Source organism: Eutrema salsugineum, unplaced genomic scaffold, assembly GCF_000478725.1.
Source record: "Eutrema salsugineum unplaced genomic scaffold, Eutsalg1_0 scaffold_12, whole genome shotgun sequence".
NCBI lineage: Eukaryota > Viridiplantae > Streptophyta > Magnoliopsida > Brassicales > Brassicaceae > Eutrema > Eutrema salsugineum.
This window is the reverse complement of record NW_006256895.1, coordinates 4,883,044-4,941,296: the sequence shown is the minus strand read 5'-3', so window position 1 is coordinate 4,941,296 and position 58,253 is coordinate 4,883,044. Positions and strand designations below refer to the sequence as shown.

Sequence of the window (58,253 nt, the reverse complement as noted above, 5' to 3'; positions counted from 1 at the left end):
CCTCTCACGTCGATGATCGCTCCTGCTGTTGCTAAGAACGGTCGCCCTAAGATGATGGGGTCTAGAGGTTCCTCGTCCATCTCAAGAACTATGAAGTCTTTGGGGATCTCTATTTCACCGATTCTCAAAGGTAGATCCTCAAGTAAGCCCACCGGTAGTCTAACCGATCTATCAGCTAATACAAGGGAAATCTTGGCCGGCTTGTAGCCTTTGAACCCCAGTCTCTTGGCCACCGTGTAAGGCATTAAGCTCACAGAAGCTCCTAGATCACATAAGCAGTTTGAGAACTTCAAGTGACATAATGCACACGGCAAAGTAAAGCTGCCCGGATCGGATAGCTTTCTTGGTATAGATCTCCTCTGAATTATGGCGCTCCTCTGATCGGATAACTTCAAGTGACATAATGCACTCGTGAATCAATATTACCATACCCTGGAGCTCCTTTGTCTTGTTGAGAATCGCATCCTTTAGAAACTTTACAAGCTGTGGTATAGCTAAGAAAGCGTCTATGATGGGTAAAGTCAGTTGCGTGTTCTCCAAGTGGCTCTCAACCCTCTGCTGACCCTGTAACAGTTGCTGTAGAATCCCACAGACGTCAGTTCCCAGTTGATTTGGACCCGTGCCCTGGTTCTGTTGCTAATTACCCATCGGCTGCGGATTGAACCCTGGTGGGAACTTATGTTGCTGCGGTTGGCTGTTAAAGTTGTTGCTTTGAGCCGCTTGATTTTGCTGAATATAGCTTTGTTGCTGCCCACATACTCAAGAGGGATGCCTCCGAGAAGCCGTGGTGTGGGCATTGGTTGATACAGCTCCTGAATCGTTCCTAAGCTTCACTAAATCTCTCGTTGTTGTGCTGCATGAAACTTGAGATCTGATTCCTTAGCTTGGCCGTGCGTGATGTGGAGAAGAACTTTGATAAGAAAGCCAGTTTACATTGCTCCCATGTTTGTATAGAACCCCTCGGGAGGTTCTTTTCCCACTGGTGAGCTTTATCACCGAGGCTGAATGGGAACAGGCGTAGCTTGAAGCTATCTTCTGACACGCCATTAATCTTTGTCAGGTCGCAAACCCGATCAAACTGATCAAGATGCTCAAGAGGGTCCTCTCCGGGTAGACCTTGAAACTTGGTGTTCTGCACCATATTGAGCAGGGAAGCTTTAACTTCGAAGTTGTTGTTTTGTACAGGTGGTGCCCGAATCCCGGCTCTATATTGGTGCGCGTTAGCTCGGTCGTTTTCTCCAACAAAAACCAGAGGAGGTTGTCTCTGAGCGTGTAGCGGTGGCTGATGAACATGATGGGCTTGCTGCTCGTTTCTATTGGCTTGATGTTGATTCTGCTGAGCAAGCCTTTCATTTCTTTGAGCGACGAGCCGGCGAAGAGGAGAATGACGCGATCGACGTGGACGCCCAGCAGAACGATGGAACCACGAACTCGCAACAGAACTGCTCGGCTCGGCAAATAAGCCAAGAAGAGCTCGCCTCGGCACTAAACGGCGTTCGGACTTACGAAATCACTGATCCGGCTCGCGGCGACAACCTGATTGAAGAAGAAGAAAACCTCCAATGGATCGAGCAGGCAGAGCGCGAAGACGAGCCGAGGAGAGAAGAGCAGGAACGACCTCCCCAATCAAAGGGAATGACTCACGCGCAAACACTCGAAATCAAAGAGCTGCGAGCCTCAATGACTCGTACAGTAGCTGAGATACGCGCCATGAAGTCTCAAGTGCACAACGCGAGGAGTGCTGCGCCCGAGATCGATCGGCTGCTTGAAGAAACCCAGAGAACACCATTCACGGCATGAATCACGGAGGCTAGGATTCCCAGCCCGGAAGGTGAGAATCCCGTTCTACGAAGGAACAACCGATCCGAAAGCACACATTACAGCGTTTTGGATAGCAATGGGACGAGCCTTCACAAAGAACGCTGCCAAACTGACCGAGCGGGAAGTAGATGCCGGATACTGCCTGCTCTTCGTGGAGCATCTTAAGGGAGCCTCGCTCGAGTGGTTAATATGTCTATATTTTACATCATTTAGAATGCATTTTAGAGTCCTCATCAATTGTTTTCCCATGTAAATTGAGTCTTTAGGCATGAAAAGAGGATTTAGGGCTTGCATTAGGTCCCAAAGAGTTTTGCACGTTTTGAAGTCTTTATCAGGTGCTTTGGAAGTCATTTGGGGCTTAAGAGGAGGAGCAGAGAAGAAAACGGTGAAGAAAAGGGTCATAAATGGAGAAAACCGCTTGGAGGAATTTCTCGGCCAAATCGCGTACTGGCTGGTCGGAAACCTCGACCAAAATGTTTACCGGACCCTCATTACCGGCCAAAAACCTTACCGATCGGCCAGAATCGAGTATCGCGTGCAAAAATACCACGGGGTAAGTTTTTGACAGAGGCAAGGATTTTCACGACCAAAAAGCTTACCCGCGGTACACAGCCCTCGGCCATTTTCCTTACCGCGGGAAGGTTTTCTCGACCAAAATCTGTCCTTGTCCGCGCATTTCGAAGATCAGCAATCCGGGGAACCTTCCGTTCCAAACCAGTTGGCGGGGTCTTCATCAAAGTTGGAGACAATCAAGCAAAGATCCCAGAACAGTTGGAATCATCCAATTCGGACCAGTGGGGAGAAAGATATAGCTTCAGGAAGATGCACCAACATTAAGCGCATCCGAGAACCGAACGGCGGAGTCCAAAGATCACGGCGGACGGAGCCTTTCCGGACCGAATTAGCTTGCCCGGTCTTTATCAAAGTTCGAGATCTGTGGAAGAACTTCTCAGGACAGTTAGAATCGCTTAGTTCGGAGCAGTGGTTTGAAAGATAGAGTCTCTGGAGTTCACATCGGTCCAAAAAGCTTATTTTCCGGTGATTCCAATGCGGTGCAAAGATGTGAAATCCAGGAAGCCTTCCACTTCCCAAGCTCCGACGGTTTCTTCACCAAAGTTCGAGCTTATTGAGTCATCTTGACTATGGAACTGGTCTCAGAACATTTGGAGTCGTGGGTTGAAAGTTACTGTCTCCGGAAGGCAACATGGTCGATACGAGCCCAAATTAGTTGCGATACGCGCTAAGTGTTCTCTCAGGGCTCGGCATCATTACCTCGACATCGGCCAAGTCAAGGCTCATATTTTGGGAGTATTCTGAACTAGACCTCGTGCTGACGCCTCGGCACGTTGGAATCAAGGCATGCACACGTAAGAAACAAAGCTGGAGACGACTAAGTGTTGAACGTGCACCTCGGTGTAATGACCTCGGCGTGCATGCCGGACCCTGTTCTCCCGAACCCCTCGACTACCAAGCCCCTCGGCATTTTATGCCGAGGTCGCTTGTCACAAACCCAGAATCAAGAACGAGATGGCTCAAGAACACACACATGAAGATGGATCAAAGACTAGGGTTCATGCATGTTCTTGACGTGTTCTTCACGAGATCTTCATTTGGATCTGGACTCACGTGCACTCCTCGACATGAAGACCTCGGCTTCACTCTCCGACACACCGTGGCACTCACCCATCAACCCAAGAACACGGTTCAGTACCCGGTTTGTTCCGGGCTGACCCGCGACACTTTCCCTTTGCTATAAATACATTTTGAGACTAAAAACCTAATCATCTTATCTCTTATCTGTTTTTAGCTTTAAGAACTTGCCTCTTTTGTGAAACCTGATTAATCTAATCCGATATCTCGTTTTTGCATCAGAATCTTGTTCTTTCTTTATTTCTTTTATTATCCAACATCAAACTCCTCATCATGACAAGCTACACGTCTAGCAAAGGACTTAGTGAGCTCGTTATGATCAGTGAGTAGTCGTTTAAGCGGCTTTAGATGAGTAGATTAGGGTGCTTTCAAGATAGATTAGTGGGTTTAGGTGTCTAGTCTTGCATGTTTCATTCTTTAACCGACGAGATCTCTAGGCTGGATCCAAGCACATCACTTGAGGTTCAGATCTGAGACATATCTCGCATCAAAAGTGTTTGTAGAAATGTCTGAACCACTCGGTTAAAGGTTTAAGAGTCTTTCATCGCGAGAGTGATAGTTTGTTCTCTTAACTGACATATTTGAACTGAATCTTATTGCTGATTGATTCGTGCTTCTCAAAAGACATTTTGGTATAAAGGAGGATCAGTTTAGATGCTTAATACTTTCATGAGAAGATTAACATGCCTTGAGTTCAAAGTTAAATGAAACCGCTTGATAAAATGATTCATTAACCCACTAGTTTAGCTTGGAAGCACCTGAGTCGATTATCTTGTCTAAAGTCTCTGCCTTTATCATTCATTACAATCATCTGAATCGTTTAGTTGTCATTTGCATCTTAGCTTTGTTTAAATCTCTTCATTTGCTTTACTTTTATGCTTATTCGCTTGTCATTTAGTTTAGCTAAACACCCTTTATCACTCCGTCTTGACTTAAAGCTACAAATGACATAGATAGTGTCTCCACTACAAGTTTGGATTGATAACCTCTTGTACTGCAAAGACAGGGGTATTGATAACCTCTATAAAGGCTTAACAACCTTAAGTTATCAATTGGCGCCGTTGCCAGCTTGTAGGAACATTAGCCTCTTATTTGTTCTTAAGTTCAAGCTTTTCCTTCTTTTATTTTCCTAACTCCTTCCAAGTTCTTGTTTTGTTTTCAGGTGCATGAATACCAGGTCTCGGAGCACAGGATCGCTTTTCCCATACGACGATAATATCGACAGATTAGAGAGGCGAACTCGCGAGAGAGAACGACACTTTGACAGACTTGGAATGGCAGAACAGCAAAGGATCGAGCAACAGGCTCAAGAAGCCGAGCACCAGGCCCAGGCTAATCAGGCACAGGCAGGAAGAAATGAACAACAAGCCTATGTTAACCAACAACAGGCTCAAAGAAACGAGAGGCTTGCTCCGCAAAACCAACAACAAGCTAATAGGAACGAGCAACAAGCCCACCATGTTCATCCACCACCGCCACAAGCTCAGAGACAACCTCCTCCGGTCTTTGTTGGCGAAAATGACCGAGCTAATGCGCACCAATACCGAGCTGGGATTCAAGCTCCACCAGTTCAAAACAACAACTTTGAAGTTAAAGCTTCCCTGCTCAATATGGTGCAGAACTCAAAGTTCCACGGACTGGCTGGAGAAGACCCTCTCGAGCATCTAGATCAATTTGATCGGGTTTGCGACTTAACCAAGATAAATGGCGTCTCGGAAGATAGCTTCAAGCTACGCTTGTTCCCATTCAGCCTCAGTGATAAAGCTCACCAGTGGGAAAAGAACCTCTCGAGGTTCTATACAAACCTGGGAGCAGTGTAAACTGGCGTTCCTATCAAAATTCTTTTCCACATCACGCACGGCTAAGCTCAGGAACCAGATCTCAAGTTTCACGCAGCACAAAAACGAGAGCTTTAGCAAGGCTTGGGAACGGTTTCGAAGCTATACTAACCAATGCCCACACCACGGCTTCTCAGAGGCATCCCTCTTGAGTACTTTATACCGAGGTGCACTCCCCAAGATCAGAAACCAACTCGATACAGCCTCAAATGGAAATTTTCTTGGGAAAGAGATCAATGCGGCAATGGAACTAGTCGAGAACCTAGCCATGTCTAATGACACGTACGGAGAGGATTTTGATAGAGTGAACCGTACAGAAGGCTCCAGTGATGAACAGCGTATGAAAAAGGATATAAGAGAGCTTCAGAGCAAGCTTGACAAGGTTTTGATGGCGACTCAAAAGCCAATACACTTTGTAAGCGAGTTTGACGAGCAATGGCCAAGTTTTGACAATGTTAATGAAGATGGTCTAACTCAAGAGGAGCTGAACTACATAGGGAATCAGCAGAGGTATCAGCGGTTTAACAACTACAACAGTAACCCAAACCTCTCATACAGAAACCCGAATGTAGCTAACCCTCAAGACCAAGTGTACCCTGCTCAACAACAACATCAAACCTATGCTCAAAAGGCTCCTTTTCAGAATACCTTCCAGCCCAAGCAACAGTTTAGTGGGCAACAGCACGGCTACACTCAACAGAATCAAGCAGCTCAGGGTAACAACTTCACCAGCCAACCGCAGCATCACAAGTTTCCACCAGGGTTCAATCCGCAGCCGATGGGTAATCAGCGACAGCATCAGGGAACAGGTCAGAATCAGATGGGAAACGACGTCTGTGGGATATTACAGCAACTGTTACAGGGTCAACAGAGAGTTGAGAGCCAGCACGCGACAATGCAGCAAGATATCAGAGAGCTTAAGCAGAATCAAGCCTCTACATCATCCCGAGGCCCGGCTTTACCAGGTAAACCGGAGCCAAACCCCAAGGAGTATGTGAACGCCATTACATTGAGAAGTGGTAAAGAACTACAAGCTCCAACGCCTAAGACTACGCTCATTGAGGCCAATGAGCAATCAGAGGGGGAGGCAGCCTCAGGTGATGCGTGTAAAGAAGCGGATTTTGAGAAAGAACCGATCAAGGACAAAGGAAAAGAGGTGGAAAAGACAACTGAGCTTGAAAAGCCATACGTTCCACCACCACCTTACCAACCCAAGATACCATTCCCAGGGTGTTTCAAAAAGAAAATCTTAGACAAAGCCAAGGCGGTCTTTGAGAAACACTTGGAGAACACGCAACTCACCTTACCCATCATAGATGCTTTCTTAGCTATACCACAGCTTGGGAAGTTTCTAAAGGATGCGATCCTCAACAAGACAAAGGAGCTCCAGGGTATGGTAATACTGAATCATGAGTGCAGCGCCATAATACAAAGAAGATCTATACCAAGGAAGCTATCCGATCCGGGCAGCTTTACCTTACCGTGTGCTTTAGGTCACTTGAAGTTCTCAAACTGCTTATTTGATCTAGGAGCTTCTGTGAGCCTAATGCCCTACACGGTGGCCAAGAGATTGGGATACCAAAGTTACAAGTCGGCCAAGATCTCTCTTATATTAGCTGATAGATCGGTTCGCTTACCGGTGGGTTTGCTTGAGGATTTACCTTTGAGGATCGGTGAGATAGAAATTCCCACGGACTTCATAGTTCTTGAGATGGACGAGGAACCATTAGACCCTATCATCCTGGGCCGACCGTTCCTAGCGACCGCAGGAGCCATAATAGATGTGAGAGGAGGAATGATTGAACTACACATCGGTTCCGAGACTATGAAGTTCAATGTGAAAGAGATGATGAAGAAACCGACCATTGGAGGTCAGGTTTTCTATGTGGAGGTAATGGAGGAGCTAGCTGATGAGCTCCTAGAAGAGTTAAACGCAGAAGACCCATTACAAGTGGTCTTGACACGTGAACAGAGCGAGCACGGGTACTTGAACGAGGAAAGCGAGGTGTACAAGCATCTTTTGGACCAACCGAGGGAACTTGGAGCTGAGGCGACGTTTTTGGAGCTCAGAAAGAGTGGCCTCGACATCTTAGACAGCGAGGGATCCACGGGAACAGAAGAGACACCTCGGGATATCATGGCCGTGACAACTCATACCAAGGCCGATGGTAAACCGCGCGAGAATGAAGCAAAGGCCGAAGAAGCTGTTCCAGGCCAATGCAGCTTTGATGCCGATTGGAACGAGGCAGACGCACCCCCTGTTGAGCTAAAGCCTCTACCAACAGGGCTCAGGTATGCGTTCTTAGGCCTGAACTCTACTTTTCCTGTGATCATAAACGATAACTTGCTTGAGCATGAGGAACGTGCATTACTTAGTGAAATAAGGAAATTCAGGAGAGCCATAGGGTATTCCTTGACTGAACCATGTCCTCTATTGAGCACCAACGTCGCCTTAACCCGAACCTCAAAGAGGTGGTTAAGAAGGAGATACTAAAACTCCTTGAGGCAGGGATCATATATCCAATCTCTGACTCTCGGTAGGTATCTCCTGTACACGTTGTGCCCAAGAAAGGTGGGATCACGGTGGTGAAAAACGATAAGGATGAACTCATAGCCCAAAGAACTATAACCGGCCATCGCATGTGCATTGACTATAGGAAATTAAATTCTGCATCAAGAAAAGATCATTTTCCTTTACCATTCATTGATCAAATGCTGGAACGGTTAGCAAATCATCCTTATTTCTGTTTTCTCGACGGATACTCTGGATTCTTTCAAATACCTATAGACCCCCGAGATCAAGAGAAAACGACATTCACCTGCCCTTATGGCACTTATGCTTATAGAAGAATGCCATTCGGTTTGTGTAATGCACCGGCCACTTTTCAAAGATGTATGATGCACATTTTCTCTGATCTAATTGAAGAGAAAGTTGAGGTGTTTATGGATGACTTCTCCGTATACGGCTCCTCTTTCTCCGAATGTCTTGCTAATCTTTCTCAGGTTCTCAAACGATGTGAGGAGCATAGGCTTGTCTTGAACTGGGAAAAGTGTCATTTCATGGTGCAAGAAGGGATTGTCTTGGGACACAAGGTATCAGAGAAAGGCATCGAGGTGGATAAGGCCAAGATCGAGGTAATGGTGAACTTACAAGCTCCGAACTCTGTGAAAGGCATAAGAAGTTTCCTTGGCCACGCTGGGTTCTATAGACGGTTCATCAAGGATTTCTCCAAGATAGCCAGGCCCTTGACCAGGTTATTGTGCAAAGAAGTGGAATTCAACTTTGATGAAGAATGTGAGGAAGCGTTCAAAAGGATCAAGGAGGCTTTGATCAGTGCACCGATTGTACAAGCCCCTGATTGGTCTTTACCATTTGAAGTGATGACCGATGCATCTGACTATGCCGTGGGAGCTGTCTTGGGGCAAAAGAAAGATAAGAAGCTCCATGTGATCTACTATGCAAGCCGCACCTTGGACTTGGCTCCAGAAAAGTATGCCACCACCGAGAAGGAAATGCTTGCCATTGTGTTTGCTTTTGACAAATTCAGGAGTTATCTAGTAGGATCAAAGGTCACGGTTTACACAGATCACGCGGCCTTGAGGTACTTGATGTCTAAGAAGGACGCTAAGCCGAGGCTTTTGAGATGGGTCTTATTGCTCCAAGTCTTCTTTCCAGAACGTCCAAGAGCATTCAATTCGGATCTATGAGCAGAAAGATATGGTCTCCGGAATGGACACATCTCTAGACGCCTCTCTCTGGTCGTATACATGCACTGCAAAGATGTGCCCTCCAGGAAGCCTTACACTTCCCAAGCACCGAAGCTTCCTTCACCAAAGTTGGAGATAAATGAGTCCTCTGTCTTCTGCAACCGAAATCATTCAATTCGGACAAGTCTCATAGGAGTTACACTCTCCGGAATGCGAAGTGGTCTAAGCTGCTCTGGATGCTGCGAGATGGTCTTGCGACTTGGTTAACCCGCAGGCCTGAATATGAACGCCTGAATGCTGATGCTGCGAGTTGATATGTGCGGGTGAACTATCACTGGAAGAGGTCTGAAGCTCAAGAGCAAGAGAAATGCTAAGTCCACAATCGTGCGACTTAGGCATGCGAGTTAGCCGCGCCTGGAACTATGCCGCACGATCACTCGCAAATCACTCCGACTTGAGCCTGCGACCTAGGTGCAATAGAGACCAACCCGCACAGTTTGTACATTCCCCAGAAACCGCCTTAGCCCTGCGAGTTGGAGAGGAAGGAGACCAAGCCGCAGCAACACTCGCAAAACACTCCTACTTAGGCGTGCGGCTAAGACAAGGCGATTCAGGCTTCACAAGACAAGTCTTCATCTACTGCGACTTAGGTGTGCGACCTGGGACATACTGGACCGACCCGCAGTAATTCCCACTTTATCCATTAAAACCGGATCAGGACCCGGTTTGTTCCGGGCTGACCCGGTTCGTTTTCAAGGAAGTATAAATACTTTTTAGGGTTTTTTGGGAGAGAAAAAAAAGTTTGATTCCCTTTGTCTCTTGCCTCTTTTGTGAAAGACTCCATTAAGAAGAGAAATATCTATTTTTGAGTGTTGAATGAAGAGAGTTAAAAGAGATCTGGGTGTTTAAAGCTGTTTTCTTTTGAATCTATCATCTCCATCTCCATTTCTCATCATTAATCATGCTAATCTTCTCAACTTGCAAAGGTTTAAGAGAGATTAGTATGATTAGTGAGTAGTCATCCTAATGAGGTTCTAGATGTGTAGGTTAGGGTGCTAAAGTGTTAGATTAGGAGTGCTTAGGGCTAGATTCATTGATTCATCTCTCTAAACAGCTGTTCTCTATGCTAGATCCTTGATAATCACTTGAGATCTAGATTCTGGGAATTTCATGCACCAAAAGTGTTTGATGAAATTCCTGAAAGAGCTGTATTAGAGGTTTAAGCATTTTTCTGCATGATGATGTATTGTTATTTGCTTGAATGATCATTAAGAGCTGTTTGTTAATGCATATTGATTCATGTTTCACAAATGGGAATTTGGTTTGAAAATGGATTAGTATAGGGGTTAATACCTTCATGAGAGGATTAACCTAGATTTGAGTTCTTAATCATTTGAATCATGTCTCATCATTGTCATTAGCATTTCTAGTTTAGCACCAAAGCACCCTAACCAACTATCATGTCTAGAATCTCATGCCTCCATCATATCATATTCACATCATTTGTCATTGCTTAGTTCTTGATTAGTCATTGTCATTAGTCTTTAAACCTGTTTAAGTTTGTTAGTTGTCATTAGTTAACCAAAACCCACTCTTGTTTGCTTGAATTAAGAACTTGATCATATAGCTTAGTGTCTATCACCACATTCTTGGATTGATTAACCTCTTTGTGCTACTTTGACAAGGGGATTGATAGCCCTGAGACCTTAAAAAGTCTTGTCTATCAATTGGCGCCGTTGCCAAATTGTGGTTTGATTAGCATTAAGCTCTGATCTGTTCTTGAGATCAAGTGCTTACTTTCCTGTTTTTACTGATTCCTTTCAAGTTCTGTTTGTGATTTCAGGTGTATGAACACCAGGTCTAGATCAAGAAGCTGTGGTCCTCCTTTTCCTCTAAACGACAACATCAACCTTTTGGTACCAAGGAGGAGAAGAGACAGACGTGGTAGACAAATTGATCAGACCGAGATGGCAGAACAAGGAGATCACGTGGTAGATATAGAACAACCAGTTCAGGAGCAACAGGCTCAAGGTCATGGAGCTGGTATTGGAGTTGGTCAAGGGCTTCACCAGGGTTGTTCAGCAGGAACAGGCGCACCACCAACAAGCTTATGTCCACCAGGGACAAGCTCAAGCTCATCAACAGAGGCATCAGGCCAATTTTCAGCAAAGACACCAAGTGCACCACCTACCCCACCCTTTCCACCCACCACAACGAAGATATGAGCAACCCCAAGTCTATGTTGGAGAGAATGACAGGGCCAATGCTCATCAGTATGGAGCTGGTATTCAGGCACCTCCTGTGCAAAACAACAACTTTGAAGTGAAGGCATCTTTGCTGAATATGGTCCAGAACTCAAAGTTCCATGGGTTAGCAATGGAAGACCCCTTGGAACACTTGGACCAGTTTGATAAGGTGTGTGATCTGACCAAGATAAATGGAGTTTCAGAAGACAGCTTTAAGCTAAGACTATTCCCATTCAGTCTTGGTGATAAAGCTCATCAATGGGAGAAGAATCTTCTAAGAGGCTCCATTCAAACCTGGGAGCAATGCAAGCAAGCCTTCTTATCTAAGTTCTTCTCCACCTCAAGAACTGCAAAACTGAGGAACCAAATCTCTAGCTTCACTCAGCACAGCAATGAAAGTTTTGGTGAAGCATATGAGAGATTCAGGAGCTACACAAACCAATGCCCACACCATGGGTTTAGTGAAGCTTCTCTTCTCAGCACACTTTATAGGGGAGCTCTTCCCAAGATTAGAAACCAGCTGGATACTGCTTCCAATGGGAACTTTCTAGGTAAAGAGATACATGCTGCTTTAGAGCTAGTGGAGAACTTAGCATTGAGCAATGATACTTATGGTGAAGACTATGACAGATCAAATAGGTCTGAAGGTTCAAGCTCAGAACAGAGGCTCACCAGAGAAGTTAAGGAGTTGAGGAGTGAATTAGACAAGCTGAAATTCACCACTCAGAAGCCAATACATTTTGTTGGAGAGTATGAGGAACCTTCTCAAATCTTTGAGAACATAAGTGAAGAAGGTCTTACCCAAGAGGAGCTCAACTACATTGGGAATCAGAGGTTCCAAAGATATCAGTATGGTAATGCCAATCCAAGCCTCTCTTACCGGAACACCAATGTAGCTAACCCACAAGACCAGGTCAATCCCAATTCCCAAGCTCTAAAGAACTTTGTTCCCAAGAACAACTTTCAAGGATCATTCCAACCCAAGAATCAATTTGGTCAGAATCAGAGTTTTGGTCAGCAACAGCAACCATTTTAGGGCACTGGTTACACTTCACAGCAGCCAAAGGCACCACCAGGGTTTGGTCCACCACAGTTCAGCCAGCAGGCGCCGGTTCAACAACAGTTTCAGCCGCCAATGGTTCAACAGCAGCCACAGATGGGTACAGATATGGTTGGTATTCTGCAACAACTACTTCAGGGTCAACAGACTATGCAGCAGGAAATCAAGGAACTGAAGCAAAACCAGGCATCAAGCTCAAGGAACCAAGGTCACCTACCTGGAAAACCAACCCAACCCCAAGGAATATGCCAAAGCCATTACACTGAGGAGTGGCAAGGAGTTACCTGGTATTGAGAACAACAAAGTGATCATTGAGGACAATGATCAACCTGAGGGGGAGGCAGCCTTAAAGGATGATCAAGTTGCTGAGAAACCAAGGACAGAAAAGGGTAAAGAGGTAGCAAAGGAACCAGAACCAGAGAAGAAGTATATGCCACCACCTCCATACCAACCCAAGCTCCCATTTCCAGGGAGATTTAAGAAGCAACTAGTGAACAAGGCAAGAGCTGTATTTGAGAAGGCACTCAAAGAGACACCACTCACAATGCCTCTCATTGATGCATTCTTAATGATGCCAAAGATGGGGAAGTTCTTGAAGGATGCAATTCTGAACAAGACAAAAGAACTTCAAGCCATGGTAGTACTAAGTCATGAATGCAGTGCTATCATTCAGAAGAAGTCCATTCCAAGGAAGTTAACTGATCCAGGGAGCTTCACACTCCCTTGTGCCATTGGACCTCTTCTATTCTCTGGATGTCTTTGTGATCTAGGAGCATCAGTCAGCTTGATGCCATTCTCCATAGCAAAGAAGCTGGGCTTTAGAGTTTTCAAACCTTCAAAGATTTCTCTTATCCTTGCAGATAGATCAGTTAGATTGCCTGTTGGTATGTTGGAAGATCTACCTGTCAAGATAGGTGGTTTTGAGGTTCCAACAGATTTTGTTGTGCTGGAAATGGATGAGGAACCAGTAGATCCTCTCATCTTGGGCAGGCCATTCTTAGCCACTGCAGGAGCTATTATTGATGTGAGAGGTGGGATAATAGAGCTTCAACTTGGGTCTGAAAGGCTCAAGTTTGATGTGAATGAGATGATGAAGAAACCCACCATTGAAGGTCAATGTTTCTATGTGGAGACAATGGACCAGTTGGCTGATGAGTTGCTTGAGGAACTGAACACTGAGGATCCTCTTCAAGCTGCTCTAACTCAAGAACAAGGAGATAATGAGCTCTTGGCTGAGGCAAGTGAAGGGTATAAGCTGTATCTGGACAATGCAAGAGAGCTGGGTCCTGAAACAAGGTTTTTGGAGCTGGAACAAAGTGGCTCTGAAGTCTGTGCTATCAAGGAATCAGTCACCAGCCAAAGCAGCTTGGACCAGGACTGGAATGAGGCTGATGCACCCTCTGTTGAGCTCAAGCCTCTACCAACAGGGCTCAGGTATGCGTTCTTAGGCCTGAACTCTACTTTTCCCGTGATCATAAATGATAACTTGCTGGAGCATGAGGAACGTGCATTACTTAGTGAAATAAGGAAATTCAGGAGAGCCATAGGGTATTCCTTGGCAGACATTAGAGGAATCTCTCCTGATATATGCACCCACAGGATCCACCTGGAGGACCAAGCCATGTCCTCTATTGAGCACCAACGTAGACTTAACCCCAACCTTAGGGAAGTGGTTAAGAAGGAGATACTAAAGCTTCTTGAGGCAGGGATAATTTACCCAATCTCTGACTCAAGATGGGTGTCTCCTGTTCATGTTGTGCCCAAGAAAGGTGGGATCACAGTGGTGAAAAACGATAAGGATGAACTCATAACTCAAAGAACCATAACTGGCCATCGCATGTGCATTGACTATAGGAAATTGAATTCTGCTTCTAGAAAAGATCATTTCCCTTTACCATTCATTGATCAAATGCTTGAAAGGTTAGCTAATCATCCTTATTTTTGTTTTCTCGATGGGTATTCGGGGTTCTTCCAAATTCCCATAGACCCCCGGGATCAAGAGAAAACGACATTCACCTGCCCTTATGGCACTTATGCTTATAGGAGAATGCCCTTCGGTTTATGTAATGCACCAGCCACTTTTCAAAGATGTATGATGCACATTTTCTCTGACATTATTGAAGAGAAAGTTGAGGTGTTCATGGATGACTTTACTGTCTATGGCTCCTCCTTCTCGGATTGTCTCTCTAATTTGACACAGGTGTTGGAGAGATGTGAGCAGCACAACTTGGTGCTGAACTGGGAGAAGTGTCATTTCATGGTGCAAGAAGGGATAGTCCTAGGGCACAAGATCTCTGAAAAGGGTATTGAGGTTGATAAGGCAAAGGTGGAAGTGATGGTGAATCTGCAAACCCCCACTTCAGTTAAAGGGATAAGGAGCTTCCTGGGTCATGCAGGGTTTTATAGAAGATTCATAAGGGACTTCTCAAGGATTGCCAGGCCCTTAACAAGACTGTTGTGTAAGGAAGTGGATTTCATCTTTGATGTTGAATGTGAAGAAGCCTTTAAGTTGATCAAGGAGGCATTGGTTAGTGCACCAATAGTTCAGGCACCAGACTGGTCTCTTCCTTTTGAGGTCATGACAGATGCTTCTGACTTTGCTGTTGGAGCAGTACTTGGACAGAAGAAGGACAAGAAGCTGCATGTGATCTACTATGCCAGTAGAACACTTGACTCTGCCCAAGAAAAGTATGCTACAACTGAAAAGGAAATGCTGGCAATAGTTTTTGCCTTTGATAAGTTCAGGAGCTACCTAGTGGGATCAAAGGTCATTGTGTATACTGATCATGCAGCCCTCAGGTACTTGATGACCAAGAAAGATGCCAAGCCAAGGCTGTTGAGATGGGTTTTATTGCTCCAAGAGTTTGATATGGAGGTGCTTGATAAAAAGGGCATTGAGAATGGGGCTGCAGACCATCTCTCAAGGCTGAGGATTGAAGAAAAAGTTCCCATAGATGATGCTTTGCCTGAAGAGTCTCTGATGGTGATCCATTCCTACTTGGAGTTTGAGGAAGTAGAGAGCATTCAAGAAAGGAGGATGCCTTGGTTTGCAGACATAGTGAACTATCTTGCATGTGGGGTGGAGCCTCCTGAATTGGATGCTTACAAGAGGAAAAAGTTCTTCAGAGATGTCCAGAGATACTATTGGGATGAGCCCTACCTCTATGTTCTGAACAAGGATCAGCTATATAGAAGATGCCTTGCTGAAGAGGAGATGCAACCTGTGTTGCAAGAATGTCATGGTTCTGCTTTTGGAGGCCACATGGGGGCATTCAAAACTGTGGCAAAGGTTCTTCAAAGTGGGTTTTGGTGGCCTACAATGTTCAAGGATGCCCAGTTGGTAGTTTCAGCATGTGATGCCTGTCAGAGGCATGGTAACATATCTAAGAGAAGTGAGATGCCTCAAAACCCCATTTTAGAAGTTGAGATCTTTGATTGCTGGGGAATTGACTTTATGGGACCTTTCATTTCATCCTATGGAAATCAGTACATACTTGTTGCTGTGGACTATGTGTCCAAATGGGTTGAGGCCATTGCTTCCCCTACCAATGATTCCAAGGTTGTAGTGAAGCTGTTCAAGAGCATCATCTTCCCTAGGTTTGGAGTTCCAAGAGTTGTCATCTCTGATGGAGGATCCCATTTTTTGAACAAGACTCTGGAAGGTTTATTGAGAAAGCATAGAGTTAAACACAAGATAGCTACTCCATATCATCCTCAAACTAGTGGCCAGGTTGAAGTATCCAATAGACAGATCAAGGCCATTCTTGAGAGGACTGTTAGCTCAAGCAGAAAAGATTGGAGCAAAAGGCTAGACGATGCATTATTGGCTTACAGGACTGCCTTTCAAAATCCAATTGGAACATCACCATTCAGTTTGCTATATGGGAAGAGCTGCCACCTTCCTGTTGAGTTGGAGTACAAAGCTATGTGGGCTGTGAAGTTTCTAAACTTTGATATCAAGACAGCTCAAGAGAAAAGGATCATGCAACTTCAGGCTTGAAGCTTTTGAAAGCTCAAAGATCTATAAGGAGAAGACCAAGGTCCTGCATGATCAAAAGATTCTGAAGAGAGAGTTCAAGTATGGTGATTTGGTCTTGCTTTTCAACTCCAGACTTAAGTTGTTTCCAGGAAAGCTTAAGTCTAGGTGGTCTGGACCTTTCAAAGTTCTTGAAGTGAGGCCTTATGGTGCCATTGTCTTGGAAGGAAAGAATGGCCAGGAATTTGTGGTGAATGGACAAAGAATCAAGCATTACTTAGTTTCACAAGGGAAAGAGGAGGCTACAACAGTCCCTCTTTTTGATCCACCAGCCTGTTAAACAGGTCTCAAAGTCAAACTTAGAGACTTTAAACAAAGTGCTCTTGGGAGACACCCCAAGCTTATCTTTGTACATAGTTCTTTTGATTTCTTCTCTTTTCTTTTATGTTTTAGAACTTTTTGATGGGTTTTGTGAGTTGGTCTCAGGTACTAGGTGATCTTTGGAGGACATAGCTCAGTGATGAATGGAATGGAGCATGTGAGAGAGCTGAGAGGACTGTTTAAAGCCTGAAAAACTTGAAGAACGCCTCAGTGCTACCTAGGTGTGCGGGTCAGAAGAGAGGGAGCTAGGCCGCACGTCTATTCGGAATTTACTCCGGCTTGAGTGTGCGACCTAGAAGCAAGGAAGCTGAGCCGCACCAGAAAGAAGAAGGCCGAGAGTTCTAAGTGCTAAACTGTGCGACCTGGTGCTGCGGCCTGAAACCCAAGGAGGCTAAGTCGCACGATCATTCGCAATTCACTCCGAGATGGTCGTGCGACCTAGAAACACGAAGGCCAGGCCGCACTAAACAGGAGGGGTCCAAAACGCCTAAGTCCAAAACTGTGCTAGCTGGTGCTGCGGGTTAAAAGAAAGGAAGCTAGGCCGCACACCCATTCGCAATTTACTCCGGGTTAAGTGTGCGACCTAGAAACACGGAGGCCAGGTCGCAGAATGAAGAGAACGGCCAAGGAGTTTAAGTGACAAAACCTGCGGCTCAGGCGTGCTAGCTGGGAATATGAGTTCCAAGCCGCAGCAAAAAGAGGAACGGCCAGAATGCCTAAGTAACAAAGGCTGCGGATGGTTGTGCGGGTTAGACATAGGATGACCAGGTAGCACAAAAATATTTCCGGCTCCACACCGAGACGGTCACACGGCTCGATCCCGACGGTTCCCGGACGCACAAAAAAGAGAAAGGAGGCCGGTCAATGAGAAAAGGACGGGTCAAAGCCTTGACTGGTCAAAATAGATCTATTGACCACCAGTCCAAAGGCTTTACCCTACCCCACACTCTCTCTTCCTCACAACAAACCCGAGTTTGCAACTCTCTCTCTCATTTCTCTCCAATGTATTCACCATATCTCTCTCATTTCTCCACCAAAATTGTTGATTCAAAGTGCTCTGAGCTCGTTTTTGAGTTGTTAACATCATCCTGATTGCATTTCGAACTCGTTGCATGTTAATCCCAAGGTATTTCATCCTGTTAAAATTCATCTCTTTCCATATTCTTCAATGGTGATTTTTGAACTTTAAGTTGTGGAATCGATTTTGATAGGTTGTTTTAGACCTTGGGATTATTTTTATAAATGCTAGGGTGCTAGATAGTCTTGGAAAACAGAGCACTTTGTTGGTAATTACCTGTTCTTGAATTTTGAAAATTGTTGCAAGTAATTCATGAAAGAAATCGATTTTTTTTTAAAACAGGAGTTGAAGACTTTTGTGAGGCTTATCCTTGTACTAAGATCAAGAAGCTTGAAAACCCTTGCAAAGGTGGGGCTCCAGCACCGGTTTCACCAAGGAACAGAGAGGAAGTTGGGGAGAGTTCCATGAACTGCACAGCCTTGGTCACATATGGAACCACTTGGGTAGATCTTGACGACGGGACTGATGAGGCCAGCCACCATTCTTGGGAAACACCGTCAGGCCACACATCGAACCCCTCCTACTCATTGGGGTCCGATTTCAACAGCCACTAGGTACCACTCAAAACCTTGTAAATAGCATGTAGATTTTCTTTTTCTTTTGCATTTTGCCTGTTTGCTTTGGTTTCACTTCTTTCTCATACTTTTATAACACAAGGGACTGTGTTATCTAAGTGTGGGGGAGGAGTTTTATCCTTTACTAATCATGTTTTCTATTTTCTTATTTTACACTTTGAGTCTTGAGTCACATTCTAGTTGCATATTCATCTAAGTGCATACGAAAACCAAAAAAATGGAAAAATCTGAAAATTTTACACAAAAATTGATCATGTAGTTGCATTCTCATTTTTAGGATTGAGTCTAGATTGCATTTGCATGTAGGTTGCATCTTGCAAGGAGTAATGATAGGTTTTCTAGAGAGTACATCACTTTGAGAACTTGAATTGAATATGCTTGTGAATCTTTTTCTGTGCTTGCAAAGTCTGAAATGATTTGAATCTGAGAAGCAAGTTTGAATTGAACTCAACTCTAATTAAGTGGGAACCTTGAACCTGACTTGAAAATATCTTGTGATGCATTGTTTGAAAAAGCTTGTGGATACCAATATACATACTTGAGCTAGAACCACAGTTTTCACCACTCTTTTCCTTAGCTCAAGTAGCTGAATCCACATCATGGATCAGTTCCCATACCTTGAACCCATCCTTCTTTTAAGCCAATGTTTGTGTGTGAATTGAAAGGCCACCTTGGATCAAACTTAGCAGAAAGCGTTAGGTTTAGAGCGACAAGGGCAGGTCTCATTGAGTGCTGTGTTCCAACATCAAGGAACTGAGAGTTTTGGCAAGGAATAAGTGTGGGGGAAAAGACCTTTTGGTGAGTGGAAAAAGGTGAGATGAGTGGAAAAGAGAGAGTGAAAATAGCTAGGGGAATGAAAGAAAAAGAAATCAGTCTTGGTGTTTTGAGAGAGTGAGCTCTGGTTTGTTGAAAAGAAAGAGTCTAGCCTCTAAGTAAAAAAGGAAGAAAAGAAGCCAAAGGCTCAAATGTTTTGTTAAGAAAGAAAGAAGAGGCTAGAAGTTGTAAAAGAAAAAGAGCTGTGTAAAGTTTGAGTTCCAAGACTTGTGAGGAAAAGTGAAAAGTGAATCCCCTAGTGAGAGGAAAATGAGAGTGAAAAGTGAGGATTTTTGAGCAAGTGAGGAAGCTTTGAGTAGAGGGTGGGGTGTGGTGAGTCTTTGCCCTTGTATGCATAGGTTGCTTTTTACCTTTAGCATTCTGCCAAAGTTTGATCATTCATAGAGAGATCCCTTTGCTGCATTTAACCCACTTGAACACTGATGAGATCGTTTTAATCTCATAGCCTCTCCCTAGCCAAGCCAGCTTGTTTAAACCTTGCATCATGAGATCCACCTGATAAAAGCTTAATGAATGTGAAAGAGTTGAGAGAGAGAAGAACTTGTGGAGATTCCTTGCTGAGTTGATATATATCTGAGTATGACTTTGCATTGCATAATTGAGCATGAACTTGAGTTCTCATTGTGATCACTTCTCTCAAAAAGAAAATGTGAACTCCCATTGCATACAACCTCTTTCTCTCATTTGCTCTTTTTGCTTGAGGACAAGCAAAGGACAAGTGTGGGGGAGTTGATACGTTCATAATTTGCACCATTTAGGTTGCATAAATCATTCCAAATCATGTTTTATTTCATGCATTTTAGGTCCTTAGGGTTTGTTTTAGAACTTAGGAGATGCATTAGGTCCCAATGAGTCTTTGCATGTTTTGAGTGTCTATCAGGTGAATATGGAGCTGAAAAGACGAATCCAGGAGGTGGAATGGTGAGCAAAGCTTGAAAAAGTGGAAAACTTGGGTCTATGGAGGTTATCGGCCATTCTCGCTGGCCAGGAAGGTTTTGTCGACCATTTCACGTACCGCGGGTGGACTTTGTCGACCAAAACACGTACCGCGAGTGAAGTGTATCGGCCAAAATCTCCGGGTGCAAACATGTCTCAGAAATCGCCTGTCCGGGGAACTTTCCGATCCGATTCAGATGGCGGGTGCTTCATAGAAGTTGGAGAGCATTGGATCACGGTCTCATAGCAAGTAGAATCGTGGAATTCGGACGCGTGAGCAGAGAGTTAAGCTCGTCGGAAGGAGCCCCTATCTCGCAGGTATTCCGGACCGAGCAGATCAGTTCTGAAGGATGCGAAGGACGGTGCACTTCCAGGCCGATTCAGTTTCCGGGTCCTTCATGAGAATCAGAGACATTTGAGTCTTCTTTCCAGAACGTCCAAGAGCATTCAATTCGGATCTATGAGCAGAAAGATATGGTCTCCGGAATGGACACATCTCTAGACGCCTCTCTCTGGTCGTGTACATGCACTGCAAAGATGTGCCCTCCAGGAAGCCTTACACTTCCCAAGCACCGAAGCTTCCTTCACAAAATTTGGAGATAAATGAGTCCTCTGTCTTCTGCAACCGAAATCATTCAATTCGGACAAGTCTCATAGGAGTTACACTCTCCGGAATGCAAAGTGGTCTAAGCTGCTCTGGATGCTGCGAGATGGTCTTGCGACTTGGTTAACCCGCAGCCTGAAGATGAACGCCTGAATGCTGATCACTCGCAAATCACTCCGACTTGAGCCTGCGACCTAGGTGCAATAGAGACCAACCCGCACAGTTTGTACATTCCCCAGAAACCGCCTTAGCCCTGCGAGTTGGAGAGGAAGGAGACCAAGCCGCAGCAACACTCGCAAAACACTCCTACTTAGGCGTGCGGCTAAGACAAGGCGATTCAGGCTTCACAAGACAAGTCTTCATCTACTGCGACTTAGGTGTGCGACCTGGGACATACTGGACCGACCCGCAGTAATTCCCACTTTATCCATTAAAACCGGGTCAGGACCCGGTTTGTTCCGGGCTGACCCGGTTCGTTTTCAAGGAAGTATAAATACTTTTTAGGGTTTTTTGGGAGAGAAAAAAAAGTTTGATTCCCTTTGTCTCTTGCCTCTTTTGTGAAAGACTCCATTAAGAAGAGAAATATCTATTTTTGAGTGTTGAATGAAGAGAGTTAAAAGAGATCTGGGTGTTTAAAGCTGTTTTCTTTTGAATCTATCATCTCCATCTCCATTTCTCATCATTAATCATGCTAATCTTCTCAACTTGCAAAGGTTTAAGAGAGATTAGTATGATTAGTGAGTAGTCATCCTAATGAGGTTCTAGATGTGTAGGTTAGGGTGCTAAAGTGTTAGATTAGGAGTGCTTAGGGCTAGATTCATTGATTCATCTCTCTAAACAGCTGTTCTCTATGCTAGATCCTTGATAATCACTTGAGATCTAGATTCTGGGAATTTCATGCACCAAAAGTGTTTGATGAAATTCCTGAAAGAGCTGTATTAGAGGTTTAAGCATTTTTCTGCATGATGATGTATTGTTATTTGCTTGAATGATCATTAAGAGCTGTTTGTTAATGCATATTGATTCATGTTTCACAAATGGGAATTTGGTTTGAAAATGGATTAGTATAGGGGTTAATACCTTCATGAGAGGATTAACCTAGATTTGAGTTCTTAATCATTTGAATCATGTCTCATCATTGTCATTAGCATTTCTAGTTTAGCACCAAAGCACCCTAACCAACTATCATGTCTAGAATCTCATGCCTCCATCATATCATATTCACATCATTTGTCATTGCTTAGTTCTTGATTAGTCATTGTCATTAGTCTTTAAACCTGTTTAAGTTTGTTAGTTGTCATTAGTTAACCAAAACCCACTCTTGTTTGCTTGAATTAAGAACTTGATCATATAGCTTAGTGTCTATCACCACATTCTTGGATTGATTAACCTCTTTGTGCTACTTTGACAAGGGGATTGATAGCCCTGAGACCTTAAAAAGTCTTGTCTATCATCCCCTAATAAAAAGAAAACGATTGTGAAGAGTGAGGATTCTGAGAGAGTGAGCAAGTGAGAAACGCTTTGAGTGGAGTGTGGGGTGTGATGAGTCTTGCCCTTGTATGCATCGGTTGCCTTTTACCTTTAGCATTCTGCCGAAGTTTGGTTGTTCATTGAGAGATCCCTTGTTGCAATGCATCCGCTTGAATATTAATGAGATCATTTTTATCTCATGACCTTACCCTAGCCAAGCCAGCCTATTTGAACATTGCATCATTTGATTCACCGGTTACAAACTTGATGAATGTGAAAGAGTTGAGTGTGATAATGACTTGTGGAGATTCCGTGTTTTAGTTGGAAAATATCCGAGTATAGCTTTGCATTGCATATTTGAGCATGAATCCGAGTTTTCTTGTGATCACTTCTCTCTAAAAAGGAAATATGAGCTCCATCTGCATTACAACCTCTCTCTCTCAATTGTTCTCTTCGCTTGAGGACAAGCAAAGGACAAGTGTGGGGGAGTTGATATGTCTATATTTTACATCATTTAGAATGCATTTTAGAGTCCTCATCAATTGTTTTCCCATGTAAATTGAGTCTTTAGGCATGAAAATAGGATTTAGGGCTTGCATTAGGTCCCAAAGAGTTTTGTACGTTTTGAAGTCTTTATCAGGTGCTTTGGAAGTCATTTGGGGCTTAAGAGGAGGAGCAGAGAAGAAAACGGTGAAGAAAAGGGTCATAAATGGAGAAAACCGCTTGGAGGAATTTGTCGGCCAAATCACGTACTGGCTGGTCGGAAACCTCGACCAAAATGTTTACCGGACGCTCATAACCGGCCAAAAAACTTACCGATCGGCCAGAATCGAGTATCGCGTGCAAAAACACCACGGGACAAGTTTTTGACCGAGGCAAGGATTTTCACGGCCAAAAAGCTTACCGCGGTACACAGCCCTCGGCCATTTTCCTTACCGCGGGAAGGTTTTCTCGACCAAAATCTGTCCTTGTCTGCGCATTTCGAAGATCAGCAATCCGGGGAACCTTCCGGTCCAAACCAGTTGGCGGGGTCTTCATCAAAGTTGGAGACAATCAAGCAAAGATCCCAGAACAGTTGGAATCATCCAATTCGGACCAGTGGGGAGAAAGATATAGCTTCAGGAAGATGCACCAACATTAAGCGCATCTGAGAACCGAACGGCGGAGTCCAAAGATCACGGCGGACGGAGCCTTTCCGGACCGAATTATCAAAGTTCGAGATCTGTGGAAGAACTTCTCAGGACAGTTAGAATCGCTTAGTTCGGAGCAGTGGTTTGAAAGATAGAGTCTCCGGAGTTCACATCGGTCCAAAAAGCTTATTTTCCTGTGATTCCAATACGGTGCAAAGATATGAATCCAGGAAGCCTTCCACTTCCCAAGCTCCGACGGTTTCTTCACCAAAGTTCGAGCTTATTGAGACATCTTGACTATGGAACTGGTCTCAGAACATTTGGAGTCGTGGGTTTAAAGTTACTGTCTCCGGAAGGCAACATGGTCGATACGAGCCCAAATTAGTTGCGATACGCGCTAAGTGTTCTCTCAGGGTTCGGCATCATTACCTCGACATCGGCCAAGTCAAGGCTCATATTTTGGGAGTATTCTGAACTAGACCTCGTGCTGACGCCTCGGCACGTTGGAATCAAGGCATGCACACGTAAGAAACAAAGCTGGAGACGACTAAGTGTTGAACGTGCACCTCGGTGTAATGACCTCGGCGTGCATGCCGGACCCTGTTCTCCCAAACCCCTCGACTACCAAGCCCCTCGGCATTTTATGTCGAGGTCGCTTGTCACAAACCCAGAATCAAGAACAGAATGGCTTAAGAACACACACGTGAGGATGGATCAAAGACTAGGGTTCATGCATGTTCTTGACGTGTTCTTCACGAGATCTTCACCTGGATCCTGACTCACGTGCACACCTCGGCATGAAGACCTCGGCTTCACTTTCCGACACACCGTGGCACTCACCCATCAACCCAAGGAAGCGGTTCAGTACCCGGTTTGTTCCAGGCTGACCCGCGACACTTTCCCTTTGCTATAAATATATTTTGAGACTAAAAACCTAATCATCTTATCTCTTATCTGTTTTTAGCTTTAAGAACTTGCCTCTTTTGTGAAACCTGATTAATCTAATCCGATATCTCGTTTTTGCATCAGAATCTTGTTCTTTCTTTATTTCTTTTATTATCCAACATCAAACTCCTCATCATGACAAGCTACACGTCTAGCAAAAGACTTAGTGAGCTCGTTATGATCAGTGAGTAGTCGTTTAAGCCGCTTTAGATGAGTAGATTAGGGTGCTTTCAAGATAGATTAGTGGGTTTAGGTGTCTAGTCTTGCATGTTTCATTCTTTAACCGACGAGATCTCTAGGCTGGATCCAAGCACATCACTTGAGGTTCAGATCTGAGACATATCTCGCATCAAAAGTGTTTGTAGAAATGTCTGAACCACTCGGTTAAAGGTTTAAGAGTCTTTCATCGCGAGAGTGATAGTTTGTTCTCTTAAATGACATATTTGAACTGAATCTTATTGCTGATTGATTCGTGCTTCCCAAAAGACATTTTGGTATGAAGGAGGATCAGTTTAGATGCTTAATACTTTCATGAGAAGATTAACATGCCTTGAGTTCAAAGTTAAATGAAACCGCGTGATAAAATGATTCATTAACCCACTAGTTTAGCTTGGAAGCACCTGAGTCGATTATCTTGTCTAAAGTCTCTGCCTTTATCATTCATTATAATCATCTGAATCGTTTAGTTGTCATTTGCATCTTAGCTTTGTTTAAATCTCTTCATTTGCTTTACTTTTATTCTTATTCGCTTGTCATTTAGTTTAGCTAAAAACCCTTTATCACTCCGTCTTGACTTAAAGCTACAAATGACATAGATAGTGTCTCCACTACAAGTTTGGATTGATAACCTCTTGTACTGCAAAGACAGGGGTATTGATAACCTCTATAAAGGCTTAAAAACCTTAAGTTATCAGTGGCTTTCGAGGCAGGAGCGCAACTCAATCAGTAGTTTTCAACAGCTCTCCGCCCTGTTCCTTAAACAATACTCGATGTTTATGGATAGAGGAACTTCTGATGCCGACCAGTGGACGCTATCCCAAGGACCAAACGAACCGCTTCGAGATTACATGGCAAGATTCAAGGCAGTCGTATCCAAAATAGAAGGGATAAGCGACAAGGCTGCACTCGAAGCTCTGAAATGATCTTTGTGGTACAAATCCGAATTCCGACGGGAAATGGCACTCAACACGCCACAAACGATTCAAGATGCCTTGCATCGGTCATCAGATTTCGTCGTAAACAGGAGGAGATGAAGAATCTGGATGAGCAGTACGAAGCAACGAAAGTGGCGATCAGAAGCTCAATTTTGACGCGCCCCTCGAAGAAAGGCAACCCATCAAACAACGCAACAACGCAGAGCTCAGACAATCCTAGAAGCGGAGGTGCCCATAACTACCAAGTAGGCACCGGACGCGGGAGAGGAGAGCCGCGCAACAACACTTGGGTAAGAAAGCCCACCAACTACGACGAAAAGGCTTTCTGCGAATATCTCCAGACCTACGGGCATTCAACGGCACAATGCCGAAATTTAGGAGCGAAACTCGCGGCTAAGATGGCGGCAGGAGAACTCCAGAACGCGGTTAAACTCAAAGACCTCGTCCCTAATGAACCAAAAGAAGGTGCCGAGCCGAGCGGTGATAACACCAAGCGCGATAGGAGAGGCGAACCCGAAGAGCGACCCGAGCCGAGGCAAAGAATCAACATGATCATGGGTGGATCTCAATATTACCAAGACACGGTGTCCTCCATCAAAGCCTATCAGCGCTGAGCCGAAGCAAAGGAGAATTGGACGGAACCGACCGACATCCGAATACAGTGATCTTCTTTGCCGAGGAGGAAACGGCAGGAATCGACAGACCCCACAACGATCCGCTGGTGATTGAATTAACGATCAAGGATCACGATGTGGCGAGGGTGCCCATTGATACTGGGAGCTCGGTGAACGCTAGGGAGACACTCAGAAGGATGGGAATCGATCTCTCCGAAGTGACGGCGATCCCCAAACCTTTAACCGGATTTTCAGGGGAAACAACGATGACTATGGGAACGATCAGGCTCCCTGTGGTAGCTGGCAAAGTCACTAAGATCGTCGAATTCTGCGTCACCGATCACCCAGCAATCTACAACGTGATTATGGGAACTCCATGGATCAACGGGATGAGGGCGGTCCCTTCCACCTATCATCTCTGCCTCAAAACGATATGGGGAAATCAGAAGGAGTCGCGAACGTGCTGCTTAGCGGAGCAAAAGCTGAGGAATCCCGTCGCCAACGCACGAGCGGACGTAGATCGCAAAAAGATGAAGACAGACCGAGAGCCTGCGAACGAGCTCTCGAAACTCTTATAGCAACTACAGATCGTGGAGAGCCGCAAAACGCGCGCCGAGCCGGTATGTGATGCAGTGGACTCGGTGTGCATAGACGAAGCGCGTCCGGAGCGATGCGTCGAAATCGGAGCAAAACTAGAAGAACCTCTGAGAAGCGAACTTCTTTCTCTCCTCAACATCAACACTTTTGCCTGGACAGCGGAAGACATGCCGGGCATAAGCATCGACGTGACCTGTCACGAGCTGAACGTGGACCCAACCTTCAAACCAATTGATAGTAGGAATTTTTCAATCCTTGATCAATTCCTCAACTACTCATGTCATTGTAGCACTTGAGGTATCAATCCAAATGGAGAGATTCTAGACACTAAGACTATGAGGATCTATCTTAATTCAAGTCTAATAAGCAGATGAGTTGGTAACAAGGTGATCTAAAAAGATAAAGCAAACAAGAACAAACAGTAATTAAGAATTAAAAAAAGCAAGATAAACTAAACAAACACTCAAATTCAAATAAAGAGAAAGCTAAACCTCTAGATGTGATCATTGATCAGGGTGCTTTAAATGTGAATTCATGATGCTAAGCAAACAATGCAACACTTGCAATTCTTTAGTCTAGACTTCCAAATCAGATTAATTCATTCTCATGACAAAAATCCCTTTGTTAATTACCAATTCAAGACTAATTCCCATTAGATGAATAAACAATCAACAAGCATAAGGTTCCAAGTCTAAAATGACCAGACAGCCTCTTTGTGCATCAAAATAAGAGCTAAGAAAGACTGAATCTTATACAGAAAGACATAGCAAGCAATCACATGATCTCAAACATTTCAACTTAGAACTCTAATCTAGACTAATCCTCTCATGAAGGCATTAATCTCTACACTAATCCACTTTCAAACCAAATCATCATTTGTGAAATATGAATCAATGAGCATTAAGAAACAGTTCTAATATGTCATTCATGCATTTAACAAATCATTCCCATGATGAAAAAGGCATAAACCCTTAAGTTAGCTCATTCAGGCATTTCATCAAACACCTTGTGGGTGGAGAAATGCCTAAGTTCTAGATCAAGCTTATAATGAGAGATTAGCATTAAGAGCAGCTAACTAAGGAAATGAAATGAGAATCTAGACCCTAAACATCACAAATCAAACATCTAAGCACCCTAATCTACACACCTAGAAGCTTAAAAGAAGACTACTCACTAATCATGATGAACACACCATTTCTTTTGCAAGGGGTGATGTTAATCATGATTAGAAGCAAAGATAAGAAGATGAGATGATAAGAAACAGACTTAGATTGATTAAATCCTTGAGATATCTCTTAACAAACTCGTTTTTTTAACAAAAGGGGAAAGAGAAACAAGAGAAAACAAAGCTTAAGTCTTGGAAAAAACCCTAAAAAGCATATATAGTGTCTCTTGCGGACCGGGTCCTGACTTTGATGGATAGTGGTGTGGTTTGCCACGGTCAGATGATGCTTGGACAGACCGTGGCAAACTGACCGTGGCAAACTGATAGTGTCAAAGTTCTTGGACAGATTCTTCATGATCAAGGTTGCCATGGCTTGATTTACACCATGTCTAGTGGCCGTGTCTCTTCTTTTCTGGGTTTGGGTGATGAACTTCTTGGATTGCCACGGTCTAGTAGCTCTTGGTCAAGCCCCGTGGCAAGTGGTCGTGTCAAAAGCCGAAGGTGTGTAAAAGTTGCCATGGTCAAGTCCTAGACCGTGGCATTTAAACCGTGTCAAAACCCGAATGCTTGTAAAGTTCCTCCCAGCCAAGTGTTTGTTTGCCACGGTCAAGTGTATACCGTGGCATGAAGATCGTGTCAATCTCCGAAGGTGTGTAAAAGTTGCCACGGTCAAGTCCCAGACCGTGGTATTCAAACCGTGTCATGTTTCACTTAGCTCGCATCATTCAGGGCTGTCTAGACCACTTCGCATTCCGGAGAGTGATTCCGGTTGCAGAGGCGAGAGCACTCATATATCTACAACTTTGGTGAAGGAAGCTTCGGTGCTTGGGAAGTGGAAGGCTTCCTGGAGGGCTCATCTTCGCAGTGCATTTACACGATCAGAGACAGGCGTCTAGACATGTGTCCATTCCGTAGACCGTATCTTCCTCATCATAGATCCGAATTGAATGATCTTGGACGTTCTGGAAAGAGGACTCAAATATCTCTGGTTCTCATCAAGGCCCCGGAAACCGAATCGGTCTGGAAGTGCACCTTCCTTCGCGTTCTTCGGAGCTCATCGGCTTGGTCCAAAACGGCAGCGAGACAGGAGTTTCTTCCGACGAGCTTAACTTTCTGCTCATGCGTCCGAATTCCATGATTCTACTTGTTCTGAAACCGTGATCTAATCTACTCCAACCTTGATGAAGCCTCCGACAGCTGAATCGGACCGGAAGGTTCCCCGGACAGGCGATCATTCAGGAGTATCGGATTGCTCCGGAATGGATGCGAGAGAGGTCTGTCTTCCGGTGACCGTATCGTTCAGCTCAGTGTTCCAAATGCCCTGATTCAACCTGTCATGGGTTCTTGAGTCAATTATCTCCAACTTTGCTGAAGATCCTATAAGCTGAATCGGCCGGCAAGAGCTTCCGGTGACGCGATTTCGGAAATGTATCTGCACCCGGGATTTTTGGCCGAGAGACTTGACCACGGTACGTGTTTTTGGCCGAGAAAGATACCCGCGGGAAGGATTTTGGCCGAGAATCTTCGGCCATCAGTACATCATTTTGCCTAGAAACCCAAAATTGCTCCTTTTCACCATTTTTGATCATTTCAACTCCATTTCTTCATCTGAATCACATCCTCCACTCCAAATAAGCTCCAAAAGCACCTGTTTAACACTCTAAACCATGCAAAACTCTCTTGGACCTAATGCAATCTCCTAATTCCTAAAACAATGCCTAAAGACCTAAAATGTATGCAAATGAGACATAATTTGGACTAGAATATGTACATTAAATGATGCAATTTATGAATATATCACCAATCAAGCAAAAAAGAAAGAAGCTCGGACCCGAACGAGCTTAAGCAGTTAACGACGAAGTGGAGAGATTGCTTAAAGTAGGATCAGTCGCCGATGCCAAGTATCCAGACTGGCTTGCAAATCCGGTGGTAGTGAAGAAAAAGAATGGCAAGTGGCGGGTCTGTGTAGATTTCACTGACCTTAACAAGGCATGCCCAAAAGACAGTTTCCCTCGGCCGCACATCGACCGGCTCGTCGAAGCCACTGCGGGAAATAGGCTGTTAACATTTATGGACGCGTTCTCCAGCTACAATTAGATCATGATGCACTCTGATGATCGGGAAAAAATGGCATTCAGAACTGATCGCGGGATATACTGCTACAAAGTCATGCTGTTCGGGCTCAAGAATGCAGGAGCAACATATCAATGGCTCGTCAACAAAATGTTCGCGGCTCAGCTCGGGAAAACCATGGAGGTATACATCGATGATATGTTAGTCAAATCACTCGAAGAAAAAGACCATGTCGCGCATCTACGAGAATGCTTCGAGCAGTTGAACAAACACAACATGAAGCTAAACCCGGCGAAGTGTAGGGTCGCAGTCACCTCAGGAGAGTTTCTCGGCTATCTGGTATCTCACCGAGGCATTGAAGCGAACCCCAAACAGATCAAGGCATTAATCGAGATGCCCTCTCCAAGGACGAAGCGAGAAGTGCAAAGGCTCACAGGAAGGATCGCTGCACTAAACAGGTTTATTTCCCGTTCCACCGACAAGTGCCTGCCTTTCTACGACACCCTTCGGGGAAACAAGAAATTCGAGGGGGACAAGCGATGCGAAGCAGCTTTCCAAGAATTGAAGAATTATCTGGCGAGCCCACCGATCTTGGCAAAACCAGTTGAAGGAGAGCCCCTCTTCCTCTACGTCGCCGTATCTGCTACAGCTGTGAGTGGGGTGCTTATCAGAGAAGAACGGTCCGAGCAAAAACCCATTTTCTACGTCAGCCAGACACTGACCGACGCCGAGACCCGCTACCCCCAGATCGAGAAGGTCGCCCTAGCCATCGTATTCTCGGCTTGCAAACTGCGTCCATATTTTCAATCACATTCGATTGTTGTGCTCGCTACACTTCCACTGCGCTCTATCCTGCACAGCCCGAGCCAATCCGGGCGGCTCGCCAAATGGGCCATAGAGTTGAGCGAGTACGATATCGAGTATCGGAACAGGTGGTCTGCAAAATCACAGGTGCTTGCAAAATTTCTCATCGAACTTCCGGTCGAAGCGACAAACGAGCCAACCCCAGACGAAGTATGGATGCTGCACGTCGACGGCTCGTCGTCTAAACACGGCTCAGGAATAGGAATCCGTCTCACCTCTCCCACAGGAGAGATATTGGAGCAGTCTTTTCGCCTGAACTTCCACGCCTCAAACAACGAAGCGGAATACGAAGTGCTGATTGCCGATATACGACTAGCGCAGGGGATCGGAGTTCGAATGATAAGAACCTTTTGCGACTCACAGCTCGTAGCATGCGAATTCAACAGAGAATATGAGGCGAAGGATTGACGAATGGGAGCTTACCTCAAGGTTGTCCGAGAATTGGTGCAAAAGTTCGACGAGTTTGAGCTCACACGAATACCCCGAGGAGAAAACATCTCGGCCGATGCCTTGGCAGCAGTTGCTTCGACCTCAGACCCGGATCTCCAACGGACGATTCCAGTTGAATTCATCGAACGTCCTAGCATCGAAGAGGTAGAAGGAGTTCGGCTACCAACTCTTCCTTGATAAATCCTCCCGAACAAGAACCAGAGAACGATGAAGCCATCGCTATGGACGCAGACGCCTCACCAGCCGAACTGGAATACGGCTGCGACAAAGAGTGGCTCGGAGCCATCCGAGTATATATCGCCGATGGAGAAGTGCCAACCGACAAGTGGGAAGCCCACAAATTAAAAGCTCAGGCCGCGCGGTATGTCCTCGTCGACGGCGAGGTGTTTAAATGGAGATTTTCAGGACCTCTCATGACATGCGTCGAAGGACCGGAGGCAAGAAAGATCATGCACGAAGTACACAGTGGCGCGTGCGGAAACCATTCTAGCGGAAGGTCGCTCGCGATCAAGATAAAACGGCACGGTTACTTCTGGCCTACGATGGTCAAGGACTGCGAGAAATTTATGGCGAAGTGCGAGAAGTGTCAACGGCACACACCAACAATTCATCAACCTACCGAGCTGCTGTCATCAATTTCGTCACCTTATCCTTTCATGAGATGGTCGATGGACATAGTCGGACCTCTACATCGATCAAAGCAGAAGCATTTTCTGCTCGTCCTAACGGATTATTTCTCCAAGTGGGTCGAGGCCGATTCCTACGCAAGCATAAAGGATGTTCAAGTCGAACACTTCGTCTGGAAAAATATCATCTGCAGACAGGGGGTCCTCTACGAGATAGTCACCAATAACGGATCCCAATTCATCTCGACGCGCTTTGAACCTTTCTGCGAGAAATGGAAAATCCGTCTCAGTAAATCTACGCCAAGATACCCTCAAGGGAACGGACAAGCCAAAGCAGCCAACAAGACGATCCTAGATGGTCTGAAGAAGAGGCTCGACGCAAAGAAAGGACGATGGGCAGACGAACTCGAAGGAGTCCTTTGGTCGCATCGAACAACTCCGCGCCGAGCCATCAGAAAAACTCCATTCGCTTTAGTCTACGGAGCGGAATGCGTAATTCCCCACGAGGTGGATTTGCCGGGTATTCGACGAAGACTTCTACCAGGACAGGAGGGCTTGAATCACTTGATGATGTTGGATGAGCTCGATCTAGTCAACGAAAGGCGCGACCAGGCTCTAATCCGAATCCAAAACTATCAACAAGCAACCGCGAGATACTACAACAAAAATGTTTGTAGTCGAAGATTCAAAGAAGGAGAGCTCGTCCTTCGAAAGGTTTTCCAAAACACTGCCGAGAAGAATGCAGGAAAGCTCGGAGCAAACTGGGAAGGTCCTTACAAGATTACAAAAGTAGTTTGCCCAGGAGTCTACGAACTCGCGACGGTAGCTGACGAAGCGATTCCAAGATCATGGATTGCAATCCACCTGAAGAAGTACTATCACAAAGGCTACAACACGGTCAACATGAACTACGGGACGGCTTGATCCCTGCAAAAGGTATGTAGGTAGCCCATCCTCGGACGGGTTCAGCTGTCCCCCCTCCTAAAAAGGGGGTGGGGAGTGGGTACGTATACACATACCTTCAAAATCAACAGTCAAATGGATAAAGCCGTCCATGCACCAATCACAGTAACAGACGAGTTCGAAAGAAGGATAAAGCTATCCAGATGCTGAGTACAAAAGGGCGAATATAAAAGATAAAGGAAGGAAGAGAGAGGTCAAGCAGCAGAACGCGTCTCTCGTTCAGCAAGGAGGCTCGAAGGAACAGGAGTACCCGCGTTACACCTGTTCAGATCCTGGACACCGAGGTTAGCCGCCATCTCCTCGATCGGCTCGTTACCTAAAAGGGTATCGACGGAATCTGGCGATACTGGCGAGAACACCAAGCCACCTCGGATCTCAGACGCAATGCGGTCGTACGCGTCGTCGTCAACGTACTCGGCCTCCCAAGCCTTCAGCTTTGCCTCTTCAGAGTCCAAAGATCCGTCGGGCTTGGAAGCTCCTCGATCATAGCAAGGTTCCCTTTGATCTGTCCAAGCTCGTTTTCGTCGCTCTTGGCTTTCTCCAGCTTGGCCAGACCTTCCTCCACTTTAGTGAGACGCTCTTGAAACCTAGCCGTCAACTCGCGCCTCACCTCCTTCGTGGCCCGCTTCACCTTAGCGTCGAATAAAGCATCTTTAGCTTCGATGCGTCTCTTCAATAAAGCCACCTCGGCACTCTTGGCTCTCCTAGATTCTTCAAGGCGAGCCACCACGGAAGACACCTTGTCAACGTTGGCTCGGAGAGTTATTTTCTCCTCTTCAAGCTTCTTAATTCTGTCCCTCGCCTCGTCTAATTTTCCCTTAGCCGTTGCAGCTTCCTTCTGAGCCTCCTCCAAGCAGCGCTCGTCCTTAACCAAGTCTGATTCATAACCGGCCATCATCTCGTTGATAGCCGCGACAACTGCAAAAGTGGTGATTCCTTAGATTCAAAGATTACATGATATCAAGGAAGAAGCAAATTAGAAAAGTACCTTGGTACCGCGCTGCGCCATGGCAGCATAGGACTTCGACCGCCTCAACTGCTCAGGGGGCGGAAGACGTGTGTTTGTGTTGTTGAAGCGGGCAAACATTACCGCGGAGGCAGTCGGGTCGTCAACTACCAGCTTACGAGATGCGGGCTCGTCGGGAGCCGATTTACGTTTCTTTTTGGATGGCTCGTCCTTTTGGATGGCCGCGCCCTTGCCCTTTTCCGTGGCCGATCTCTTCCTGCTGGAATCATGCTTCAGCAGATCCAAAGCCGGAGGCCTCAATTGTTTTGGAAGAGCCAGAATCGCCGAGGAAGGCGGCGTTTTGTCCCGAGCCGCGGAATTTTCTCCAGACGCGTCGGGAACAATCTCGTCCGGCTCCACCTCGGGCGCTGCCTCCTGTGCTGTCGCCTCGGGAGCAACCTCATCAGCAGCTCGGGCGACTTCGTCCCCCTCATGCCTCGGCGGATCATCACGAGGTACCGCCTCGGTCTCTGTAAGAGCTGCTCGTTCAGATCTCCTAGCAATCTCCTTGGCTTCGCGTAGCTTCTTATCCCTGAGCGTAATGATCACCATCTTCTCTCACGTGTCTCCTGATGAATTTGATGCAGAAGAACTGATGGATACCCCGTCGAAGATAGCTCGGGCTCTCTCTACTCTCTCGAAAGAAAAATGCTTTCTCCAGTTAACCTTCCGAGCCGCAAGAGTATCTCGAACAGAGAAAAGGTAGTTGGGAACAGGGGGAAGAAAACTCTGAACTGCATAACAACATCAGAACGACTAAGTTAGAAGATGGAAATCGCACCACAATAAGCTCCGAGCCGAAACAAGGCTTCGGATCGACTACCAAGTGGTCCCCAAACCGTCTTCGTCTTATTTACAAAATCCTCGCCCATTGATGCCTCGTTCACCAAAACGTAGAAGAAACATTCAGTCCAAAACTGATCTTTGCTCGGGAAACCACCTATGATCCGACGGTTGGACTTGTTGGAAATATAAAATCGGCTTCCTCCCGGGGCTCTCCAGATTCCCAACAGATTGAGCAGATGACTGAGCTCGATGTCGACTGATAACTAAGGTTTTCAAGGCCTTAATAAAGGTTATCAATCCCTTATGTCACTTGTAGTACAAAGGGTATCAATCCAAATGTGTGTTTGCTAGACACTAGTTTATGTGACAAGTTCTTAAGTCAAGCTGAATAAAAGATGAGTTTGGTGAAACCAGCAACAAGAAAGCATAAACAAGAAACAAACAAGAAATGATTAATGAACTACTAAGCAAGCAAGCAAACAAAATGATGATAAAGCAAATGATGAAAGATAAACCTCTAGATGTGATCATTGATTAGGGTGGTTTAGATATTGATTCATGATGCTAAGAACATAATGCAACACTTGCTACTCTTTAGTCTAGGCTTCTTAATCAGATTAATTCATTCCCATGACAATAATCCCTTTGCTAATCACTTAATCAAGTCTAACAACCATTAGATATAATCAAGCAATCAACAAGCACAATGCATCAAGCCTAATAAGTGACCAAACAATCTCTCAACCAAGAAGACTGAATCTTACACAGAGAGAAATAACAAGCAATCACATAATCTCAAACATTTCAACTTAGAACTCTAATCTAGACTAATCCTCTCATGAAGGCATTAATCTCTACACTAATCCACTTTCAAACCAAATTCTCATTTGTGAAATCTGAACTAATGAGCATTAAGAAACATTTCTAATATGTCATTTATGCTTCAAACAAACATTCCCATGACATTTAAAACATAAACCCTTAAGTTAGCTCTTTCAGGCATTTCATCAAACACTTTTGGTGCATGAAATGCCTATGAACCCAGATTTCACTTTCCCAAGGATGATCAGATGATAAGAAACAGCCTTAAGATGATTAAATCTGCTAGATATCTCCTGATCAAACTCGTTTTTACACTGAAAAGGAAAGAAAACAAGAGAGAAAACTCAGTAGAAGATAAGATGTCTAGGGTTTTTCTCCAAAAAACTATATATACAAAGTGCTAATGAACCGGGTCAGCCCGGAACAAACCGGGTCCTGACCCGGCTTTAGTGGGTAAAGTGGGGAATGTGCAGGGTTTAGTGTCTTGAAACACATGATTCACATCTCTAATCAAGTTGACTGACTTATGAGAAGCTAAGAGAAGTTTGTCTAGCTTCTCATTGAGAGACCAGATGTCTTTCCTTGTTCTTTCCTCTTCAGCACACACAGCACCTCTTGAATTCCTGTCAAACTCTGCTCCATAAAGCTCATCACTCTGAGCTACATTCTCCACAAGGGTCATGGCATCATTGACTTCCTTGGTCATGAAATTACCATTTGAAGCAGTGTCCAAGAGTAGTCTGACCTTTGGTAAAGCACCTCTGTAGAAGGTACTTAGCAGCTGAGCATCTGAGAATCCATGGTGAGGGCATTGCATGGTATACCCTCTAAATCTTTCCCAAGCCTCACAAAAGGATTCATGGTTCTTCTGAATAAAACTTGAGATTTCATTTCTTAACCTTGCTGTTCTTGATGAACAGAAGAACTTGGTTAGAAATGCTCTTTTGCATTGCTCCCATGTTGTGACTGATCCTTGAGGTAGAGACTTTTCCCATTGATGAGCTTTGTCTCCTAGAGAAAAAGGGAATAGCCTCAACTTGAAACTCTCCTCACTCACTCCATTCATCTTAGTTAGATCACAGACTCTATCAAAGTTGTCAATGTGATCTAATGGGTCTTCTAATGCCAAGCCATGGAACTTGTTTGATTGCACCATGTTGATCAAGCCAGATTTGATCTCGAAATCGTTTTCAGGTGTAGGAGCTTCAATCCCATGTCTCTGACCCTGAGTATTGGCCTCATCACCAGTTCCCACAACTATTCTTGGACGTGCTGCTGGACCCTCTTGCTGATCCTGGTGGTTTCCATTACCACCATGAGCCTGTTGCCCTTGATCCATACCCAACCTCTCAATGTGCTCAGCTCTTTCTCTTTGTCTCCTTGCTTGACTTCTTGTGGTCATACACCTGAAAACAAAGACAGCACCTGAAAGGTAATTAGTAAAACAAAATAAAATGACTTGAGGAATTTTTCAATCCTTGATCAATTCCTCAACTACTCATGTCATTGTAGCACTTGAGGTATCAATCCAAATGGAGAGATTCTAGACACTAAGACTATGAGGATCAATTCTTAATCCAAGTCTAACTAAACAGATAAGTTGGTAACACGGTGATCTAAAACCATAAAGCAAACAAGAACAAGCAGTAATTAAGAATTAAACAAGCAAACAAGACAAACAAAACAAAGACTCAAATTCAAAATAAAGAGAAAGCTAAACCTCTAGATGTGATCATTGATAAGGGTGCTTTCAATTCTTAACTCATGATGCTAAGAAAACAATGCAACACTTGAAATTCTTTAGTCTAGACTTTCAAAGCAGATTATTCATTCTCATGACAGAAATCTCTTTGCAAATTACTTAATCAAGACTAATTCCCATTAGTGAATAAGCAATTAATAAGCATAAGGTTCCAAGTCTAACATGACCAAACAGCCTCTTTGTGCATCAAAATAAGAGCTAAGAAAGACTGAATCTTATACAGAAAGATAAAGCAAGCATCACATGATCTCAAATTCCAATCAACTTAGAACTTAAAGTAAGACCATTTCTTTCCCAAGACAATGATCACTATACTAATCAGCATTCAAACCTAACTCTCATTAGTGGTAATGATGATCAATATGCATTAATAAACAGTTCTAATATGTCATTTATGCTTTAAACAAACATTCCCATGGCATTTAAAACATAAACCCTTAAGTTAGCTCTTTCAGGCATTTCATCAAACACCTTGTGGGTGGAGAAATGCCTAAGCTCTAGATCAAGCTTATAATGAGAGATCTAGCATTAAGAACAGCTAACTAAGGAAAGGAAATGAGAATCTAGAACCTAAACATCATTAATCAAACATCAAAGCACCCTAATCTACACACCTAGAAGCTTAAAAGATGACTACTCACTAATCATGAAGAACAAATCTAATCTTTTGCAAGAGATGATGTTAATCATGATTAGAAGTAGAAATGAGATGATGAGATGATAAGAAACAGCCTTAAGATGATTAAATCTGCTAGATATCTCCTGATAAAACTCGTTTTTACACTGAAAAGGAAAGAAAACAAGAGAGAAAACTCAGTAGAAGATAAGATGTCTAGGGTTTTTCTCCAAAAAGCTATATATACTAAGTGCTAATGAACCAGGTCAGCCCGGAACAAACCGGGTCCTGACCCGGCTTTAGTGGGTAAAGTGGGGAATGTGCGGGTTGGTCCAGTGTCTCCCAGGTCGCATGCCCAAGTCGCACAGGTGAAGAACTTGTCTTGTGAGACTTAAATCGCTTGGTTTTAGCCGCACGCCCAAGTAGGTGTGTTTTGCGAGTCTTTGTGCGGCTTAATCTTCTTCTTCTTCAACTCGCAGGACCAAGGCGGTTTCTGGGGAATGTACATGTGCAACTTGGTCATCCCTTAGTCCAAGCCGCATGCCCAAGTCGGAGTAGATTGCGAGTGATCGTGCGGCTTAGTTTCAAGCGCGGCCAACTCGCATGATTGTGGACTTAGCATTTTTCTTGCTCGGGATCCTCAGACCTTATCCAGTGATAGCTTACCCGCACTTCTCAACTCGCAGCATCAATTTCCAGGCATTCATCTTCAGGCCTGCGAGTTAACCAAGTCGCAAGACTATCTCGCAGCATTCAGAGCAGCTTGGACCACTCCGCATTCCGGGAGGCGTAACTTCCAGGATACTGGTCTGAATTGTGTGATTCCGGTTTCAGAGGACAGAAGACTCGTATATCTCCAACTTTAGTGAAGAAAGATCCGGCGCTTGGGAATTGGAAGGCTTCCTGGAGAGCTCATCTTCGCAGTGCATTTACACGATCAGAGACATCTAGACATGTGTCCATTCCGGAAACGTTAACTTCTTGCTCATAGATCCGAATTGAATGATCTTGGACGTTCTGGAAAGAAGATCTCAAATATCATGATTCTCATAAAGGCCTCGTAAACCGAATCGGCCTGGAAGTGCGCCGTCCTTCGCATTCTTCGGAGCACATCGGGTCGGTCCAGGACGGCAGCGAGACAGGAGTTTCTTCCGACGAGCTTAACTTTCTGCTCACGCGTCCGAATTCCATGCTTCTACTTGATCTGGAACCATGATCCAATCTTCTCCAACTTTGATGAAGACCCAGACAACTGAATCGGACCGGAAGGTTCTCCGGACAGGCGATCATTCTGGAGTATCGGATTGCTCCGGAATGGATGCGAGAGAGGTCTGTCTTCCGGTGACCGTATCTTTCAGCTCAGTGCTCCAAATACCTTTATTCAACTTGTCCTGGGTTCTTGACTCAATTATCTCCAACTTTGCTGAAGACCCTGTAAGCTGAATCGGCCGGCAAGAGCTTCCGGTGACGCGATTTCTGAAATGTATCTGCACCCGGGATTTTTGGGCGAGAGACTTGACCGCGGTACGTGTTTTTGGCCGATAAAGCTACCCGCGGGAGGGATTTTGGCCGAACATCTTCGGCCATCAGTACAGCATTTTGCCGAGAAACCCAAAATTGCTCCTTTTCACCATTTTTGATCATTTCAACTCCATTTCTTCATCTGAATCACATCCTCCACTCCAAATAGGCTCCAAAAGCACCTGTTTAACACTCCAAACCATGCAAAACTCTCTTGGACCTAATGCAATCTCCTAAGTCCTAAAACAATGCCTAATGACCTAAAATGCATGAGATAAGACATGATTTAGACTAAAATATGTACACTAAAAGATGTAATTTATGAATATATCATCGACACCGCATTCGAAGCTTCGAACCAGGATGCCAATCATATGTAGCAAACCCCTCGGCATAATCTGCCCGATCGAAATCTCATGCTCCGACAAGTATTTGAGGATAACTCCAGGGATTGGAAACCATAGGAAGCAGAGCTCAAAAAACGCCTCGTATAAGGTGAAATGGTTTTCGGGAGGCTTGTCGGCTCGGTCATGCTTTTCTGGAACAACAAATTCAACCACTTTGGATATCCTAAAACGATGGCGTAACGCCTCGAGCGACTCGGGGGACGAGAGTGTAGAACCGGGAGGATCGGGTTTTTGCCTTTTCACCCGTTTAGGTTTCCCCTTCCCAGAAGAAGAGGCGCCTAGGGATGACATAACCCGCTCCAATTCGAGCCTCGCCTCAACCGGATCGAAAGAAAACGCTTCTTCCTTGGCCTTAACCGCAGCGTAATGAACCTCTTCTCGGTTAACAGGACCTCGGTGACAGCTCGTCGAAGCAGAAGCCTCGTTATTAACAGAGCAAGTGCCTGAAGGGCTCTGAAAATTCAACACGTCGCGAGCCTCGGCAGAATTTTTTGAACGGCTCGGCGACGCAGATGCCTCGGCGGAATTTTTGGAAGAGCTCGGCGAGATAGACGCCTCGGAGGATCTGGTTACGCCCCTCACCTTGGCGTCTGCACGGCTCGGCTCGTAATTAAAGAGCGAATCTAGCGAATCATCGGAACGGTTCGACATATTTTACAGCTCGTACCAAATTTACAGCGCTTTACAACAAGGTTCGCCGTAAAAAGATCTGAGACGGCAGGGACCTCGGAACCCTAGTCGGAAAATAAATAAACTAGAGAGAGAAAGAAGAGAGAAGGGAGAGCTACCTTTTAGTGAAAATGAGAGATCCGAAGATTATGAGAAGAGACGAAGGAGCTCATCCATTTATAGGACGACCGCAGCGCGTGGAGTCCGCGTAGACCTCGGGATGATGCAAAGGTAGTAAATGAAGGCACGTGAAATCTGCGGTGAATGCGTAACTTCTTGGCGCGTCCGTCATACGCGCCAACACCCAAACGTCTTGAAAAGAACTAACGACTGCAAACATTTCCCGTGTGAACTTGCCCAGGTAAACCGAGCCCATAACACAGCTATAGTTACCCAAGAATATCTCATCGAGCTGTGTGAACCGAACCATGCTCTGTTGATACGGCTCGAAAATTTCGTAAGAACGCCTCGTCGCTATCACTAACGCGAAATGGCTCGGCATTATCTTTATCTTGAAACGCCTCGTCGTTAACACGAAACGGCTCGACGACTTTATTTACGTAAACGCCTCGTCGTTAACAAAACGGCTCAGCATTATCTTTATCTTGAAACGCCTCGTTGTTAACACGAAACGGCTCGGCAACTTTATTGACGTAAACGCCTCGTCGTTAACAAAACGGCTCGACTTTATCTTTATCTTGAAACGCCTCGTCGTTAACACGAAACGGCTCGGCAACTTTATTGACGTAAACGCCTCGTCGTTAACAAAATGGCTTGCCATTATCTTTATCTTGAAACCCTCGTCGCTAAACATAGCTCGGCATTTTCCCTCGAACAGCCTCGTCAAAAAACAGCTCGCTACTTTGTTTCATCGAATAACAGTTCGGCATTTTTGTTCCCAAAACGCCTCACCTGGAATCGCTTCGTAACGGCCTAATTCGATGGTTTATCCCAAGTCCAGGAACAATGAACCTTGTCACTCTCGTCTCCGAAATCGACGAGCTGGGGGGCTAACTGTTGGGGTCGGTTTCACCCTAAGCGGATAAAACCATCTCAAAAATGATTAAGTATTGGTGAAAACCGATTTGGCAAGAAGGAACAACTGCCCACCAAATATGGGCCGAGCTGTTCCACGAAAAAGTGGGCCGAGCCGTGCTCACCAATACGAGTGGACTGAGCCGCGCACGAGAGGAATGGGCCGAGCTGTGAACAGGCCGAGCCGTAAGGAGGAATTAAGTGAACCGAGCCGCGTGAAGGATGTTCGATGGACCGAGCTGTGCAAAAAAGCTAACGGACTGAGCCATGCTCGATATTACAAACGGGCCGAGCCGCTTCCTCCCACAATTGGGCCGAGCCAAGGCCTTGAGAGACGAAGCCCATAGAAACCCTAGGCGAAGTATGAAGGCGGTGGCCGCACAAAGTGATAAGGAAATATTCCTAAAATCTCTCCCGAGATTCTCGGCTAAGCGGTTTAGAAAGTTAGTATAAATAGACAATGTATGCAATTCAATCTGTAATTTTTCACAACCCTAAGCAATAAAGACTAAACACTTTCACAGCAATAAAAACCTTCTTTCAATCTTACTATTCTTGCGATAAACCCTAGAAATTTCCGATCCCTTAAGTTTTCCTTAACAAATTCTTGGTTGTGCGAGTTTCGGTTCACACAACAAGAAGGCTTGCAGAGAAGAAGCTTCCAAGGAAAAGAAAGCAGCCGCTGAAGCTACTGCTGCTAATGCTGCTGGTGCTGGAGATGATGGTCTGCCTCCACCTCAGAAACGTTATGGTGGGAACATATACCACTTTGATGATTACAACTGGGAAGAGCCAGGCACTTCAGGGTATAGAGCTCAGCAAAAGATTGGTGTCCTTCAGCAATGGTGCAAGTATCAGGACAAAATGATACACAAGATGGCCAAGTGTATCAAGGAGATGAAGAAAAGGATCAAGAAGCTTGAGAACCCTTGCAAAGATGGATCTCCAACACCGGTTTCACCAAGACACAGAGAAGATGTTGGAGAGAGCTCCACCAATTGCACAACCAACACCGCCAATTCCAGCCAGCAAATCAACACCGAAGACAAGCCAGGAACCATCGCATAGCTGATTTCGATGCACCTACTCAAAACTTTCAAAACCGATCTGCAATTCAAGTTCCATTTCCGAACCGGAATGAGTTTGAAGTCAAGCCTGAAATCATCTGATTGGTGAAGCAAAACCAATTCCATGGAGTTCCTTCTGAACACCCAATGGACCATATCGAGCTCTTTGAAGAAATCTGCAGCATGATGAGAATAAACCAAGTTCCAGCAGACTATTTAAAGTGTAAGTTGTTCCCTTTTTCATTAGCAGACAAAGCTCACCGTTGGTTGAAATCTTTGCCTGCAGGATCGATTACTAATTGGGAAGAGTGTAAAACTCCTTTCCTGAATCACATCTATACTAAGTCAAGGTCGAACCAGTTGAGAACAAAGATCTCAAGCTTTCAACAAGGCCCGACTGAATCTTTCTATGAAGCCTGGGAACGTTTTAAAGAGTATGAACGTGATTGCCCTCACCATGGATTTCCTGGATCAAGCCTGCTGAGCACATTTTACCGAGGTTTTGCGACCAAAATACAAATTTTCACTTGATACAGCTAGCAATGGAGATTTTGGACAAAAGACGATAGCCCAAGGAAGAGCCCTCATCGAAAATTTGGCTCAAGCCAATAGCAATGATTTTCCTGAATACCATCGCTCGACGAAGCAAACCGGAACAGAAAACAAGGAGATAACCGAGTTGAAGAACATGATGAGCCAGCTTTTGAAGAGCAACAATCGCCCAATCCATGCTTGTGAGACCAACAATGGCGCAGAAGATGAAGGACCTAGTGATATTGATCACATTAATCAAGCCTTTCAAGAAGAAGATGTGAACTATGTAGGAGCGCTAGTACCATATCAAAATCTCTTCAAGAATGGCTTCAACAACAACTTCCGGAATGCAAATTACAACAATCTCTCTTACCACAATCCCAACGTGGAGAATCCTCAAGATCAGTACTACCCACCACAGCAGAAATCCTTCCAAAACAAGTTCCAAGGTGGGAACTTCGGAGGAACAGGACCATATCAACCGCGACACCCATATAACTACCCAGGTACGGGTTTTAACAATCAATTTGTACAACAGCAGGGAGTCACGACGAACCAGCTAGCTTCACAGATCGGTAGACTTGAACAGTCCATCCAACAGCTCATTATGACGAACAGAAAGGCATCTAAAGACGTGAACGTGAAAGTTGACTGCATGTACAAAGCTAGAAGTGCAAGTCGCCCAAACAGCCGACTCTATGAAGAGGCAAAGTGGAGTTATTCCAGAAAGAGTTGAAGATAACCCTAAGAGGTTTTGCAACGCCATAACAACATTGGCCGAAGAAGAGACCAAAACCGATGGAAAGAAAGAAGAAACCCCAATCTTTGTACCACTGTACAAGGATGTCGATGCCAAGCAGCCACCATTTAAGGTACCTGAACGATCACCGTTTCAAAGGCTTATGATATGTTCATAATTTGCATCATTTAGGTTGCATAATTCATTCTAAATCATGTTTTATTCCATGCATTTTAGGTCCTTAGGGTTTGTTTTAGAACTTAGGAGATGCATTAGGTCCCAATGAGTCTTTGCATGTTTTGAGTGTTCATCAGGTGCATTTGGAGCTGAAAAGATGAATCCAGGAGGTGGAATGGTGATCAAAGCTTGAAAAGTGGCAAAAATTGGGTCTATGGAGGTTATCAGCCATTCTCGCTGGCCAGGAAGATTTTGTCGACCATTTTCATGTACCGCGGGTGGACTTTGTCGACCAAAACACGTACCGCGAGTGAAGTGTATCGGCCAAAATCTCCGGGTGCAAATATGTCTCAGAAATCGCCTGTCCGGGGAACCTTCCGATCCGGTTCAGATGGCGGGTGCTTCATAGAAGTTGGAGAGCATTGGATCACGGTCTCATAGCAAGTGGAATCGTGGAATTCGGACGCGTGAGCAGAGAGTTAAGCTCGTCGGAAGGAACCCCTATCTCGCAGGTATTCCGGACCGAGCAGATCAGTTCTGAAGGATGCGAAGGACGGTGCACTTCCAGGCCGATTCATTTTCGGGGTCCTTCATGAGAATCAGAGACATTTGAGTCCTCTTTCCCGAACGTCAAAGATCATTCAATTCGGATCTATGAGCAGGAAGATACGGTCTCCGGAATGGACACATGTCTAGACGCCTCTCTCTGGTCGTGTACATGCACTGCAAAGATGTGCCCTCCAGGAAGCCTTACACTTCCCAAGCACCGAAGCTTCCTTCACCAAAGTTGGAGATAAATGAGTCCTCTGTCTTCTGCAACCAAAATCATTCAATTCCGACAGGTCTCCAGGAAGTTACACTCTCCGGATTGCGAGATGGTCCAGACAGCCCAGAATGACTAAGTTAAACATGCCGCGATGGAATGCCACGGTCCACACTTGGCCGTGGCAACTTTTGTGCACCCTCAGCCAATGACACGATCTTCATGCCACGGTCTACACTTGACCGTGGCAAACATACACTTGGCTGAGAAGAACTTTGCAACCATTCGGCGATTGACACGGCCTAGCTGCCACGGTCTAAGGCTTGACCGTGGCAACTCCTGCAAAGCTTTGGCGATTGGCATGAGCTGAATGCCACGGTCTGGGACTTGACCGTGGAAAATGAACAATTGGCTGGAGACAACTTTTACACAGCTTCGGGTTTTGGCACGGTTTCAATGCCACGGTCTGAGACTTGACCGTGGCAAACAAATACTTGGCTGGGAAGGATTTCACATACATGCGGGTTTTGACACGATCTGAATGCCACGGTCTAGGAGCTTGAACGTGGCAACCTTTACACATCTTCGACGTTTGACACGGTGACTTGCCACGGGTTCCAGACGAAGCTTGATCAGACCGTGGCATCAAAAGGAACCAAGAACACAAGTGAAGACTTTGACACGGTCAGGATTGCCACGGTCACACCAAGAACACACCAGACCGTGGCAAACCCATCTTTGCCCACCAAGGCCGGGTCAGTACCCGGTTTGTTCCGGGTTGACCCGGTTCGCCCAAGCCTCCTTTATAAGGTTTTTTAGACCTAATTTGTAGAGAACCTTGAATCTACTTTTAGTCTTCTTTCCCCTTTTGTGAAAACCTAATTAATACACTTGTTTTAGAGAGCTTAATATCGATTTTGAAGTTTCTTTTTATCCTGTTCCATCATTTCTTATCATCAAATCAAACTTCTAATCATGATTAACAACACATCTTGCAAAGGATCTAGTGTGTTGATCATGATTAGTGAGTAGTCACCTTAATGAGGTTCTAGATGTGTAGGTTAGGGTGCTAAAGTGTTAGATTAGGAGTGCTTAGGGCTAGATTCATTGATTCATTTCTCTAAACAACTGTTCTCTATGCTAGATCCTTGATAATCACTTGAGATCTAGATTCTGGGAATTTCATGCACCAAAAGTGTTTGATGAAATTCCTGAAAGAGTTGTATTAGAGGTTTAAGCATTTTTCTGCATGATGATGTATTGTTATTTGCTTGAATGATCATTGAGAACTGTTTATTAATGCATATTGATTCATATTTCACAAATGGGAATTTGGTTTGAAAATGGATTAGTATAGGGGTTAATACCTTCATGAGAGGATTAACCTAGATTAGAGTTCTTAATCATTTGAATCATGTCTCATCATTGTCATTAGCATTTCTAGTTTAGCACCAAGCACTCTAACCAACTATCATGTCTAGAATCTCATGCCTCCATCATAGTATATTCACATCATTTGTCATTGCTTAGTTCTTGTTTTGTCATTGTCATTAGTCTTTAATCTAGTTTATGTTTGTAGTTGTCTCTAGATTAATCAAAACCCACTCTTGTTTGCTTGAATTAAGAACTTGATGACATAGTTTAGTTTCTAACACCACATCTGGATTGATTAACCTCTTTGTGCTACATTGACAAGGGGATTGATAGCCCTGAGACCCTAAAAAGTCTTGTCTATCAATTGGCGCCGTTGCCAAATTGTGGTTGATTAGCATTAAGCTCTGATCTGTTCTTGAGATCAAGTGCTTACTTTCTTGTTTTTACTGATTCCTTTCAAGTTCTGTTAGTGATTTCAGGTGTATGAACACCAGGTATAGATCAAGAAGCTGTGGTCCACCTTTCCCTCTCAACGACAACATCAACCTTTTGGTACCAAGGAGGAGAAGGGACAGACGTGGTAGACAGATTGATCAGGCTGACATGGAAGAACAGAAAACTGGGAATATTTTTACTAAAAGTCATATTCTGATCCGTACTCGCATTATAATGACAAATGGGAGTTGTGAGAGGGCTTCATCAGGGTAATGTTCATCAGGAACAGGTGCACCATCAACAAGCTTATGTCCACCAAGGACAAGCTCAAGCTCATCAACAGAGGCATCAGGCCAATGTTCAGCAAAGACAACAAGTGCACCACCAACCCCACCCTTTCCAACCACAGCAAAGAAGATATGAGCAACCCCAAGTCTATGTTGGAGAGAATGACAGGGCCAATGGTCATCAGTATGGAGCTGGTATTCAGGCACCACCTGTGCAAAACAACCACTTTGAAGTGAAGGCATCATTGCTGAATATGGTCCAGAATTCAAAGTTCCATGGGTTAGCAATGGAAGATCCCTTGGAACACTTGGATCAGTTTGATAAGGTGTGTGATCTGACCAAGATTAATGGAGTTTCAGAAGACAGCTTCAAGCTAAGACTATTTCCATTCAGTCTTGGTGACAAAGCTCATCAATGGGAGAAAAATCTTCCAAGAGGCTCCATTCAAACCTTGGAGCAATGCAAGCAAGCATTCTTATCTAAGTTCTTCTCCACCTCAAGAACTGCAAAACTGAGGAACCAAATCTCTAGCTTCACTCAGCACAGCAATGAGAGTTTTGGTGAAGCATATGAGAGATTCAGGAGCTACACAAACCAATGCCCACACCATGGGTTTAGTGAGGCTTCTCTTCTCAGCACACTGTATAGGGGAGCTCTTCCCAAGATTAGAAACCAGCTGGATACTGCTTCCAATGGGAACTTTCTGGGTAAAGAGATACATGCTGCTTTAGAGCTAGTGGAGAACTTAGCATTGAGCAATGATACTTATAGTGAAGACTATGACAGATCAAATAGGTCTGAAAGTTCAAGCTCAGAACAGAGGCTCACCAGAGAAGTTAAGGAGTTGAGGAGTGAATTAGACAAGCTGAAATTCACCACTCAGAAGCCATTGCATTTTGTTGGAGAGTATGAGGAACCTTCTCAAATCTTTGAGAACATAAGTGAAGAAGGTCTTACCCAAGAGGAGCTCAACTACATTGGGAATCAGAGGTTCCAGAGATATCAATATGGTAATGCCAATCCAAACCTCTCTTACAGGAACACCAATGTAGCTAACCCACAAGACCAGGTGTATCCCAATTCTCAAGCTCCACAGAACTTTGTTCCCAAGAACAACATTCAAGGATCTTTTCAACCAAAGCATCAGTTTGCTCAGAATCAAGGTTTTGGTCAGCAACAGCAATCATTTCAGGGTCCTAATTTCAATACACAGCAGCAAAAGCCACCACCAGGGTTTGGTCCACCACAGTTCCAACAGCAAGCGCCTGTTCAACAACAGTTTCAGCCACCACCGGTTCAACAACAGCCACAGATGGGTTCGGATATGGTTGGTATTCTGCAACAACTACTTCAGGGTCAGCAGATCTTTGCTAGTCAGAATGCAGCCATGCAACAGGAAATCAAGGAACTGAAGCAAAACCAGGCATCAAGCTCAAGGAACCAAGGCCACCTACCTGGAAAACCAGAACCCAACCCCAAAGAATATGCCAAGGCCATTACACTGAGGAGTGTAAAAGAGTTACCTGGTATTGAGAACAACAAAGTGATCATTGAGGACAATGATCAACCTGAGGGGGAGGCAGCCTTAAAGGATGATCAAGTTGCTGAGAAACCAAGGACAGAAAAGGGTAAAGAGGTAGCAAAGGAACCAGAACCATAAAAAGTATATGTGCCACCACCTCCATACCAACCAAAGCTCCCATTTCCAGGGAGATTCAAGAAGCAACTAGTGGACAAGGCAAGAGCTGTATTTGAGAAGGCACTCAAGGAGACACCACTCACAATGCCTCTCATTGATGCATTCTTAATGATGCCAAAGATGGGGAAGTTCTTGAAGGATGCCATTCTGAACAAGACAAAAGAGCTTCAAGGCATGGTAGTACTAAGTCATGAATGCAGTGCTATCATTCAGAAGAAGTCCATCCCAAGGAAGTTAACTGATCCAGGGAGTTTCACACTCCCTTGTGCCATTGGACCTCTTCTATTCTCTGGATGTCTTTGTGATCTAGGAGCATCAGTCAGCTTGATGCCATTCTCCATAGCAAAGAAGCTGGGCTTTAGAGTGTTCAAGCCTGCAAGGATCTCTCTTATCCTTGCAGATAGATCAGTTAGATTTCCTGTTGGTATGTTGGAAGATCTACCTGTTCAGATTGGTGGTTTTGAGGTTCCAACAGATTTTGTTGTGCTGGAAATGGATGAGGAACCAGTAGATCCTCTCATCCTGGGCAGGCCATTCTTAGCCACTGCAGGAGCTATAATTGATGTGAGAAGTGGGATAATAGAGCTTCAACTTGGGTCTGAAAGGCTCAAGTTTGATGTGAATGAGATGATGAAGAAACCCACAATTGAAGGTCAATGTTTTTATGTGGAGACAATGGATCAGTTGGCTGATGAGTTGCTTGAGGAGCTGAACACTGAGGATCCTCTTCAAGCTGCTCTAACTCAAGAACAAGGAGATAAGGGGCTCTTAGCTGAAGCAAGTGAAGGGTATAAGCTGTATCTGGACAATGAAAGAGAGCTGGGTCCTGAGACAAGGTTTTTGGAGCTGGAACAAGGTGGTTCTGAAGTTTTTGCTATCAAGGAATCAGTCACCAGCCAACGCAGCTTGGACCAGGACTGGAATGAGGCTGATGCACCCCCTGTTGAGCTCAAGCCTCTACCAACAGGGCTCAGGTATGCTTTCTTAGGCTTAAACTCCACTTATCCTGTCATCATCAATGATAGCCTATTAGAGGACCAAAAGAGTGCATTGCTTAATGAAATAAGAAAGTTCAGGAGAGCCATAGGGTATTCTTTGGCTGATATTAGAGGGATCTCTCCTGACATTTGCACCCACAGGATCCACCTAGAGGACCAATCTATGTCCTCTATTGAGCATCAACGACGACTTAACCCCAACCTTAGGGAAGTGGTTAAGAAGGAGATACTAAAACTTCTTGAGGCAGGGATAATTTACCCAGTCTCTGACTCAAGATGGGTGTCTCCTGTTCATGTTGTGCCCAAGAAGGGTGGGATCACAGTGGTGAAAAACGATAAGGATAAACTCATAGCTCAAAGAACCATAACCGGCCATCGCATGTGCATTGACTATAGGAAATTGAATTCTGCTTCTAGAAAAGATCATTTCCCTTTACCATTCATTGATCAAATGCTTGAAAGGCTAGCTAAGCATCCTTATTTTTGTTTTCTCGATGGGTACTCTGGATTTTTTTCAAATTCCCATAGATCCAAGAGATCAAGAGAAAACAACATTCACATGCCCTTATGGCACTTATGCTTATAGGAGAATGCCTTTCGGTTTATGTAATGCACCGGCCACTTTTCAAAGATGTATGATGCACATTTTCTCTGACATTATTGAAGAGAAAGTTGAGGTGTTCATGGATGACTTTAGTGTCTATGGCTCCTCCTTCTCGGATTGTCTCTCTAATTTGACACAGGTGTTGGAGAGATGTGAGCAACACAACTTGGTGCTGAACTGGGAGAAGTGTCATTTCATGGTGCAAGAAGGGATAGTTCTTGGGCATAAGATATCTGAGAAGGGTATTGAGGTTGATAGAGCAAAGGTAGAAGTAATGGTGAACTTGCAAACCCCCACTTCAGTTAAAGGGATAAGGAGCTTCCTTGGGCATGCAGGGTTTTATAGAAGATTCATAAAGGACTTCTCAAGGATTGCCAGGCCCTTAACAAGACTGTTGTGTAAGGAAGTGGATTTCATCTTTGATTCTGAATGTGAAGAAGCCTTTAAGTTGATCAAGGAGGCATTGGTTAGTGCACCAATAGTTCAGGCACCAGACTGGTCACTTCCTTTTGAGGTCATGACAGATGCATCTGACTTTGCTGTTGGAGCAGTGCTTGGGCAAAAGAAAGACAAGAAGCTGCATGTGATCTACTATGCCAATAGAACACTTGACTCTGCCCAAGAGAAGTATGCTACAACTGAAAAGGAAATGCTGGCAATAGTCTTTGCCTTTGATAAGTTCAGAAGCTACCTGGTGGGATCAAAAGTCATTGTATATACTGATCATGCAGCCCTCAGGTATTTGATGACCAAGAAGGATGCCAAGCCAAGGCTGTTAAGATGGGTTTTATTGCTCCAAGAGTTTGATATGGAAGTGCTTGATAAAAAGGGCATTGAGAATGGGGCTGCAGACCATCTCTCAAGGCTGAGGATTGAACAAAAGGTGCCCATAGATGATGCTTTGCCTGAAGAGTCTCTGATGGTGCTCCATTCCTACTTGGAGTTTGAGGAAGTAGAGAGCATTCAAGAAAGGAGGATGCCCTGGTTTGCAGACATAGTGAACTATCTTGCATGTGGGGTGGAGCCCCCTGAATTAGATGCTTACAAGAGGAAGAAGTTCTTCAGAGATGTCCAGAGATACCATTGGGATGAGCCCTACCTCTATGTTCTGAACAAGGATCAGCTGTATAGAAGGTGTCTTGCTGAAGAGGAGATGCAACCTGTGTTGCAAGAATGTCATGGTTCTTCTTTTGGAGGTCACATGGGGGCATTCAAAACTGTGGCAAAGGTTCTTCAAAGTGGGTTTTGGTGGCCCACAATGTTCAAAGATGCTCAGTTGGTGGTTTCAGCATGTGATGCCTGTCAGAGGCATGGGAACATATCTAAGAGGAGTAAGATGCCTCAAAACCCCATTCTAGAGGTTGAAATCTTTGATTGTTGGGGGATTGACTTTATGGGGCCCTTCATTTCATCCTATGGGAATCAGTACATTCTTGTTGCTGTGGACTATGTGTCCAAATGGGTTGAGGCTATTGCTTCCCCTACCAATGATTCCAAGGTTGTAGTGAAGCTGTTTAAAAGCATTATCTTCCCAAGGTTTGGAGTCCCAAGTGTTGTCATCTCTGATGGAGGATCTCATTTTGTGAACAAGACTTTGGAGGGTTTGTTGAGAAAGCATGGAGTTAAACACAAGATAGCTACTCCATATCATCCTCAAACTAGTGGCCAGGTTAAAGTATCCAATAGACAAATCAAAGCCATTCTTGAGAGGACTGTTAGCTCAAGCAGAAAAGATTGGAGCAAAAGGCTAGATGATGCATTGTGGGCTTACAGGACTGCCTTTAAAACTCCAATTGGAACATCACCATTCAGTCTGCTATATGGGAAGAGCTGCCACCTTCCTGTTGAGCTGGAATACAAGGCTATGTGGGCTGTGAAGTTGCTGAACTTTGATATCAAGACAGCTCAGGAGAAAAGGATCATGCAACTCCATGAACTTGAGGAGATTAGGCTTGAGGCTTTTGAAAGCTCAAAGATCTATAAGGAGAAGACCAAGGTTCTGCATGATAAGAAGATTCTGAAGAGAGAGTTCAAGGATGGTGATTTGGTGTTGCTGTTCAACTCTAGACTTAAGTTGTTTCCAGGAAAGCTTAAGTCTAGGTGTTCTGGACCTTTCAAAGTTCTTGAAGTGAGACCTTATGGTGCCATTGTCTTAGAAGGGAAGAATGGTCAGGAATTTGTGGTGAATGGACAGAGAATCAAGCATTACTTAGTTTCACAAGGGAAGGAGGAAGCTACATCAGTTCCCCTTCTTGATCCACCAGCCTGTTAATCAGGTTTCCAAAGTCAAACTTAGAGACTTTAAACAAAGTGCTCTTGGGAGACACCCCAAGTTTATCCTTTGTAAATATGCTTTTGATCTTTGGATTTCTTTCTTTTTACGTTTTAGGATGTTTTGATGGGTTTGTTTAGTGTCTACAGGTGTTAGGTGTGAGTCTGAACCCTTGGAAAAGTGAGATAATCACGGTCTCAAGGCCAGGCCGTGGCAAAAGAAGCATATGTTCGGCGAATGCCACGGCCTCGTGACATGGAACGTAGGCGACCGTGGCAAAAGAACAAGAAGAATGGACAAGGCTCGGGGTTTGACACTAGGGGTTGCCACGGGATAAAGACCTGGCCGTGGCAAAGCAAAGGTGAAGCGGCCAATGTTCATGGGATGACACGGTCTACAATACACGAGTTCAAAACCTGGCCGTGGCAACATGATGATGGTATGTCCAATGCTCGGGGTTTGACACGAGGACAACTCCACGGGAAGAAGCTAAGGCCCTGGCAAAATGAAAATGAAATGTGCAGCGATCGGTCTTTGACACGAGGAGATTGTGATAACTAAGATTTTTAAGGCCTTAGATGGGTTATCAATCCCCTTGTCAAAGTAGTATAAGGGGTGTCAATCCATATGTGTGGTAGTTAGGCACTAGTTTATGTGATAGGTTCTTAAGTCAAGTAATCAAAGATGAGTTTTGTGAAACCAGCAACAAGAAAGCATAAAACAAGAAACAAACAAGCTATGATTAATGAACTAAGCAAGCAAACAAAACAAGATGATGGTGATTAAGCAAATGATAAAAGCTAAACCTCTAGATGTGATCATTGATTAGGGTGCTTTAGATATTGAATCATGATGCTAAGAACATAATGCAACACTTGCTACTCTTTAGTCTAGGCTTCTTAATCAGATTAATTCATTCCCATGACAATAATCCCTTTGCAAATCACTTAATCAAGTCTAACAACCATTAGATATAATCAAGCAATCAGCAAGCATAATGCATCAAGCCTAATAAGTGACCAAACAATCTCTCAACCAAGAAGACTGAATCTTATACAGAAAGACATAACAAGCAATCACATGATCTCAAACATTTCAACTTAGAACTCTAATCTAGACTAATCCTCTCATGAAGGCATTAATCTCTACACTAATCCACTTTCAAACCAAATCATCATTTGTGAAATATGAATCAATGAGCATTAAGAAACAGTTCTAATATGTCATTCATGCATTTAACAAATCATTCCCATGATGAAAAAGGCATAAACCCTTAAGTTAGCTCATTCAGGCATTTCATCAAACACTTTTGGTGCATGAAATGCCTATGAACCCAGATTTCACTTTCCCAAGGAAATCTGGCATTAGGAGCAGCTAACTAAGGAAATGGAATGAGAATCTAAACCCTAAACATCACCAATCAAACATCTAAGCACCCTAATCTACACACCTAGAAGTTTAAAAGATGACTACTCACTAATCATGAAGAACACATCTAATCTTTTGCAAGAGATGATGTTAATCATGATTAGAAGTAGAAATGAGATGATGAGATGATAAGAAACAGACTTGGAATGATCAAATCCCTTCAGATATCTCTTAATCAAAAACGTTTTACACTAAAAACGAAAGAAAACTAGAGAGAAAACTAAGTAGAAGATAACATGTAGGGTTTTTCTCCCAAAAAAACTATATATACTAAGTGCTAATGAACCGGGTCAGCCCGGAACAAACCGGGTCCTGACCCGGCTTTAGTGGGTAAAGTGGAATTACTGCGGGTTGGTCCAGTGTCTCCCAGGTAGCATACCTAAGCCGCAGGGTTTGTTACTTAGACATCTTGGCCGTTCTTCTTTCTGCTGCGGCTTGGACCTCTTTCACCAGGTAGCACGCCCAACTTGGAGTAAATTGCGAACATTTGTGCGGCTTGGTCTTCTTTGTTCCCAGGTAGCACGACTAAGCCGCAGCTTTTATGACTTAGACAACTCAGCCATTCCTCTTTTTACTGCAGCTTGGACCTCTTTCACCAGGTAGCACGCCTAACTAGGAGTAAATTGAGAGTGTATGTGAGACTTGATCTTCATGCTTCCCAGGTAGCACGCCCAAGTCGGAGTATTGTGGACTTAGCAATTTTCTTGCTCGGGAGCCTCATACCTCATCCATTGATAGCTTACCCGCACTTCTCAACTCGCAGCATCAATTTCCAGGCATTCGTCTTCAGGCCTGCGAGTTAACCAAGTCGCAAGGCTTTCTCGCAGCATTCAGAGCAGCTTGGACCACTTCGCATTCCGGAGAGTGTAACTTCTACGATACTTGTCCGAATTGAGTGATTCTAGTTGCAGAGGACAGAGAACTCATATATATGTCCAACTTTTGTGAAGGAAGCTTTGGTGCTTGGGAAGTTGAAAGCTTCCTGGAGGGCTCATCTTTGCAGTGCATTTACACGATCAGAGAGAGGCGTCTAGACATGTGTCCATTCCGGGGACCGTATCTTCCTACTCATAGCTCCGAATTGAATTATCTTGGACGTTCTGGAAAGGGGACTCAAATGTCTCTGATTCTCATGAAGGCCCCGGAAACTGAATCGGCCTGGAAGTGCACCGTCCTTCGCATTCTTCGGAGCTCATCGGTTCGGTCCAAAACGGCAGCGAGACAGGAGTTTCTTCCGACGAGCTTAACTTTCTGCTCACGCCTCCGAATTCCATGATTTTACTAGCTTTGGAACCGTGATCCAATCTTATCCAACTTTGATGAAGCCCCTGCCAACTGAATCGGACCGGAAGGTTCCCTGGACAGGCGATCATTCAGGAATATCGGATTGCTCCGGAATGAGGGCGAGACCTGTTCGTCTTCCGATTACCATATCTTTCAGCTCCGTGGTCAAAATGCCTTGATTCAAATTGTTATGAACTCTTGACTCAATTATATCCAACTTTTATGAAGACTCCGACAGCTGAATCTGACCGGAAGGTTTCCCGGACGGGCGATTTTGGAAACGTGTCTGCACCCGGAGATTTTGGCCGAGAGACTTGACTGCGGTACGTGTTTTTGGCCGAGAAAGCTACCCGCGGGAAGGATTTTGGCGGAGAATCTTCGGCCATCAGTACATCATTTTGCCGAGAAACCCAAAATTGCTCCTTTTCACCATTTTTGATCATTTCAACTCCATTTCTTCATCTGAATCACATCCTCCACTCCAAATAGGCTCCAAAAGCACCTGTTTAACACTCCAAACCATGCAAAACTCTCTTGGACCTAATGCAATCTCCTAAGTCCTAAAACAATGCTTAAAGACCTAAAATGCATGCAAATGAGACATGGTTTGGACTAGAATATGTACATTAAATGATGCAATTTATGAATATATCAACTCCCCCAAACTTATCCTTTGCTTGTCCTCAAGCAAAAAGGAACAAATGAGAGGAAAAGGTTGAATGCATTGGGAGCTCATTTTTTTCTTGAAAGAGAAAAGTGACCACTAAGAGAATTCATGTTCATGCTCAATATGCAATGCAAGACCATACTCTGATGTATCAACTCAACAGTAATCTCCACAAGTTCTCTTATTCCTCAACTCTTTGACATTCATTAGGCCCTTTACCAAGTGGATCAAATGATGCAACGTTCAAACAAGCAAAGTTTGGCTAGGGTGAGGTAATGAGACTAAAATGGTCTCATCAGCGCCTGAGTGGGTTCAATGCAGCAAGGGGATCTCTCTATGAATGATCAAACTTTGGCAGAATGCTAAAGGTAAAAAGCAACCTATGCATACAAGGGCAAGGACTCATCCCACCCCACACCCTACTCAAAGCTTTCTCACTTGCTCAACCTCTCAAGAACCTCACTTTCCACACTCATTTTCCTCTCACTAGGGGACTCACTTTTCATTTTCACACTCAAGTCTTGGAGTTGAAACTTTACATAGAGCTTTTTCACTTTCTTTTGTAACTTCTAGCCTCTTTTTCTTTCTTTTTAAAACATTTGAGCTCTTGGGCTTCTTTTCTTTTCTTTTCATTTAGAGGCTAGACTTTTTCTTTTCAAAACACTATAGCTCACTTTCTTTGACTCAAAACTCCAAGACTGATTTCTTTTCTTTTTCTATCCCCTAGTTCTCACCATTCTCCTTTTATTTCCACTCATCTCTCCTTTTTCCACTCACCAACAAGTATTCCCCACACTTAGTTCTCACCAAATCTCTGAGCTCCTTGATGATGGAACTTAACACTCAATGAGACTTGCCCTTGTCGCTCTAAACCTAACACTTTCTGCTAAGTTTGATCCAAGGTGGCCTTTCAATCACACACAAACTAATGCTAACAATCCCCACACAATATGGCAAGGGCGCCAAATGATAACTAAGGTTTTTAAAGCCTTAGATGGGTTATCAATCCCCTTGTCAAAGTAGTATAAGGGGTGTCAATCCATATGTGTGGTAGTTAGGCACTAGTTTATGTGATAGGTTCTTAAGTCAAGTAATCAAAGATGAGTTTTGTGAAACCAGCAACAAGAAAGCATAAAACAAGAAACAAACAAGCTATGATTAATGAACTAAGCAAGCAAACAAAACAAGATGATGGTGATTAAGCAAATGATAAAAGCTAAACCTCTAGATGTGATCATTGATTAGGGTGCTTTAGATATTGAATCATGATGCTAAGAACATAATGCAACACTTGCTACTCTTTAGTCTAGGCTTCTTAATCAGATTAATTCATTCCCATGACAATAATCCCTTTGCAAATCACTTAATCAAGTCTAACAACCATTAGATATAATCAAGCAATCAGCAAGCATAATGCATCAAGCCTAATAAGTGACCAAACAATCTCTCAACCAAGAAGACTGAATCTTATACAGAAAGACATAACAAGCAATCACATGATCTCAAACATTTCAACTTAGAACTCTAATCTAGACTAATCCTCTCATGAAGGCATTAATCTCTACACTAATCCACTTTCAAACCAAATCATCATTTGTGAAATATGAATCAATGAGCATTAAGAAACAGTTCTAATATGTCATTCATGCATTTAACAAATCATTCCCATGATGAAAAAGGCATAAACCCTTAAGTTAGCTCATTCAGGCATTTCATCAAACACTTTTGGTGCATGAAATGCCTATGAACCCAGATTTCACTTTCCCAAGGAAATCTGGCATTAGGAGCAACTAACTAAGGAAATGGAATGAGAATCTAAACCCTAAACATCACCAATCAAACATCTAAGCACCCTAATCTACACACCTAGAAGTTTAAAAGATGACTACTCACTAATCATGAAGAACACATCTAATCTTTTGCAAGAGATGATGTTAATCATGATTAGAAGCAGAAATGAGATGATGAGATGATGAGAAACAGACTTAGATTGATTAAATCCTTGAGATCTCTCTTAATCAAAAACGTTTTTACACTAAAAAGGAAAGAAAACTAGAGAGAAACTAAGAGAGAAGATAACATGTAGGGTTTTTCTCCCAAAAAAACTATATATACTAAGTGCTAATGAACCGGGTCAGCCCGGAACAAACCGGGTCCTGACCCGGCTTTAGTGGGTAAAGTGGAATTACTGCGGGTTGGTCCAGTGTCTCCCAGGTAGCATACCTAAGCCGCAGGATTTGTTACTTAGACATCTTGGCCGTTCTTCTTTCTGCTGCGGCTTGGACCTCTTTCACCAGGTAGCACGCCCAACTTGGAGTAAATTGCGAACATTTGTGCGGCTTGGTCTTCTTTGTTCCCAGGTAGCACGACTAAGCCGCAGCTTTTATGACTTAGACAACTCAGCCATTCCTCTTTTTACTGCAGCTTGGACCTCTTTCACCAGGTAGCACGCCTAACTAGAGTAAATTGAGAGTGTATGTGAGACTGATCTCATGCTTCCCAGTAGCACGCCCAAGTCGAGTATTGTGGACTTAGCAATTTT

At 44.4% G+C, this 58,253-nt stretch overlaps 2 protein-coding genes and 6 non-coding genes across 8 annotated transcripts; 3 read left to right on the top strand and 5 right to left on the bottom strand.

The window, feature by feature from the left end:
* Positions 1–779: 779 nt before the first annotated feature.
* On the top strand, positions 780–886 carry LOC112089477. Its single transcript, XR_002901115.1, has one exon. It is a non-coding gene; the product is annotated as a small nucleolar RNA R71 (small nucleolar RNA).
* A 4,448-nt stretch (positions 887–5,334) lies between these two features.
* Positions 5,335–5,441, bottom strand: LOC112089470. Its single transcript, XR_002901108.1, has one exon. It is a non-coding gene; the product is annotated as a small nucleolar RNA R71 (small nucleolar RNA).
* A 6,174-nt stretch (positions 5,442–11,615) lies between these two features.
* Positions 11,616–11,722, bottom strand: LOC112089406. Its single transcript, XR_002901044.1, has one exon. It is a non-coding gene; the product is annotated as a small nucleolar RNA R71 (small nucleolar RNA).
* Positions 11,723–25,501: 13,779 nt separating this feature from the next.
* LOC112089130 lies at positions 25,502–26,598 on the top strand. The gene is made up of 2 exons (XM_024160107.1): positions 25,502–25,941; positions 26,007–26,598. Exons 1-2 carry the CDS (start codon positions 25,502–25,504, stop codon positions 26,596–26,598), a joined length of 1,032 nt encoding a protein of 343 aa, XP_024015875.1.
* A 6,590-nt stretch (positions 26,599–33,188) lies between these two features.
* On the bottom strand, positions 33,189–34,316 carry LOC112089129 (uncharacterized protein At3g60930, chloroplastic-like). Its single transcript, XM_024160106.1, has 2 exons — positions 33,755–34,316; positions 33,189–33,676 (listed from the first exon to the last, which is right to left on the bottom strand). The coding sequence occupies exons 1-2, from the start codon at positions 34,314–34,316 to the stop codon at positions 33,189–33,191; spliced, it is 1,050 nt and encodes a 349-aa protein (XP_024015874.1).
* Positions 34,317–36,166: 1,850 nt separating this feature from the next.
* Positions 36,167–36,273, top strand: LOC112089361. Its single transcript, XR_002900998.1, has one exon. It is a non-coding gene; the product is annotated as a small nucleolar RNA R71 (small nucleolar RNA).
* Positions 36,274–42,807: 6,534 nt separating this feature from the next.
* On the bottom strand, positions 42,808–42,913 carry LOC112089547. Its single transcript, XR_002901185.1, has one exon. It is a non-coding gene; the product is annotated as a small nucleolar RNA R71 (small nucleolar RNA).
* A 4,354-nt stretch (positions 42,914–47,267) lies between these two features.
* LOC112089433 lies at positions 47,268–47,374 on the bottom strand. Its single transcript, XR_002901071.1, has one exon. It is a non-coding gene; the product is annotated as a small nucleolar RNA R71 (small nucleolar RNA).
* Positions 47,375–58,253: the final 10,879 nt, after the last annotated feature.

What these genes read in the sequence shown, in the direction of transcription:
- LOC112089129 (XM_024160106.1), bottom strand. Translation starts at nt 34,316, where the DNA reads ATGGTGATCATTACGCTCAGGGATAAGAAGCTACGCGAAGCCAAGGAG. An exon ending in TGCTGCCATGGCGCAGCGCG is followed by an intron (nt 33,677 to 33,754) that starts GTACCAAGGTAC and finishes CCACTTTTGCAG; the next exon opens with TTGTCGCGGCTATCAACGAG.
- LOC112089130 (XM_024160107.1), top strand. Translation starts at nt 25,502, where the DNA reads ATGAAGAATCTGGATGAGCAGTACGAAGCAACGAAAGTGGCGATCAGA. An exon ending in GAAGAGCGACCCGAGCCGAG is followed by an intron (nt 25,942 to 26,006) that starts GCAAAGAATCAA and finishes CCTCCATCAAAG; the next exon opens with CCTATCAGCGCTGAGCCGAA.